Source organism: Podarcis pityusensis (genome assembly GCF_964106645.2).
Source record: "Podarcis pityusensis genome assembly, chromosome: 17".
Lineage (NCBI taxonomy): Eukaryota > Metazoa > Chordata > Lepidosauria > Squamata > Lacertidae > Podarcis > Podarcis pityusensis.
In genome coordinates this window covers 39,625,875-39,684,329 of record NC_138042.1, presented here as the reverse complement: position 1 = coordinate 39,684,329, position 58,455 = coordinate 39,625,875, and the positions used below count along the sequence as shown (strand labels likewise).

At 45.1% G+C, this 58,455-nt stretch overlaps 1 protein-coding gene across 2 annotated transcripts; it reads right to left on the bottom strand.

Moving 5' to 3' along the window:
- Positions 1-16,728: 16,728 nt before the first annotated feature.
- On the bottom strand, positions 16,729-44,897 carry WARS2 (tryptophanyl tRNA synthetase 2, mitochondrial). 2 transcript variants are annotated; one of them, XM_080987223.1, is made up of 6 exons: positions 44,836-44,897; positions 31,290-31,547; positions 21,074-21,154; positions 20,792-20,877; positions 20,329-20,447; positions 16,729-19,470 (listed from the first exon to the last, which is right to left on the bottom strand). In XM_080987223.1, the coding sequence occupies exons 1-6, from the start codon at positions 44,878-44,880 to the stop codon at positions 19,022-19,024; spliced, it is 1,038 nt and encodes a 345-aa protein (XP_080843349.1). In that variant the 5' UTR covers positions 44,881-44,897; the 3' UTR covers positions 16,729-19,021. The 2 variants fall into 2 exon arrangements, with proteins under 2 accessions (XP_080843349.1, XP_080843350.1); XM_080987224.1 differs by lacking the exon at positions 44,836-44,897 and adding an exon at positions 38,291-38,347.
- Between the last annotated feature and the right edge of the window lie 13,558 nt (positions 44,898-58,455).

Sequence of the window (58,455 nt, the reverse complement as noted above, 5' to 3'; positions counted from 1 at the left end):
GCGCGGGCAGGTGCGCCTGCTTTCCGAGGAGGCAGGAGCGGGTGTCCGGCGTGGTCGAAACCGAAGGCCGGTGGAAGCAGCTGGCGAAAGGCAAGCGGCCCCTCTTTGTCACCATCTGAGAGCTGGGCAAGACGCGGGTGAGGATGGATTTGGAAGGAGGCAGAGCAAGGCGAGAGGCCAGGGTGGAGTGCAGAAGGGCTGCTTCGTTCGGAGGGCCTAGCGCGCAGGCTAAAGCTCCGTGATCCACAAGTGGCGCGCAAGGGCCACGCAGAGTGCGAACGGAGGATTCGCCAGCGCGCTTTCGAAACTTTTCCGTTATTGTTGTTGTTTAGTCGTGTCCGACTCTTCGTGACCCCCTGGACCAGAGCACGCCAGGCACTTCTGTCTTCCACTGCCTCCCGCAGTTTGGTCAGACTCATGTTTGTAGCTTCGAAGACGCTATCCAACCATCTCGTCCTCTGCCGTCCCCGTCTCCTTGTGCCCTCCATCTTTCCCAACGTCAGGGTCTTTTCCAGGGAGTCTTCTCTTCTCATGAGGTGGCCAAAGTATTGGAGCCTCAGCTTCACGATCTGTCCTTATAGACCAGATCAAATGCAACGACGGCTCCCTCTGCTTCAGGCTGCCTTAGTGAGAAATCTCGACGGCGTTCCCCTCAGGCCTTCAATCCTTCCCCGCAGTAAAGTTTTAGAGGTTTTCGAGCGGAAAGCCGCGCAGTGGAAAGTCTTCCCGGCGTCTTTTATGGAAAGGGGTGTTGGGGAGAGGAGAGACCAGGTCAGCGTCGCGCAGAGCGAGAAAGGGCAGCGGGGCGCTGAACTCTGGTTTAGGGGATCTGCAAGAACGAATTAAGCTGCGTACAAGAGAAAGTGGCAGAAGCACCCTTGCCCCTCGGGGCCTTTGAGTAACCGACGTTCGTTTCTATGGGGCTGGCTCAGGAGAACTTCCCAGAGGCTGGCGCCTGCAACGCCTTTGCTAAGAGTTCGGCTGAAATAGTGGCTGGATATCTGGGCATCCAGGACCCTGAGGCTGAATTTTTCCGGGAAAATAATTTCTCTCTCAGACAAGGCGCTGCATTCTTAAGAATAAAGGGAGAAGGCAGAGGTCGAACTGGTTTCTTTTCCGTTGTTTTAAAACAGATGATGGAGATGTCCTTGCTTTTTGGAGGGCGAAAAAATCTCATGTAAGGGGCGGGGACAGCAATGCATAATTTCCTCTTTGGTTTCAATGGTTGCGACGGTCTTCTTCGCCCTTCTGGTGGTGATCACGTTGATTTCACAAACGCAGATGCTGGATCTTTCAATTCTCCCACGTCCTTCTTTCCCTAGGGTGTTCAGATAAAGGCTACGATCCCAGGAAGCCCTGCTAAAACCAGTGGGATTTTCTTCTGGGTAAACCATTAAATCCAGACATTCACTGCCTTTCCTTGCTTTTGCACTGAAGTACTGCCCATTATGACCGAGTGTTTCTGAGAATGTTGCAGCTGACGAATGCTGCTCCATGGCGGGAAGCACAGCGCAGCATTTGCACAAAATCTCTTGGCAGAGAGATCCTTCTTCCGTGCATTCTCTCCCCTGCACCCCACATTGCCCCGTCTCCCTCTCCACCTTCAAGGGCTTGGGCTCTGCACATCTCGGTTTTATTAAAATAACCATTAACTTCTGACACCGTCTGGATAGCAGCAGCACCCTTACGCCTGTAGCAAAGATTTGCACACTGCGTTTTTCAGCGGACGACCCGCAACCGTATTGCCGTTTTCTTTTGTTTATTCTTCCATTTTTTTCAACACACTTTTTATTTTTAGTTAGACTGGCTTCCAAAGCACCTGCTGTCAAAGCTTGAGGCTGAATGCTATCATGCTTTCTTGGGTAATCTGTCTTTGAAGGATCATGGTTAAGTAGCCATGAGAAAAAGGTTTTTTTGTTTTTGTTCTTCGGCCAAGTTTATGGGCCACCAAAAATTCCCCTTTACTGTTGTGGGATTCAAGAGTCACAAAAGTCAAACGAGTATCACCTGCAATTTGGCCCCCAGAAGTTCCAAAGCTCCTGCTATGCTATTCAGTCAATTAATGTGGTATCCAGTTTCTTGAAATACTCAATATACAGACATTCCCACATTCATTTCATTATGTGACATCATCAGAGCAAAAGAGGCCTATCAGCTGGATTCTATGCATGCTTATAGGAATTGCACTCCCATGCACAAAATGGGGCTTATTTTTGAGTTGACATGCATAAGACTGCTGCCCTTCATTTGTTGCTGTCAAAAGATTATTTCAAATTCTGAAAGTACTATTTCATTTCTGTTTTTAATTCGAGTTTGAGATTTCATTCCGTATTTCAGATTAAGCAAATGCTGTAGCTGATTTGGGCACTTTTGTCCTGAAGTAAGAAACCTCACCATTCCATGTAAACAGCAGCATTGTATGTCAACAGACCAGAGTGACAGAGCAGGCCATTTTCTAAAATATATTTACCGGTAACATTTTTGCTTTGACAGGGCCAGGCGACTAACAGTTGTTACTGTTAAGTCCATTGAAAACTATTTCTAAATGCATTTTTTTAAAGCCACCTATCAGGATGAATGATATTCCCAAGGCAGTTATATCTGACTTCCATCCAATGACCTACAAGCTGCATAGGCAGAAACCTATGCAAAACACGCATGATGGTGTCACATTGCAAGCCTTTGCACATGTTGCACAAGCTTCCAGGCTCTGAAAATGGTCCACGTTGTAGAGCTTCTGCAGATTCAGACCATTCCCATCCTGAGTAACCATTCATTGGAATCATGAAAATTAATCCTATTCTGAAAAACCTGCCAGCATAAAAGTAGTAATTATTGAGCATAGCAACTGAAAACAACTGATGTGGGTCAAACAGTGTAGGGCCCAGTTTGTTATCATGAAGATATTATCCTTGTGAGAAGCTGTAGAAATTTGTGAGGAAGCACACTCTTTCCCTCCACCTCAAGTGATTTTAAAGATCAGATTCAGATGCTCACTTTAGTAATTAAACTCCTTTAATAAAAGATTGGGGCTGTAACACTAAGCATTTTTACTAGCAGGCAAATCCCACTGAGTATAGTGGGATTTACTTCTGAGTTAAAACACTTAGGTTTGCACTGTTGGAATTCCTGCACCACTCGTCTTCTCCACTTTATTTTTTAGCTCTTCTGACCTCCCTGAAGTTATACATTTCCACTCTCACCACTCTATACCTACTATAGACCAGAAAATGGAAAAGACCTATATTTCTCTAGTAAAGTGTATGATTAGCTAAATCAGGTGGTATCCTGTCCAGATCTCAGTTGGACTGCCATGCAGCTGAGCTATAGGAGAACAAGCAATTATAATTGACAGCTTCAGAGTAGTTGTATAAAAAAAAGTTATTGATGTTGAAATCAAAACGCCTAAATGACACGTTTTCCTCCACGGTCCACCCTCCCTGCAGCTCTCCCACTTAAAATTTCCTAGCGTTGTGCAGAAGATAGGATGGCAGAGGAGAGTTGACCCCTTTGAGCCTATGGAGAGCTGTGATGAGATTCTAGCCATTCCCTTAAATGGCTGTTTTCCTGTAATGCCAATAAAGTATATATTTCACCTGGAATGCATCATCACCTGCAAAAGTTGGGCATCTTCAGAACTGCAAACTTCAACACATTTTCTAAAGAGTGGGGGGAACCCTGTTGAACTTCAGACTTACCTCTGAGTAAGTTCACCAAAAATTGTGCTGCAACACATTTTCACACAAGACCCTTGAAGAGCGCTTCTCTCACTCAAGTTTCGCCAGTTATGAAAATGTGAGATGGAAAGCCAAGGAAGAGAAACTCAAAATTCAGTCTTCTGACCAGTGTTTGCTTTTTACCTTTGCAATATCAATTGGGTTTTAGGCGGGGAAACCAATTTAAATCTCAGACGTGCAAATGCTGTCTGTGATACCATTTGGGTGAATGTGAATCTAGAAAAGGGGATATATATATATTTTAAGAAAGGAAAGATGTGCATACATATCGGTGCAAGTTTTCGGTTCTGATAAATAAAAAAAAAGGAAGGAAAAGCGGATTTCGAGTGTCACCATAACAAACTTCACAGAGATGCAGGGCAGAAAAGGAGAAAAAGCCTCTTCCTTTTCTCCCTTCCACTAAGCGCTTTAAATGGCAAAACATCCCCACGGACGGCGCTTTCAAATTGCCATCCTGGATATGAATCCGTCTCCTCTCCGGCGACTCCGGACTCGCCGTTTCCACGTCCCGTCCACAAAAAACGGAGCATTTCCAGCCCCGCTTCCCGCCCTCGCAGGCCGAGCTCCGCAGCGCGCCGAGCAAACTTTTCCGGCCTCCCGAGCCGGACACTCCCGGGGCTCAATTGCAGCCAACGCCGCCGCCGCCCAGGAAGGCCCCGAAGGCCGCCTTTCCCCGGCAGCGAGCGCCCCGAGATTGGCGCTGCGGCCCTTTGCCAAGCCAAGGCCGCCCCGGCCCCTCTCTGAGGCGGCCTCCCATCAGGCAGCAGCCCGGTCCCCGGGAGGCCGAGGCGGCGAGGAGGCCTGGGGTTCCCGAGAGGCGGCTTGTTGTGTCTGCTCCTCGGAGAGGCCCGGAAACCTCCAGGCGGTGGAGGAGGCCTGAGGCGGCAAGGAAGAGGCCTCGGCGGAGGGCGCGCTCGAAATGGGGGAGGCCTGAGGAGAATGCGGGGAGCGGGCAAAATGGCGGCGTGGGCGAGGAAGAAGGGCCCGCGCGGCCTCTGCTCCCGGCCTCCCGGCGCGGCTTTCCCGCCTTGCGAGGCCGGCGGCTCTTGGCGGACTCTCGGCCGAGGCCACCGGGGATGGTGGGGACTGAGGGGGCCGCCGGAGTCAGGCGCCCTATTCGGCTGCACCGCCGAGGTCTCCGGCCTCTAGACTCCCTCACGGAGCCATTTTCTTCTGCCCGGCTGGTTGGCTCACGGATCCGGCGGCCCAGGATTGGCATCATTCCCCCCCCCCCCAAAAAAAAATTATATTAGTTTTCACAATATTATAAACAAACAAACAAACCCACAAGACAAACAAGCATAAACCATAGCCTTTTTGAAAATTACACTTATTAACTTCTTTTCCCAGAAGTCTTTCACCTTGGGACAGGTCCACCACATATGATAAAAGGTTCCTTCCTTTTCTTTACATTTCCAACATATATTGTCACAATCATGATATATCTTTGCTAATTTTACAGGAGTCAAATACCATCTATACATCATTTTCATTATATTTTCCTTTAACAAAGTACATGCGGTGAACTTGGCCCCGTTCTTCCACAATCTTTCCCAGTCCTCAGACATAATATGTCCTACATTTCTTGGATTGGCATCATTTTTTACAAAGGGCCGTGGGCGCATCTTCCATTATGGAGCTGCTGCTTCCGACTGAAATGGGAAAGGGGTGACATGGACATCTGATGGGGAGAAGAATATCTTGCCAAGTGACCCAGACATCTGGGAGCGTGGAGGTGCCTGCACAGCCTTTGTTTCTGGCTGGCAGGAGCAAGAAGGGAAGCACAACCTGGATATCCACCTGGTGGTGTTTGGCATTGGCTTCCCCGCCACCCAAAAAACACACGCAGACCAGCAAATTTCAGCATTTATGAAGATTTATTTAAATCTCTACATTCAGCAAGGGAACGCAACTGGAGGGGTGAGCTAGGAGACACTACTGTAGATGGATTCCCGACAAAAATACCATTATTTACATCATAATGTGCCACGTTCTTAGACAAACACCCTTGGCATCTTCCATTAAAATCGCACTTGGCGATGTCTAGGCAAAGGTGCAAGTGTAGAAATAGCGGCTATAATATAGAAATGCAATGGGAAACGTCTGAATGCTGCTAAGTGCCCACGGGCAGCTTCAAGGCTCTGGCACTCCCTTTGCCTGGTTCCTTGTTTTGGGGCTGGAGTCCCAAAGGCGCCTTGGAGACGCCTCCTTCCAGCAACTCCTGCAGCCAAGCTGGTGCCAAAGGTAGTTGCTCTGCTTTCCTTTGGACCCCCATCCGAGAGGCTGAATTGTCTTCTGGGCAGCCCAGGATACACACCACCCAGGCTTGCTCCAGGTCACTTCGGTGCAAGCAAAGGCGGGAGGCAGCAGTTGCATCTTGATCTCTGCAGCCACAACAGGCGCTGTGATTCTCCAGCAGTTCTTCTTCAAATCTTGGAGGCGCATTCCGTTGTCTCCGGAGAAGGAAGGATGCCAAGAACGGTTTGGGCTGGGTAGCCCTCAAAATAAGTCACCCTCAAAAGAGAGGGTTGCACCTTAAAAGCCTGTCGCAACAACAGAGGGCCTTCTTCTCTAAAGCATGGCCACGCCGCACCACAGAGCCAGCCCTTCCATTAGGAAGGGGCCTTAGGCAGCTGGTTTGGGATGTCATAAAATGATCGCGGAACTGTTATTTTGTTATCGTTGCGCTTTTATTTTATTTTTATATAGCAGCCAGAGAGGTGAGAAGGCGGTTGTGAGGTGTGTGCGTGCGTTTTACTGCAGGTGTTGTGTTCCTAGAGGATAGGATCGAGTGTGAGTGTGTGTGCGCGCGCCCTACTTGTTCTGCCTCAGGCAGCAAAAAGCATTGGACCAGCCCTACAGGCTCAATTAATAGACTTAAGCTCCGACCCTTTGATCTCCCCTACCCAGTAAGTTAATAAATGCCACCTACTCCGATTGGCTGCGGGAGCAGCTAGCTTGCCAGGACTCCCAGGGGCAGAAGTCCCTTCGCCCCCCGGCCAATAAAATATTTGAGGGGGCCAGCGCCCCCCAAGTTGATGGGCATTGCCATTCAAGTGGTGTGTGTGTGTGCCTCCTCTTGTGATCGAGGTCGGGGTGGGGCCTACCTGCCCCCCTCCCCATATTTTATTCAAGTTGGCCCCCTTGCCAGGGAGATCAGCCTCGCCATCTCCCTGTGAGCTCTCCGCGCGCTGCGCTGGAGGAGCAAGAGGCGCAGAGCTCCGCCGCCTCCTAGCTGCTGGAGAGATTGCTTCCCCCTTTGCGTCCTAGGGCGCGCAAAAGGGCGCTGCCTTGCCCTCCGCGTCTGCGCCTGTTCCGCCACTGCAGAAGAAGGATGCCTGTGTGCGCGGGGCAGAAATGGAGCCGGGCGCCCAGCAAGGAGACCGCCCCGACGAGAGAAAGCGGTAGCTGGTGGCCGCGTCCGCGCAGCCCTGTTTGGCCGCGGGCGCGCAACAACTTCCAGGGAATGTCTCGCTTCTGGGCTGCTTCCCCCGAAACACTCCTTCGCCTGCCGAGGCATCGCAGTGAAACAGTTTCTCCAGGGGCTTCGGCTGCCGCTCGCCTTTGATGCGCTCCTCTAAGGACGCTTGTGCCACACTTGCGTCTTTTCTTTCGGTGCTTCCCTTTCACCCTGTTCTAGCCATCTCTCCATCCACGCACTATCTTTGAAGCACATTCTTCCCCTCAAAGAATTCTGGGTTCTGTAGTTTGTTCAGGGTTGCTGCGAAATGTAACGGGGGGACGACAATGCCCAGAATTCTTTGAGGGGAAGAAAGCGCTTCGGGATGTGCTTTAGAGGTGTATTATGAGCACAGCCGTGGTCCCCTCAAAGCGCAATGCTACGCGCAATTACTCTGAAATCAGTCCCAATGGACTAGGGTACAATTCTAGGGTAGAATTGCGCAGCTAATTTTGCCCCTTTCTTGCCTAAGTAAATGCACAGACTGGGGAGACCATCCGGGAGGAGGTTCTCCTGCGCAGGCTCCCCGAAGTGCCCGGAAGTCGCTGCTTCTTTTGCTCCGTTCCCACCCATTTTCATAGGGCTTCCCTACGGAGCCTGTGTCTACCTGTAACTGCTGGTTCTTTCCGAGCCCAAAGCGCGTGCGGCAGAAAGACGCGTGTCTTCGTCCTGTCTTCGGCACACTGCTTCAAGGCAGCGGGATGAAAATATACCTCAGCGCCTAGATTCCTTAATCTGTGCCGAGCAACCAAAATTGGATTAAAAAATAAATAAACCGATGCTTACGTTACTCGCGATCTAAAGTTGATTTCAATGAAACAATGGGATTTAAAAGCGCTTGAAACCTAATCCCTGGAGTTTGGCCGTTGCCTACAGTCTAGCAATTTATCACACGTCCTTTAAACGGCCAGTGAAAGAATCAGGCGAGGTTCGGGCTAGTTTTGAGCCTCATCCAGTTCACTCGAAATTTTTAGATTTGGATCCGTGTGTAGTACGAACTAAGCACGCTCGCTTTAATCCTCTTGCTTCCAGGCCAATTAAATTTAGGAAGTCTTCAGTGCGCCACGAAGTTCAACGAGACGCAAACTGCAGGTTTGTTTGTTGCCGCCTTACTCTAAGATGCGGGGTGTCCCTGAGACTAGGATTGCGTGTTTAGTCTCGAGCGTGAACAGGATCGTTGCGGGGTAACTGAGTTTATGACAGCCCGTGTTGCCAGTAAACCTAAAGTCCCCATCCTTTAAATCCAATCCGCGCCCTGCAGAGCGCATTGCAGGCGAAAGAACGGGAGACTCATTCCCTCCAACAACACAAATCCACGCTTTTAGTGGCGAGAAACAGCGACTAGTCGTACAGATTGTGGTGTTAGGAAAGGCTGTCTAAAACAAAACAAGGTTTTTCTTCCCCACTTTTCTGGTTTAGTGGAATCTTGCATCGCCCTCTACATTTCCCTGGCGAACGTAGCTGGTAACACCCTCGAGGTGCCCCCCCCCGCCATTTTCGTTAAGAAAAAGCAGCCGGAGGGGCACAAATTTAAGAGCTAGTGATTCCAGGATGAGATCATTTCGGACCTACAAGAAGGAGTGCAAAGCCCATCTTAGTGTCGAAGTGTAAAAAAAAAAAAAAAGTTCAGTCAATATGCAATAGTGCAAGAAGAGAGAATAAAAATGAGAAATAGAAGCAGCGGCTAGAATTGGGTTGTGGAGAGCCCTGTTAGAATTGCCGAGGAGGCTGACTGCGGAGAAACCTGGGTGGTGGAAGAGAGAAAATAACAGTATGTGGCCCTAAACCCCTGGGAGAAAGGGCGGAATAAGAAGTTTGTGTGATAAATTGAAGGAACCTTCCTCCTGCAAACCGAGGCCTGGGCTGCAGCTTTCACCGAAGCCCAGAGCTCAGGCAATTGCTTCGCCTTGCTTTGTCTGCCGCTTTTAACCCGCCAGCGCCGCAGATCCCACCGGGAGGCGCCCGGGGCGCGCAGGACAACTTCGCTGCAGCCCCGAAGGCGCGCTGCGGTTGAAGTGATCAAACCAAGCTCTGCCGCACGGCGAGCAAGGTATAAAGGTTCGGTTCCTCCGCCTTTGATGGTGAAAATCCTTGTGGGGGTGGGTGGGAATGAGTTGCGATGGGAGTAGATAATTTTAGACTCTGGACTTAATGGAGCCCCCGCCCTTGAGATGGTAAATATTGCTTCAGATTCAAAATTGGAGGGTCGGCTTGGCTGCGGTGGTGGTGTGCACGTCTGCTTCCCATTCTGACGTGCAGGGTTCTGCTTGGGCATCTGCCCTGAGGGTACCTCAGGGATGCGATATGAAAGCCCTTCCTGGCTGGGAATGTCTATTCATCAGGGCCGCCCAAGACATTTTGGCACCTGAAGGGAACCACAAAACGGCACCCCCTCCCCCTCTCCACTAGGGGAGAAGAGGTGAGTGAAGATCTACATTGAGATCTGTGGATTCTGCCGCCTGAGCCAGTCTCCCCACTTGGCCTCATGGGTGAGCCGGCCCTTTCATTGGCTCTCGCTTGAGATGAGTTCGCTTGCCCCATCCTGTGCATGGCTTAGGGACTCCATGGGGTTTTCTCCCGCACAGACAGAGGTTGGTACTGTGACGTCGGTATCTGCAGAGCTGAGTTTTCCATTTGTTAAGGCGAAAGTTTGTATACTCATATAGCAGTCTAAGCACGCAGAGCTCATGGAAGTGATCCAAGGTTTAGTTACTAGGACACTGGGTTAAAGATGGGCATTGAAATATAACCATGAAATACGATAATTCGATTCAGACGTGCAGATCCTCATGGCAGCTGAGCGTTTTTCTTTATTAGTTCGCATGTACAATTTATTTTTTAGCCGGCATTCGTGGCTGGCATTTTAAACTGAACTTGTTATTTAACTTATCACACTTGTGGTTAAGGATTTATAATATCCAATGTGCTCCAATGAATTTTGTTTGGTGTCCTCAAATAACTTTCCTAAACGTTGTAAGAAATAAATAAGTTTTAATAACTCAGAACTCTCCCCAATAGCTATTCAAATTAAAACAAACCCAATAAATCAATGAAAGACTCCATCCGGAAATGGCGCCACTTCCGCCGGAACAAGTTGCTCTTGAGCGCCTTCTAGCGGACTCGGCTGCGCTTGGGAATACTGTACAGTACCCCACTCTCACCAGTTAAATCACAAATCAACCTTTGGCAAGCTCTATTGGCAGGAGGCTAGAGCAGGGGGAAATTCCTGCTTTCTTTTATGAACGTATTTTTAAAAATCTCGATTACGATATACGCAGAATGATTGATTGATTGATTGATTGATTTTAACTCCAGCAAAAATGATAAGTCAGGATTTTTTTTGACAGTTCGGGCAAGAGTGGATGCGGAGAAGCTGGCCGTCGTAGCGTTTTTCTTCCTTTCCAGGCAGGCAGAAGAATCTGCTCCAGCCTCCAGCAGAAGCCAGAGGTCAGAGCAGGCAGAAAAGGCAGCGGGGAGCAGGAAACTTCGTTCGGGGTTCTTCCTTAGGAGAAGATTTGCTCAATCCAAAACTCCTCGCTTAGATTCTTTTCTCCCCACCGTTCTGCCCATCACTGGCATCTGAGTCTCAAGGCTTTGGGTCTGCTGCTCGGGGTGGGCTGGGTGACAGCAGGCTAGAAGGTTAAGCGAACCCTCATGAACTAGGTAAAATTCCTGCTGCACCCCGACCTGTGCAGTCCACCCCAGCCTCCACAGAGCCGCACCCTCAGCTCCATGGGCGTGACCAGGATTTATGTTGGGGGGGCAGAATCTCAGTTAAGTATTTTTATTGATTTACTTGATTTTGGGGGGCAGCTGCTGCGCGCCCTGGCTACGCCCATGCTGGGCTCCCCTCCCCTCCCAGCTCTCTGCCCCCCCTTCCTCAATGACCTCATCCCCCTGCATGGTTGCTATTATGCTCTCAGTTACGCAACCACGTTTCCCCCCCCCCCAAATGAAACGAAACGAATGAATGAATTGCTGCTTTCCGAGATCAAAGCAACGATCTCTCTCCGTGCATCTGGAGACCCAAGCCGGGTGGGGAAAGAACTGGAGCTGCAACAGTTGGGGGGGGGGACTTCAAAGTGATGCCCCCCCGCCTCTCTCTCCCACTCCCCAACCCATCAAGCATCCTTTGCAGACAATGGATTTGGTGGCTGCTCTCCAAAGAAATAACCTGCCTTAGAGAGAGGCGGGGGGGGGGACCTCTGTGCGCGCGCTCGTTCCCTTTCTGCTTTGCATCCGAGCAAGCTAAAAACAGCGGGGAGAAAAAGTCTCGGGGAGCTGAGAGCAGCTGGGGGGGGGGGGGAGGGAACGCAGACACGCAGCTCCCCCCCCCCACCCCATTTCACTTGTGGCAAGCAAGCTCGGCGGGTTCTTGCGCTTGCCTTCGTCTTCCCTGCGCGCCCTTTCGCTCCTAATTCGCTTTCCCTCGATCTTGCTCCGCATTCAAGGATTTGAGGCAGAAGCCGAGGCGCTTCCGTGGTGAAGTCCAGAGAGCCAAGGACGTCGAGAAAGCGGGGAGCGACGAGCTACGTGGCGCGCCCTCGAGAGGCATCGTCTAGCGCGTCTACTATTTTATTCCCGTTCCCAAGTTCTGCGCCCTGACGGGTGGGGACATCAATCAATCACTCAATCGATTGTTGACAGTATAATAAAAACTAAGAAATGGGCTCGACGTGCCGAGTGGGCGTAGTGTTGTTGTTTAGTCATTTAGTCATGTCCGACTCTTCGTGACCCCCTGGACCAGAGCACGCCAGGCCCTCCTGTCTTCCACTGCCTCCTACAGTTTGGTCAAACTCATGTTCATAGCTTTGTGAACACTATCCCACCATCTCGTCCTCTGTCGTCCCCTTCTCCTTGCGCCCTCCATCTTTCCCAACATCAGGGTCTTTTCCAGGGAGTCTTCTCTTCTCATGAGGTGGCCAAAGTCTTGGAGCCTCAGCTTCAGGATCTGTCCTTCCAGTGAGCACTCAGGGCTGATTTCCTTCAGAATGGATCGGTTTGATCTTCTTGCAGTCCATGGGACTCTCAAGAGTCTCCTCCAGCACCAGAATTCAAAAGCATCAATTCTTCAGCCATCAGCCTTCTTTGTGGTCCAGCTCTTAGGGCCCCCAATCCTCAGTCCTGCGGGATGAAAGTGTCATTTCGAAGCCCATTAAGAGCGGCAGCTGTTGCTCCGAATTGTTGAGAGGCAACCTCTGGTTTGGAAGATGAGGCTGCAGACCAGGGTCCAACTTGAATAAAATATTGGTGGGAGGGGACAGGTAAGCCCTGCCATGCATAATCACATGGCCTGGTACATTCCCCCCCATTGAATGGCAATGTCCATTAACTTGGGGGGCCCTCAAATATTTTCTTTGAGGAGGCCACAAGGGTCATCTAGTCCAACTCCATGCAAGGCAGGGATCTTTCTCCCAGTGTGGCGCTCGAACCCACGGCCCTGAGATTAAGGGGTCTCCTGCTTTACCAGTTGAGCTACCTGCATAACAGAAGAAGAAGAAGAAGAAAGACTCAGTAACTAGAAATGCAATTGGAGAAGAGACTTCTGTTCTGGGCACTCACCTCAAATTAAATACCATGTGCTGAAATCTGTGGGGAATAATTCCAGGGTCCAATTTCCCTCCCGTCTTCCAAGTCCCCAGATGTGTCCAGACATGCTTGTTGGGATCCTTATAAAGACCTTGGGAGATGTCCCAAACCTGACACCAGCAAACCTTAGGTCTGGATCATTTAAAAAATGCCATGTTGCATTGAACTGTATCCCTTTCAAATGGTTTTTCTTTGCAAGAATTGGCTGCTCACTTACTCGCTGTTAAGTTGATACCGTCCTGAAACGAACAGCGTTTGCATCAAGTACTTTTTTGTTTATTTGCTTTTGCTTTAAAGGGAGGGGCAACAGAACCAAAGGAACAATATTTCTCCCCTTTTGCTGCCCCCTCCTCTCTCTGCTTTGTGAAAGTTCCTAATCTAGAGAAGCTATTGTTATGTTTAATTAATTATAGCAAAAACCCCAAGTAACAAGTGGGAATGTGACGACGACAACAACATCATGAGGGAAGGTGGGGGAACCCAAGACACAAACCACCTTTCCTCTAGATCAGGGGCGTCCAACTCCCAATAGACTGCGATCTACTCCCAGTATAAAAAAGTGGCAGTGGTCTACTCATTGTCATAATAAGACTGACAGTGATCTACCCAAAGCTGTGGAGCTTTTTTTTAGGAAGCCAGAGTTGTGGAGCTTGAGCTTTTTTTTAGTGAGCCAAAGTTGGTTTTTTGTTTTGTTTTTGCTTTTTTGTAAGGAGGTCGCTGTGGGGCCAGAGATCAACCAGGATCTACCAGGAACACCCTGATCTACCTGTTGGGCATGCCTGCCCTAGGTGTCCCTGTTTGACTTCTCTGGTTCTAAAAATGTCTTCTGTATTAATATCTAAATATCAGCATTGGTCTTACTCAAAATGTGGGGATGCAGCAAACCTAGAGGCACAGATCAGGGTGCCTTTAGGGGCTGATTACTTGACTTGGGTGCTTAGGGGCTGCTTCAGACAATACACTGTCCAAGTGTACACCCCAAAATGGAACGTGTCAAGCAGTGCTTTGAAAATATGCCTCTTTTACGGTGCACCAGGTTTGGTTTATTTTCTTTATATAATATTTTGTATTGCAGCTGCCCGTCGAGTGTATGCTCAGTGGCAATCCCTTGCTTGTTGCTGTGTAATGTGTGAAACGGTGCCCAAACCTGACCATTCCAGAGCTGTCAGTGATTTCTCCATTTTCCCATGTGTTGTGGTGACTTTTCAGAAAGCTCCGCGTTTTAGACTATACTACCCCCTGGTGGCCACCTCAAGCAGCACTTCACCCCTAGCTGCGCTGCATCCAAGACCTCTTTCTTACACCCAAATTCATATTGTAAGGTTGAGGAAGCTGTACCTTTGTACGCTGGAAACTTTGCAGAGGCAAGGAAGAAGAGGAGTTTCCCTTCTCATCTCTTCATCAACAGCCATCATTACAGGGATGCTGTGCCAGAGCACTGTCCTAGTTATGGTAATACTTTTTGGTACCTATAGAATTTCAGTATGCGAAAGTGGAGGAATTCCACCACAATGCTAGGCAGTAAATCAGGGGTGGTGAAGCTGCAGTCCTCTAGAGGCCAGAGCCAGAGCCATGAGGTGGTCAAGCCTGGTGTTTTGCCCCCAGTGAAGCCTCCAAAGGCATGCCATTGAGGCTCTCAGTCTCTCTCTGTGTACTCAAATGCACAAGGGCATGTGTGTGTGTGTCAAAATGGGTCTTTGACTTGGGGGAAATAAAGCCTAGTTTCACACCAGCTAGAGGCTACTGGATTCCATCTCCCATAAGCCCTAACCAGCATGGTTGATGGTCAGGAAAGATGGGAGCTCACAGAGGGCCAGAGTTTATCCTTGTTGTTGTTGGCATCTTGCGTGTGTAGATAAGACAATGGAGTGCACTTCTGAGGGTGGTCAAACCGCTGTGTTAGCATCACCAAAGTGACCTCCCTGGGGTGCAGGCCTGGGCGGTGTGTTTGGAGGTCCTGGGCTGCCCAGACGGCAAGGCCTCTCTTTCAGCCTGGCTGATGTGGTCCAAAGGAAAGCAGAACAATGCGCTTTGCACCAGCTTAGCTGCAGGAGTTGCGGGAAGGAAGTGTACAAGGCGCCATCAAACCGTCTTAGGTGCTCTACTCTGGATTTGTGTAGAGTTTACTCCTTAGCCTTTTCTTCTCCTGAAGGTATCCCACAATTCAGCAGAGGTTTAGGTTCAGAGTACTCCTTCTCCTAGATGGGCTACCTTCCCAGGTGGATGATCCCTAGCTGCTCCTCTCTTCCCTCTACAGTACATGCAGAAACTGCCACCTTGACTGTTGGACCCACTATTGGGTCTCGTCTACTCAATTTGCCAGAGCCTGTCTTCGCATGCAGGGTGTCAGGCTGCTGCCAGCGACTCCCGGCTGGTTGCCCAAGAACGTAAAAGACAAGGAAGAGTTTCTTACCATCCACTTTTTTTCCAGTATTTACAGAGAGAGGCTATAGAACCCAGCCTCTTGGATAATGGCGTTGTCCCGAGCGAATCTCCACCCCCCGTCTGTCCCACTTTCCTCATTTGTCATCCTCATTGCCTCCTCTCTACAGGTGCTGCTATGTGCCCTCTGTCTTTGATCTCTTTGCTCTCCTACTTTCAAGGGTCGCCGGGTTCAGGGTGGAGTTTCTGGAATGCTTTCTAAAGACACTGTGTCCCTCAGTTGTCGCCCTTCTCATGCTTCCTCCCTCTCTCCCATTATTTCCCAACTTTTCCCCTCATCTGCCCCTGAGCTGTGACCTCCCTCAAACCCCTGTTGTAAATCTTAACTGTCCTGCTCTTCCTCCTCCCTGGAAGGGTCAAGCTGGGGAGGTGGTCTTCACCATTCCTCCTCTGCCCAGTCCGACACGGGGGAAGTCTCTCATTCACCAAGGGTTTGAGCTAAGGTTACCAGATTTTTTTCAATGAATCTGGGGAGACTTTTCAACTTCAATGGGGACTGGTTTGCAAATCCGGGGACTGTCCCTGGGAAACGGGGACGTCTGGTAACCTTAGTTTGAGTCCCACCTGGTTTAGCCGGCCAGCCAAAGTCATTTGACAGCTTCTAGGAGCCACAGGTGAGAGCTGAGTGCAAGGTGGAGACCAAATGTGGACAAACTACCCCAGAAGGAGCACAGCATATCCCCCACCAGAGGTACCACCCCTCCCCTAACTCCCCCTTACACCCCAGAGAGCTTACCTACCCACACAAAAAATGAACACAAAACTGGCTGGAGGTTGTAGGACTTCCATCCCCACACAATGAATACCAAGAGAAGCAGCCTTCTTGCTATAGGGAGTGTGTTGTGATTTCATGGAAACACAGAACCTTACAGTGGATGCAGAATTCCAGAAAACCTCAGCTATCATTAAAAAAAAAAAAAAAGAGGAGTGGGGAGATACCTTTCTAGCTCAAACATATGCCTGACAGTTAGGCAGGTGCTGAGCCTGCTGGTATCTCAGAAGCCAGAAAGACAGGATGGTGGGGTAAGACAGAAATGAATACAATCCCCAGACATCTGTGATGGAGCTGAAGCGTTCTTACCCCTGCCATGACTAGCAGAAGTAAAGTTGTGCAAAGTTAGATAACTGGGTCCTCTAAGAGACAATTTTTAATTGTCATATGATTTAAAGAGAGTTGCAGAATTTTTCTTTTTTCTTGGTGCGGAAGGCTTCTCTGAGCGTAGATTCCCCTGCTCTTTTGGCACTGCAAAGTACTCTGTGCCAATGTGGTGGGATGGCACTGTGGTGGGCAAGCGGAGGCTACGGGGACAGCCTATGAGCCACCACTTCACTCTTCTCTCTGCAGAGTGTGTTCGGCAGCTGTCAGGTTTTGCAGGAAAGCCAGGAGAGGCAAACTGAGCAATTCAGACAAGTGGAAGTCCCCCTACCCCAGAGTTTGCGCTGTGGATTACTACAAGCTGCTATTTTTGTAAAAATCAACAATAAATGTTTCTTTCAGTCTTGCGTACAATTCATTATTTATTTCAATAGTTTTACTCTACCCTCTTCCAAAGTTTTAAAGAGAATACAGCATTTGCTCTTTCTGATTCTGAATAAATTCATTCTACGTCAGTGCGTTATTCTCCCACCAAGCTAGCTTGGCTTGTCCATCTTTCTTATTGCTTCAAATAGAGCCAGGCAGATGCTTCCACAACCTCCATAGTGATTTTATGTGTACAGAAGAGCCTTTGGTTGCAATCTGGCATCTGGCACAAGCAGAGTAGAGCAGCCTCTCAAAAGCCACCACTTTTATCCTCCTCTTGCCCAGTGGGGAAGCATCACATTGTGCGTTGCTCACAAGGCATTAGGCCTATTCCTTCTGCAACCTGGGTACAATAACCATCGTCCTTCAACACTGGCCTTGTTGTCTGGAACTCATGAGATTGATTCACCCAAATATTTAGAGGGCACCAGGTTGACAAAAGGGGCCTTAAGGCACCCAGCAGCCCAATTTTCCTACAGGCTCCTAGCATGTAGCGGCTCATAAGGTAAAGGTAAAGGTACCCCTGACCATTAGGTCCAGTCGCGGACAACTCTGGGGTTGCGCGCTCATCTCGCTCTATAGGCCGAGGGCTGCAAGACAGCTTCCGGGTTATGTGGCCAGCATGACTAAGCCACTTCTGGTGAACCAGAGCAGCGCATGGAAATGCCATTTACCTTCCCACCGGAGCGGTACCTATTTATCTACTTGCACTTTGACATGCTTTCGAACTGCTAGGTTGGCAGGAGCTGGGACAGAGTAACAGGAGCTCACCGCATAGTGGGGATTCGAACCGCCGACCTTCTGATCGGCAAAGCCCTAGGCTCTGTGGTTTAGACCACAGCGGTAGCGGCTCATAGGAGAAGCAAAACCACATCTCAAGGCTGCACAAAAAACAGGCTGCTGGAGACTCTGGAGCAAGGCTTGAAGGTGCCTCCATTTAGAGGGGTGAGATGCATCCTGCTCAGGCTAGCACCTGAGTGAGGAGGTGCCTCTGGTGGAGAAAGAGTGGCTGCTGCTTTGGGTTCTTCTGAGAGGCCACAGCTTTTCCTACCTGTTCCTCCCCCTACTGCTTCCATTTGTCCTACAGTCATGAGCAGGACTCTACATTTTACCCAGAGTAGGATGGGAGCAGACAGATAGACGAACCAGCAGAGGGAGAAGCTGTGGCAACTTCATTTCTCATTTTCTCTGGGTCTTCGAGGGTGCTCACACATCCTCCAGATTCTCACCCAGCACTGTAAATGAGAGGATCCGAGTGCAAAGGGTGGAGAACGAGACCCAAGGTTGATGGTGCCACATGTGAACTCAGTAAACACTACACTTTTCTGGGACCATGGTCTTTTGTCCACATGTTCTGTCCTGCTTGGGAACAACTTTGTTACGTGTGAAAACACAGCAACAAGCCAGTGACTCTGCTGCCAGGCTAGATCATCTCTCCCTTGCACTGGATAAACTGCTTTTCAACTAAACTCACAAACACAACCTGGAAAGATGCAGGAATTCAGTTGGTGAGCAGTTTACGGAGTGCAAAAATCCATTCTTATGTACATTTGGTACTGATACAGAAGTACAAAAAATGTGCCTGCTATTTCCGTTGAGGGCACACACGTGAAACCTCAACCTTCCCTTATCAAACATGCCAAAGCCTGGAGCCGATCCTTTCCGAGTGTATTTTGGGATGGGAGGAGTGTATTTTGTGTACATAGGGATGAATGGCATTTCCTCCACCGATGCATCTTGTAACACAGAGATGGAATGCATTTTGTGCCCACCTATCTATACTTAAGTACAAAATGCAATGTGAGAAAACATCTCAAGACTGCCAGAGGGACCAGCCAGAGCCCCTGGTAAGGGATGACACTTGTCCCACAGACACTCTGATCAACAGTGTTCAGGTTCACAGAGGAATTACTGAGGAGTCTATACAGGCTTTGGCTGGGCATGTACCAAAGGCTGAAATTTGCACAGATCCCTTCCAGAAAACAAACAGGTCACAGAAAAGCTGCATTTCTCATGCAGAAAGGATTTGGGTTTTTTTCATCAGCTCAAATCTTTTTTTGGGCAGAAACAGGGAGAAAAGCATTCTTTAGCTCAGATGTCTGCTTATTTGGCTCTTTGCAATTTCCAAGCCTGGTCCATTTAATGTCCCTGAGGTAATGATTCGGTTACTCATGGATCCAAAAACACAGAGGACCTCTAGTAATACAGAGGAGTCAAGGTAACCAAGGCTGAACTCATATTATGAAAGGCACGAGCTGCTTTTCCTTGAGGTTAATGCAATCCCACCAGTCTTTTGATTTCTGAATATACGGGGGCTGCAAGCTCTTTGGCTTTCTCTGCCCCTGTCCATAAAACCTTCTCCAGGTAAGATCTGTCTTCTTTTAGCCTCACAAATTCACTCCTAATTGGTGCAAGTTTCTCAGTGACTGCCTCTGCTACCACTGCCTTGTAGTGAGCTGTATCAAGGCCAGTACTCTGACGTACCACCTCCTCCGTGCTGAGTCCTGTTATAGCAGAGTGAATAGCGACCAGGTTGGAGACGCCAGGGCGGTGAGCAGGGTCATAGGTCACCTCAGAGGTGAAGTCTGTGACAGCCTTACGAAATTTCAGCATTATCTCCTCGGGGCTGTCTGTTATGTTCACCGTGGCGAACTTCTGAGGGTCTGATTTGGACATCTTGGATGTGGGATCTCTGAGTGACTTGATCTTCTTTGATTCCGCTAAAATCAAGAGAAAATGCAATTACAGAAGAGAGCTCCGCAACAGAGTGACTACGAGGCTAAGCGACATATCGGGAAGTCCCGGGTTCTAATCTCAACTCTGCTATGGTTCACTAGGTGGCCTCAGACAAGCTGCTCTCTCTAAGCCTCAGCCTTTCACCTCCTGTCTGCATTATAGGGATAATACTATTGACCTATACAAACAGCTCAGGTTCATGGATTCGAGCCCCACAGAACTGAGCCTTCCCTAGAACAAAGTATTAAGCTAACCAGCCTCCTCCTTCCCTACAGAAAACTGTTTTATTAGGCATCCCTGTTTTTACATATGAAAGCCCATTTTCATGTCTGGAAGATGCTATGGGCACAGTGAAATGCATAATACAGTCGTACCTTGGTTGATGGACGCCTTGTGAGTCGGGACGTTTTGGCTCCCAAATGCCGCAAACCCAGAAATCAGTGCTCCCGTTTGTGAGCATTCTTTGGAACCTAAATGTCCAACACGGTTTCCAATTGGCGGCAGGAGCTTCCTGAAGCCAATCGGAAGCCACACCTTGGTTTCCAAACATTTTGGAAGTCGAACGGACTTCCAGAATGGATTCCATTCGACTTCCGAGGTACGACTGTATTCTAGAGGACTGCTGAAAAGGATAGGAAAAGATGTCGGGGCAACACCTAGTACTGGAATAGCAAAGATGAAACACATGCCATACTTTTTCAAAAGCTGCATTTGACAGCCTCTGTTTTCCTTTGTACTCCTTTACTTTGGCACCTGGCTATCTCCACTCTTCTCTTTCTTCTGCGAAAACTCCCCAAGCCGATTCACTTTACTCAACAGGCAGTCATTTGTACTGTACTCACTTAGAATGGCTGTGGGCACTGGAAAGAATTCTCCGTATTTTTTGTTGAAGCGTCGAGCCGTATCCTGGGTCAGCTCCAAGTGCAGGACTTGATCTTCTCCCACAGGAACATGGGTTGACCTTCCAACAGAAACAGAAAAATAGAAATGTTGTGTGGGGGAGAGAGATGGTTCACATCTGCTCACTCAAACTGAGTCAGAAAAAAACACAACACCCTAGTTGAAGTAAACCGCTAGATTTAGCAGGTTATTCATGGATTGTCAATGACAGATTAGCTACAATCATAATGTCCACCAGATAACCTGTCAGTGAGAAAGGGCCACTGATTCACTACAGAATGAAAGGACAATCTCATCACAACTAGGTTGCTCAAAAGCCACCCACTCCTGAACTATTCAGTCCCCTTGGTTATATCACAGTGGCCTTCATTTACAAGTTATGGAGCTGTGCATTCTGATGCTTACTTGTAGAGGAGAATATCTGCGGCTTGAAGAACAGGATAGGTGAACAGACCAACTGTTCCTTCATTCATTTGGCTGGCATTCTTCACCTATTTATGTGAAGAAAAAGAAGACACATAAAGGCTTAATACCTTTATTTTTTATTTGAGGACAGCTACAATGAGCACAAAAGATGGCAGAAGCCAGGCAATGACAAGGGCAGGCCTAAAGGCTTCACCTATGTAACAGCTGAACAGGGATAGCCCACCTGCCAACTAAGCTAAGAGAGGCTCACAGAAACCTCACCTTCCACTGTGGAAAGTGCTGCAGGCGTGGCATGCTTGTGAGACATCCCAGAATCCAGGCGAGCTCTGCATGCTCAGGCACCTGAAACAAATCAGAAAGGCAATTAATTAGGTGCAAAGGGTTTTCACAAAAGCACAGCCCCAGTAGCAGTCCCCACTTTCAAACAAAGACAGCATGTTTATGAACATATAGAGCTGTCTTTTTATGATAATGTCATGGACTGGTTGGGTGAGGAATGATGGGAGGAACCAGCAGGTGAACCAGGAAGGGAAGAAGGCTTAGACCTTGGGGAGTGGTGGTGGGGAACGATGAGTGGTCACAGAGAAAAGACTGGGAATAGGAGGTGTCAGAAGTTGAACAGGTAATAGGGCTTAGTGAGCGGGGAGAGTCTGTGGCAGAGAGTGGTCCAGAATCAGAGGCAGAAGCTGAAGCAGTAGAATGGAATGAGGGAGGCCAAGAGGCAGAGATGAGACAGGCTGGCAAAGAGTCATGGGTGTCTCCCCCTCCAGCTGCAACAAGCTGCCCTCCCCACATCTCCCAGAACCAGAAGAGGCAAGAAATGGATGGAGGAGAGGTTGGCTTTATGCAGGCACAGTCTCTGATTGCTTGGAAAACGCTGTGGTGAGGAGGCAGTGAAAGAGTTAACTCTATCCTTGAACTGTGTGATCTGTCACTCCTGTGACAGATAACCAGTTTGCTTGGGTTGGACCATCAACTACACTTACAGCAAACCAGGAAGTGGAAGAGGGAATGAGCATGCGCAGATCTACAGCTTGTTCAACACTCACACCCTGCTCAATGTGTGACATCTGAATCAAGCCCTTCATCCATTTAGCCCAATGCTGTTTACTCAGACCAGGAGCAGTTCTCCAACATCTTAAGCAGGTGTCTTTCCCAAGGATACTACCTGTTTTGATCTGGAGGTGCCAGGGGTTGACTGGGAGACTTACCCTTCCCATAAGTAGCATAAAGGTAAGGTAAAGGGACCCCTGACCATTAGGTCCAGTTGTGACCGACTCTGGGGTTGCGGCGCTCATCTCGCTTTATCGGCCGAGGGAGCCGGCGTACAGCTTCCGGGTCATGTGGCCAGCATGACTACGCCACTTCTGGCGAACCAGAGCAGGGCACGGAAATGCCGTTTACCTTCCCGCCAGAGCGGTAGCTATTTATCTACTTGCACTTTGACGTGCTTTCGAACTGCTAGGTTGGCAGGAGCAGGGACCGAGCAATGGGAGCTCACCCCGTCGCGGGAATTCGAACCGCCGACCTTCAGATCGGCAAGTCCTAGGCTCTGTGGTTTAACCCACAGCACCACCCACATCCCTATAAGTAGCATATAAGCTATTAAAAATAAGGTCGTTTGAAGCACCACACTAAAGTTATTATACAACTACTTCTGTACAGATCTGTGCTAAGAAGATGGGGGATAAGAGCTGGTGAGAATGACACATCCACTTTATTTTGAGAGCCAGTGTGGTGTAGTGGTTAAGAGCGGTAGTCTCGTAATCTGGTGAACCGGGTTCACGTCTCCGCTCCTCCACATGCAGCTGCTGGGTGACCTTGGGCCAGTCACACTTCTCTGAAGTCTCTCAGCCCCACTCACCTCACAGAGTGTTTGTTGTGGGGGAGGAAGGGAAAGGAAAATGTTAGCCGCTTTGAGACTCCTTAGGGTAGTGATAAAGCGGGATATCAAATCCAAACTCTTCTTCTTCTTTCACTTCCAGGCCAAATGAAGCATGGGGTTGTTGCAGCAGCACACTGAGGGTGTGAATGAATCAGGTTTCTGACACAATAGACAGAGTGGAAAAGGAAGGAAGACAAAGAAAATGGGGCTCTCATACACTTTAGGAACGAAGTGGTGCTCTCAACATGAGCACATGGAGAAGACAAAGAGCAAGTGTCTCCCCATATGTGGTGGACTTGTAAAAGAGTATCGGGAAATGATCCATAATGAATTAATTGGGGGGAAATGTTTAAAAGTACTTTCCAAAAAAACCCCAGAGTCCTTTCTGTTGGGGATAATCCAGACTGAAATTCCCAGGTGTCAAAAAAGGTTATTTATGTATGCTGCTACTGCGGCTCGTGTTTGGTTAGCCCCAAAATGGAAAACAAGCGAGGTCCCAACCAAAGAAGAATGGCAACTTAAGTTGACAGAATACGCACAACTCGCAGACTGAACATCTAGAATAAGAGAACAAGAAGAACATATGTTTAAAGAAGGTTGGAAAACGTTTATTGAATATACGGGAAATAATTGTGTACAGCTGGAAACGCTACCAGCATTAAGATAAATTCAACAGTGTAAATAAGTTTTGATGGATGCAATAATGAAATACTGTATAGTTTTTGTAAAACATGCATGGATTTATGATATGTAAAATGAACCATGGAAAGAGAAGAAGAAAAGTCATTGATATCTTAAGGATGTAAAATGAATATTTTAAATTGTAAAACATAAAATTTAATTTAAAAATTACAGAGAAAGAGAGTGTAAGTAAGTGTCTCCCATACACACTCTTTTTCCTGTTGGTTGGGATCCTTTCCAGCTCTACAATTCTATGATTCTATTCAGTGGCACTCACTAGAGACAGTCAAATGTGTTGCATTTTCTCCAGGACAGCCCAGTGCTTCAAAATTTTAGAGCCAAGAAATCTACTACACAGTGAAAGCGAGAGGCGGAGGATAAACTCCTGCCTTGAAAGCCCAGTTCCTTAATTCTCAGTCATTGTCTGACTCATAATTGTACAAAGGCCTCCATCTCTTTACCCTAAGGAACAGGCAAAGCATATTTTCTCAGCTTGAAGAGGAACTGTGAAATTGCATTTTAGCCCACCAGAGTTAACCAGAATGCTGATCTGAAATGCAACAGGTCCAAATATGGTTGGAACAACTGCATCATTCTCTCTCTCTCTCTCTCTCTCTCTCTCAGAACACACACAATGCATTAGGTAATGCTAACATTAACACATTGTAGAAGGACAGCGCATCACTTGTGGATGGCTGGTCCACACGAAATATAGAACTCAAACTGGAGCAGTTTATCACTTCATCCTAGAAAACGTGAAGGGGTTGGCAGAGGCCAAGTGAATGGATGTTTCACACTTATTAAGGAACAGACAGTAGTACTGGAGACCGACTATACTTAAAAAACAGCTGAAGACTGTGCCTCTGGTGTGCACACACCCATTCAATGCCCTATTTGTCCATAGATTCTGCAGGTTTTTGTTAGCGCTTCAAATATTGGCAAAGCCAGAACAACAGTGGCGCAGTGGGGCTTTTCTTGACCACCTTCAATTCTCTCTAAAAGAACTGTTGGTTTCCAGCATGTGATGCTAAAGAAGGAAAGAAAAGCTAAGAGATTCTGTGCTTGACTTGGGGGAGGAGGAAGCGAACTTCAAATGATTCTATTATAGCAAAAGTACCTTTACACTTTTCTCCAGGGTAGATTTGATTTAAATCAAATTGATTTAAATCACTAGTCAGTAAGACTTGATTAATATTTTTTTTACAGAGAGACTCATTCTTGCTGGTATAATCTTAATATATACAATCAGATGAAGGTTTTGTTTTTGGAATAATAAATTTTCAGAGTAGTTTTTACAGTTATATCAAAAATTACTGATTTGGTTATACTATTAGAAATACATAGACAGATAATTATGAAATTATTGTGAGGTTCTTTTCAGAGTGAGTTCTTTTCTTTTACACTAATGTCTCACAACAAATGAAACTGATCTGCAAAAAACACAACACTCTCTCTCTCTCTCTCTCTCTATATATATATATAATGAGTGGCTAACCTTTTTTGGGCCAAGGAGTGCATTGCCCTCTGGGACTACATGCCACTGGTTTCTGTTGAAAGAGTGGGTGTGGCCACCCATCCCATACTGCCTATCAACATCACTGAGAACCATTGAGGTCCAACTAAAAGTGCTCAGGAAGCAGGAACGAGTACTATAATCATCTGAATTGTTTCCCGAGGGTTGGAGATGGCTGAGCACTCGGGGAACGCCAGAGAAGAACTGAGAGCTCCTTACTGTTTTTCTGAGTCCTTCTAACTGCTTTTTCAGGAAGCAGAACCACCAATGCCCCTTTAGCAAGCTGTTGGGGGTTGGCAGACCTTTCAAAAAGGCTTGGCGAGCCAGATTATGCCCACAGTGGCTGGCAGGTTGCAGTCCCTGGCACAGACCATCAAAGGAAGAGCAACAAAAGACACAATTTATAGGGTCATGCAACAATCACCACTCTGGCATGACAGCATCAGTTTACATTAAAGCCCCTCTAATTTTAATCCATCAGCCAAATAAACACAGCCGTGTTAAGGGATAATAATAGACCTACTTTCCCCACTGATAAGACACTTGATTTAATAAGGATTTTAATGACTTCCATTCTTGGTGGTTTCTTATATTAAATGAGAACTCTCCAGGCAGAAGACATAACAATTCCTAATCAGACCTACTGATTAAACCCCACCCCAAGCAATTTATTTATTTAGGGCATTCCTATCCAGGCTTTCTTCTATCGCAGAATTTAAGGCAACATACATGGAGCTCCAAGGTGGTCCCTCATCCAGATACTGACCAGACCCACACCTGCTTAGCTTCATCTGTGAATGCAAATGGTTCCCTTGAAATGTGGTGGACTGTAACTCACACCATCTCTGGCCATTAGCCCTGCATACTGGCGCTGGTGGGAGCTGTAGTACACAATGTTTAGAGGGCGCCACACTCTCTGCCTTTGCACCAAAGGTTGCATAGGATTTCACAAGTTAAAAGAGTGAGGAAGAGCTGCTGAGCTGGAAGTTGAGGCACAAAGCTATGGCTGTTCAAACGCCAAAAGAAAAAGAAGAAGAAGAAGAAGAAGAAGAGGAGGAGGAGGAGTTTGGATTTGATATCCCGCTTTATTACTAGCCTGAGGAGTCTCAAAGTGGCTAACAATCTCCTTTCCCTTCCTCCCCCACAACAAACACTTTGTGAGGTGAGTGAGGCTGAGAGACTTCAGAGAAGTGTAACCGGCCCAAGGTCACCCAGCAGCTGTATGTGGAGGAGCGGAGACGCGAACCCGGTTCCCCAGATTACGAGTCCACCGCTCTTAACCACTACTCCACACTGGCTCTCTAAAATTAACACTCAAAATGTCCAGAACTGACTGATAGCACCTTCTGAAAATGACCATCTTAGAGAAGGCAAATACTGTGCAAGTTTATAATGCAAACACAACACGCACGCTATCACCACCAAAGAAAACTAAGTGAACGAGAGAAAATCTCTACCTCTGTCAAGAACAATTTTCTGTATACAATCTCAAAATGTTCTATGTTTTTCTTCGCTCCAGAAGAAAAAGTTTTTTAAAATTGAAATTGTTCACTGAAAGATAAAGTATTGCTGAGTTATTTTTAATGGGACCAGAAATCAACATGGTTGACAAAGACTTACTTTTAGGGAACCCTACAAACCAGACATTCCTTCCCACCTCCCTTTTCCCTTGCTAGCATAGCCAGAGTTTGCAGTTAATCATGACATGGTGAATTATATGCCCCCCAAACCAGAATCAGAAACCCGTTTGAAAGCATGGTTTCCGATTCTGGTTTGGAGGGCAAGAATTAATCATGTCATTTGCAGATTTGAACACCAGAACAAAATGCAGCTAGTATAAGGCCCAGAAACAGAGGGGCTGGTTATAAAAGAGAGAAGAGGGGGGTCGTTTGCATTGTGCTATTGGCATGTGATGGTGATGGAAGCAGCAAAGGCATATCTTTCAGGGGAAACCTTTTTACTTCTACATGACAGGACAAGTACTTAATGCACATTAACCCATGACTCTTGTAGATTAGTGGTCTAATGGGCTTTCCTGAAACTAGGACTCTATTTCCAACTTGGCAACTGTTCACTGCACGTTGCAATCAGCACTAATGATTTCCACTTTCCTCTGCCTAGAGGATCTTCCTCTCTTTAGCCCATCCTTTACCATACCGTAGAAGATATCTACAGCCAAGAATTCGCTAATCCTCAACCAGCAACAGCCAGATGTTTTCATAGTGGTCAGAAGCATGGCAAAACCAAAGCCCCTAAGAATTAAATGCTAAAGTATTGTCCAGGTTGCATATGGAATGAAAAGTGGTTGATTTTCTTTTGTCCAAATAACATACTTTGCCAGTTTCCACAACGACAAATCCTAGACAATGACTGCAATTCTATGCACAGAGACTAAATCCCATTATACTCAGCAGGACTTACTTCTGAGTAGACTTGCCCAGGACTACACTGCAAAAGGTGCTGCTAGCGGAATACCAACTAAATGAAACCTTTGCTAGAAACTTAGGAAAAGGCAGTGGCAGTGACGTAATATGCAGCAGCTCAGAACCTTTCGTGTCTCCTGATGGAAAAGCCTGTTTTCCGTATAGATATTATCTTTCTCAGAAAATGTTTCCTGCAGCATAGCTAAAAATACTTGGAAGAAAATCAGCATTACAAATCCCTCTATTTATTGTTTCCCATAGGAAGCAAGCTATGTCCATTAGCTGATTTCCCCAAAGATGTGATCATCCAATATGTTGCATCCCTAGAGCTCTTACTGGGCAAAGTTTCAATATTTTTTGCTGGGATTCAGGTGTTCCCTTCTACTCAAGGCAGTCGCAGTTGCTCTCCTCCTCTGCAGCCCTCCATCCAGCTATTCCAGAAGTCCTCAATTTTAATCTGTCAACATATTGGGGAGGAGTCTCTTGAAAGAACTCTCTGTCTCCCTTTCCATTTACATCCAACACTATTACATGAAACTGCCATTGTTTTATTTCTCGATGAAACAGAAGTTTACTCATTTGTGAAAAAAATATTTATACAGTACACTCCTATTCATTAAAAAAATATCAGAGCAGTTCATAACAATTACACATAGCACCATACACTAAAAACCATATTAAGAAGTTAAAATCAGAAATCAGCTAACTATTGTGGAAAGAGAATTGCCTGCAAAAGCCTGACAGAAGAGAAAAGGTGATGGTGATTTGCCATGGCATATAACCAAAGGCATATACAGTTGTACCTTGGTTTTTGAACAGCTTAGTTCTCAAACGTTTTGGCTCCCATTCGACTTTCAAGGTACGACTGTATAACCAAAACTTCTCCCCTGACAGGGTGTCTCGTATTTTAATCAATATCTTCATGTCAGTCTTAGATTCAGAGGTTTGAGAGCAGTGCTTCCTGTCCTCTGCTGCTTCTTTCTGTTCGGGTGCTGTATTTTATTGTTTATTGTAATCCACCCTTGTGGCTTTTTTCCTGGCCTCATTTCTAAATAAGCAAATCAATGCACTGTGCCTTGAATGATTTTAACATGTGTGTCTCACCCTTCCTCCAAGATGCTCAGGGCAGTATACATTTTACCTCCCAACAACTCTGGCCTGAGGTCAGTCACCAAGCTTCATGTGAGTTCTCAATCTAGACTGAAGCTCAACATTCGGCCCACAGCTCTGTGCGTCAGGGATGGGCAAGACTTATCCAGCCTGAGAGACACATTCCCTTGTGCCTACTTCTCGGGGGGTGGGGTGGTCTGTGCTAGCGATGGGCGGGACAAATGCAAAAGTGGGCAGGGCCACTCCCACCATGTTATTGTTGGGATACTGCCAGGGAGACAAAGGCCATCATGACCCCACGTCGATTCCGGACGATCCATCGATCTCCCGTAGATACAGTATCAGTCAATTAGCGACACGAGCTTCAGAAATAGCTTGCCACATTCCAGGGCTCGTGCACGCTCTATCAGCAGAGTTTGTACAGCGAAAGATGCACGCAGGAGAGCATATTTACAAATTTATTCAGCGTTGGTCAGAACAAAGAGAAAACATGACTGCCTGCTTCGATGTCTCAGGCACAGAGAGGAAAACGAAAGCAATGTACAAAACATAAACTTCCTGTGAACAGGAAATACACAGACTCTGTGACTCACAAAGCCTGCTCCCTTTTAAGGTGGAACGGAAATATCCTAACAGTTATCTCACACATTCTCACATGCATTCTCCCACCTAACACACACAATGGAGACCATTCATTCCCTTACTCACAAACATTCTTACATTCCCACACAACACACATACATGCAGATTCTCACTCCCCACGCCTGCAAGAACAATTGCTGTGTGAGGGAGATTTCTGCGGAGAATGCAGCTTGCGAGGGTTAACGCTACCACAGTAGTGAAAAGCACAGTGATGCTCACCTGACCTCCCAACAGCTGAGTCGCTGCTGCTTATTGGGAAGGAGTGTGGGAGGGGCAATTTGGCAGGGAGGTCAGCATGGTGCAAACACACCAGCAGTAGCAGCAGGTTGTTTCTGCTGCAGCTGTTGCACCACTCCCAGCTCCCCGCTGCCTTGCCCCTTTCCTTACTAGTAAGCAGCAGTGACTCAGCTGCTGGAAGGCCACCACACTGTTTATCTGCTATAGTCCTCCCTCCCCAGATAATCTCCACAAAGATCGTCCTTGCCCCATGCAGCAATTACATTTGAAAACAGCCTTCTATTAGAACTAATTGCTATTGGGGGGGGGGGGGAGAGCTGCAGTCCCGATCGGGAGGCCCCCAGGGCCAGCAATTCCCTGCCTCTGAAAAACAATGTAGATGGGAGATGACAGTAATAGTTAAATAGAAGGTCTTATTGCAGCTGCTGAGTGATCTCATTTATCAAGCCAATTGACTGATGGTTGATGCTCGCCAACAGGAGCAAACAAGACGACTAACATTTTCCTGATGCCTGGAATCTCTCTCTAGATTTTGGAAGGTGACACCCTTTACCTAGAAAGTGTGCCAATTTTGCAATTTTAATTTGGACTCAGAAAGAGGAAAACTTTGCTGCTGAGTGCCAGTGCAGTGGCTCCCAAAGGACTCTCCTTATACATTTGTAAACAGGTAAATATTATGAATACATTGTTAAGTTCTAAAATAAAATAAAAGTTTTGAAACATTATGGCAATACAGTACAGTTTGGCTGATCTGTTTATTCTCTAGTGTATAACATCTTTTGGCTGAATTAGGCTAGATGTTCTCCATTTAGTAGAGTCCTTTGTGTCCCATATAAGTTAACTTTCCTTCCCTCTCTTATAAGCAATACATTTAATATGAAATCAAATGTTGTAGGGTTTTTGTTCTGATGTATTTTAGTTGTATCCTTTATTGGTTTTATTCAGGGGTGTTGGGTCAGTTCTTTAAACCATGATTATTATTTATTGCATTTATTACATTTATACCCTATTCTTCCTCCCAAAGGAGCCCAGGGCAGTAAACATTAAAAGGTTAAAAGAGTTAAAGTTTTAAAAACGCATATTTAAAACATTTAAAAACAGTTCAAACCCATTCAAAACATTTAGAACACCTAAAACCCTTTAAAAGCAATCACATACCATTCAGTTATTAATTTTGCAGCTCTTAGAAATTGTTATGGTTGTTGTAAATCCACACTAAGAACTAAGAGTGTCCAAGGAATTAAATAAACAAAACTAGCAAATGGACAGTTATGCAAATTTGCCAATGTGCTTTCTTGTGTTTAATAACCTCTCTTCATTCATACCCTCTTCCCTCGCTCTCTCACTTTCTCATTCACATACTACTCATGCAGACAGACTCACATGCTGTTCAGACATCTGATCAACACTCAATGGTACTGCTGACTTTGTTCCACTCTTTCCATTAACATCTGTCCCTAAGCTCTGGATGCCGACTTTTCAACGAAACAAAACAAAACAGTCAGAGCGCCCTTACACATCCTGTTAATTCATCAGCAACTGAGCCAATGGAGTTCTCTCACAGAAGGTCTCATTTCAAAATAGAGCTGGCAGGCTCCTCTCGCCAGTTAAGGCAGGGAGGTTTTCAAAATTCTAACCTGCATCTAGCCCAGATCAGATCAGATCAGATCAGAAGAATCTCTATTTGCATCAGCCACTAGCCATAGCAATAAAATAAAATAAAATATACTGAGGACAGAGGTAAAAGGTTAACTAAACAAAATACATTTTGGAGGTTTACATCAATAATCAAATAATATACCCCAGGTTTTGTACAATCTGTTGGGCACAAGATGGGTGGGTGGTGGTGGAGGAAATTCTGCAAAACTATTAAGTTCTGTGATTTAACCTCACATCTCATTTATCTATTGACCGCAGTAGCTATCCTCAAAAATTATCCAAACCTGGCTTTGACTTCTAAAGCACATACCAGAGGGAGATACTGACCTGGGATTGTTGGAAAATGAAACACTTCTGCGGACTGATGCCACAGGCAAGGAGAACAGCAGTGACGTCTAAGATGCTCGTGCGTAAAACTGTTGGTTCCCTTGGTATGGTGAGGGAGTGGAGGTCCACAATGCTGTATAATACAGAGTTGCATTCTTCCTGTAGCTTCACCCAGCTTGTGATAGCGCCAAGGTAGTTTCCCAGATGAGGGATCCCGGTTGGTTGAATCCCAGAGAAAATCCTTTTGAGACCTTTATTCTGGAGCCAAGCCATAATGGAATTAATCATTAGCGTAGCAAACAATCACAGGGAACCAAACAATATGAAAGTTCCCAGGTACAGAACTGCAACTTTCTGTGCAAACACATAGGACAAATACAGGCAATATGGATATTTGAGCATACGGTAAACTCTACAATTACTCTCAGTCACAGCACTTTGGGAGCTCATGAGCTTCTGTCCATTTCAAAAGGACTCTGACCACGCGGCTTTTAAATTGGATTGTGCCCTAGCAGCTCAGTCTTCCACAGTTTGACAGAGTTGTGATATATTATTCTAATGCAGTCATTTTTAATTAATAATAATAATAATAGGTAAAGGTAAAGGGGTCGTGACTGACTCTGGGGTTGCGGCGTTCATCTCGCTTTATTGGCCAAGGGAGCCGGCGTACAGCCTCCGGGTCATATGGCCAACCAGAGAAGCACACGGAAACCCGTTTACCTTCCCACCGGAGTGGTACCTATTTATCTACTTGCACTTTGATGTGCTTTCGAACTGCTAGGTTGGCAGGAGCAGGGACTGAGCAACGGGAGATCACCCCGCCATGGGGATTCGAACTGCCAACCTTCTGATTGGCAAGTCCTAGGCTCTGTGGTTTAACCCACAGCGCCACCCACATCCCTAATAATAATAATAATAATAATAATAGACAAACAGTTGAAAATTGCTGGGGACTTTGGCAATCTACCTTTTAGTGATGTGCAAGTGGTTAATAAAAATGTCAATGGTTTGTGCAAGCAAAAAATAAAAATAAGTGATTTACAAGTGATACAGATTTATAGTGTGGATGGGCCACCTCTTAATCCTGCACACTTCTTCCCCCAAATAGTCTTTTACTGGAACCCACAACCCTCATCACCAACTGAAACAAAGCCTTATTAAGTGCATCTGTACTTGCTTATTTCTGTATCTTGTTTACCTGCGTAACCCCACCCTCTAAATTTAGACTGTAAGTTCCTTGATCAGCATCCTAATTTTTTTTTAAACTTTTATTATATTGTAAAACATCATGACAGCACTGTAACAACTTGCACATTATGGTTTTTTAAAAAAACATTTTTTAAAAAAAACAACAACCTCCCAGTCAGCTTTACATGGTGAAGATTTGTGTTTTTGTTAAACCAACTGCTGGACTGGTGGGAACAGAAACAAAAATTGCAAGGCTTAACTATAAAGAATATAAACCACTGCTGTTTCTCAGTGGAAGACTGGAAGTTTGCTACAATACCAGTTATGTACTGCTATTCAAAGACTGCAAATCTAAGCCTGGTTACTTGTGTGTAATCCTTGCTGAACACAGTGGAAATTTCTTCTGAGTAAGAATTCACCGTATCAGGTTATACACTTCAAAAACAGCTGAAGAGATTGTTCGGCTAAAACCTTCACAGAAAATAGTTGACGCTCAAGAAAGAATGTTGTCATGTCCTCAAAGAACTGTAATGGCAATATCATTATTTCCAGCTCTGGTTATTCAATTTCTTTTTGCTAGTCCTTCCTTTCTCTGTATGCCAGAATGTTTTTCGGATATTCACCATCTCCCTTATTCCCACGGGAGACAAATATTCTTGTTGACTCAAGAAGGAAACTCTAAAGTATAGCTGTCCAAACAGTTACATTATTCAGTAAGGTGGGTTTTTTATTTATATATATAAAAAGCAAAACCAAACCCCGAGATATAACTTGGTATTCGTCTTTTTTAAGAATCCGCTTAAATCATCAATCATAAGTGAGCTCTGACAGATTGATCTCTAAAAAGGAAAGCAACTTTCTGGGTGGCCCATTTAACTTTACTTTCCGCTTTCAATTGTTAACCAAAGCTCATGTTCAAATGCAAGACTTCTTCTTCCAAGACCGTTTCTCCAAAAACAAAAGGGCTGATACACAAAACTGCACCCCAGTGTCATATTCACCTCCTTCGTAATGGACAGTAAAAAAAAAATTCCCCACATTTGTCTAACATCATCACCCTGCTGTGTTGCATTCCCCATATGTGGCAGCCAATGTTGTGGAATAGGAGTGGAAAAAAGCACAAATTATATCAGGACAGAGGGCATACCGTATTTTTTCGTCTATAAGACGCTCCCTATTTTGAGGGACTCAGATTTAAGAAAATCCACCCTTGGCACTATCTATGTATAAGACGCCTCCTAATTTTGGACATTATTTTTTTGGGGGGAAACCTAGTCTTATACATGGAAAAAGACGTTATTTTACTTGATGCTACAAAAAGAGGGTACCCTTGCTTCTGCTCATAATCCTACCCTTAAGAGGTGCCTCAGGACCCACCATCAAATTCGTATTTACTTTGTAAATGCAAGTTCTTATGCCATGCCACCAGCAGCTTTTGAAACCCTCCCAGTTTCAGAAGTAATCTGCCATGTGGAGTAGTGGGCAGTTGCTGGAGCGGCTGTGGTTCAGCAGTAAACACACACACTTTGCATTTAGAAGATGCTGGTTCAGTCCCAGATATCTCCAGTTAAAAGGGTCGCAGAATCAAAGAGAGAAGAGGCAGGGAGAGACCCTCTGACAGAGACCCTGGATAGTCAGCAACAGTCAGAAGAGACATCGCTGAACTTGATGAATCAATAGCCTGACTCAGTAAAAGGCAGGTTTGTGTGGCCCTCTTTCCTACCAGAAAAATGCTGGGTGGTTTTTTGCTTTGTTATCTTGAAGAAAACAGCAAGGTTTCCTTAACATGCAGAACACTTGCAATTTGCTAATTAAAGGTGTAGTATGATGTGTGTGTGTGGGGGGGACAATGAAGGAGTAAACGCACTAAGTGCACAATCAAACACTACACCTCGAATACCGTGACCCATTATGGATACTTCAGCAATAACAAAAATATATTGCTTAGAGAGAGTTCATAGAGAAACAACTGAAATGATTAAGTGCCTGGAAACAACTAATTTTTTGTTGTTGTTGAGGGGGAAGAGAGATTAAAAGAATTACATATGCACAGTTTAGTTAAAATTACAACATTTGCTTTCTTCCATCCTAAGCTTGCCAGAGTCTGGTCTATTCCACTTCAAACACTCCAACAACAATACCCTGTAATCAACTGGAAATAATTTTTATTTAAAATATTTTCCATGTGCTGATGTTTACAGCTGGGAAGAGGTGAAGTTACTATTAGGGATTCTAACTGAGAATTTTATTTTCGCTATAACGTCCTCCAGATAACCATCGCTATCTCGGCCCCGACTCTCTGCATGGGAGAAACAATTCACTCATTCAGTCATTAAGAGCTGTAGCAGAGAAAGCTCATAAGCCCAAGTGGGAACACGCATGATATTTACAATACATCTGTATCCAAGGTGCCTCATCTTCCCACAAACCCGCTATATCCTTTATAAAAATACTGAGCTCAAATTGGATACGGATGAAGGAAATTACATATGCTCCAACACAGTACAACTGTACTGTTATCTGACTGTAGATAAAACTTTATAAGGATAAAAGAAAGCATAAGCTAAGAAATTACTTTGTTATATCCACAAAATGTTAACAAAATATTATGTCAGCAGATAATGAAAGCCTCTTAGAAAAATAAATGGCAGTGATAAAGCAGTGGGGTTTTTTTTATAGAGTAACCATTCATCAAACGGGAGCCAAGAGCTTGAATGACACACTGTCTGATTAACAGTGCAATCCTACACGTGTCTACTCAGATTTCTCTGCGTACTTTCAGGTGAGTGGGCATAAACTCCAGCCTCAGAGGTTCAATAAACAGGTTGTATATTTCAAAAAGAGCAATACCACATTAACTCCCAATGGTCAGAGTAGCTAGTGACAAAATTGATGGGGAACTGGATTCAAAACTTAACTTTAAATTACAAATACGGGTGGCACATTTTAAATATTAACGTGTTTGACACATGCTATAGCACGGGGGAGATAAAATGAATCATGCAGGAAAGAAATATAAACAGATTAACAAATCGCCCCATTACAATTGTGTAATGAGGGGAATATAAGTGGTAGATTATTGATAGTTTTGGCAAAATGATGCAATAATGAAGTTTTTCCTTGTGCTGATGGTTTTTAAAATGCTTATAACGCTTCAGTTATTATTGCACAATATTTTTCTGGATTTGATACCTCATTAATAATAAAATACGAGTTGCACAAAGCGTTTCATTTCAACTTAAAATAATATTCATTAAAAATAAGAATTCTGAAATCATGGTGCTAAAAGCCACACTGCCCTGCTACAGGCTTCGCTCACTGTTTATTCACCCTGCAAGAGTCAGAAGGCAACATAGCAGGGAGTTCAGTCTGGTGTCATGAAATCATAGGGCTGGAATGTGCTTGACTGAAATGTTGAGGTCAGGACATCAGAGCCACATGCTCAAAAGATCTGGAGTTAGTAAAGGATTAAAAAGAGAGAGAAAGAGTATGTTTCTCAAGAGTTCCCAATGGGCAGAAATATAAGCCATAGGAGATGCCAACTCAGACTACAGCCACTCAGGAATTACCATTTCTGTCCAGAGAAAAAATCCCTTAGCATCACAGAATTCTGCATAGTACGGTTTTGTGACCAGTCTTGAAAGACCTCAACCTTTGCTGGAAACAAGGGCATAAGATCCTATATAAGAGCAACAAATTCATTATCTGAGTCCAGATCGTGATATAGGCAAAACGGCACCAGCCACCCACAAGATCAACAGGCTTGGGAAAACCTCAAAGCTTTGCAGAAGTACATATATGCAGAATAAAAGAACCCTAAAAGAGAGGGGAGAGATGCAAAACAGCCTACTGTGGAGGGTTGAGAATACCTGGTAGGAATGGAAGGCTGACTGGAGGATGTGGAAAGGAAAATGGAAAACGAATGGAAGAGAAATGTAATGGAGTATCATTAACAGTGGTCTGGCTGGCTGGCTGGCTGGCTGGCTGGAACCCTGACCACTCTGCACAACAATACAGTGGTACCTCAGGTTACAGGCGCTTCAGGTTACAGACTCCGCTAACCCAGAAAGAGTATCTCGGGTCAAGAACTTTGCTTCAGGATGAGAACAGAAATTGTGCCACAGTGGCACCGCAGCAGCGGGAGGCCCCATTAGCTAAAGCGGTACTTCACGTTAAGAACAGTTTCAGGTTAAGAACGGACCTCCAGAACGAATTAAGTTCTTAACCAGAGGTACCACTGTATTTTGTTGCAGCTTCCACTTGTATATGTTATGAGCTCCACAACATAATTCTGTAGAGTGAGGAAAAGTGGTTTCTAGAAGACACCAGTAAGCCTCACTTCCATTGTACGACAGTCCTCAGGTGTGGTGCGTCAGTTGTTTTTACTGGATGGTTTCCCAGTCCTTGTACTGGGCTTCCAACTCTGCTTTTTTAACTGGCTCAGCTTCTGAGCTATTAACAATCTAACACAGAAATTTGGCACCTGAAGTTTCCCCTCTATTTTTTCCACACGAAGAAAGCTTTGCCTGCTTACATTTTTGAATCACAGTAGATACAAGCACAGAAACAGGAGGGTGGAACAGGTGTCAACTACTACACTATTGCCTCTGCACATTTCTTATTTATTCATCTTTATAAGCAATATTAAAAAATGGTGTGGAATTTAGTTGGGAATAATCAAAAGATCTAACATACAGATTTTGAGAACCTTAGTATTACTAGGCAGCCATAGCAATATGGCCATTAACGTGCAGATTAAACAAATTGTTCCAATCTTTTCCCCCCTTTTCTTTTTGAAATCATGTTATGAAATACAGTTATGGCGCACTTGCTGTTAAGTGTCAAGTTAAGTCAGTGTTAGGGACGCGGGTGGCGCTGTGGGTAAAACTTGCTGATCGTATGGTCGGCGGTTCGAATCCCCGCGGCGGGGTGAACTCCCGTCGTTCGGTCCCAGCTCCTGTCAACCTAGCAGTTTGAAAGCACCTCCAGGTGCAAGTAGATAAATAGGGACCGCTTTATAGCGGAAAGGTAAACGGCGTTTCCGTGTGCGGCGCTGGTGCTGGCTCGCCAGATGCCGCTTCGTTACGCTGGCCACATGACCCGGAAGTGTCTTCGGACAGCACCGGCTCACGGCCTCTTGAGCGAGATGAGCGCGCAACCCTAGAGTCGGTCACGACTGGCCCGTACGGGCAGGGGTACCTTTACCTTTACCTTAAGTCAGTGTTAGCTGGCTCTGAAGCCTTTTCTTTGGATTTGTTTGCACTTTGGAGTAGAAGATTCCAGTTTGCAGATCTACCCATCTGTTTAAAGAGAGCAGGTAAGGAAACGATAAGGCCGCAAAGCTAATTTTAAATACAGGTGTGTTTGTGTGTGCACGCTCATATGTATGCAAGCGACCAGGAGAGAGAGAGAGAAAGAACGCAGGAAGAGAGGAGCGGATCGCTGCTGACATGTGCGACAAGAAAGATTGATGGTTTCCCTCTCTAGTTTTCCCCACTGTGAAGGCACACAGGGGGTGGGGAAGGGGACGAAGAAGCCGCTGCGCCAGCGACAAAGCAAGCTGCTCCGCTTATACCACTTGAGCCCTGATTAATGAGGCGGCAGCAACTCAGGAAATGGAGAAGGATCATGCTTAGACTCCCCCTTATTGTTACTTAGCTATAATTTGAGCCACAGAGTTCCACATGTTTTTAGTTGGTTTGCTAGTTATGAATTTCCAAATCAGTCAGACAAAGAGAAACTGCCAGGAGACCGAAGGAAAGAGCGCGTTTGGGGGGGGGGGGGCAGAGAGAAACCTGTGTGCAAACTCTTACCTTGAACTGAAGAACGTGAAGTCTGGATGTGCTAGCAAACATAGGGGTTGTAAGCCAGTGCTACTCAGAGCAGACCCGCTGAAATTAACGAATGCAAGTTAGTTGTGTCCATGCATTTCAATGGGCCTTCTCTGAGTAGAACTAGGTTTGGATGCAGCCTGCAGCTCAAGTAAATCACGCACACAAGCTCAGCATATATTATACCTGAGAATAAGGCTGCAATCTTAACTCCACTTACCCATCGAATTCAATAGGACTGACATAGAAGGTTAGGATTGCACGGTAAGTCAATGGGACTTACTTTTGAGTAGATTTCTTTAGGACTGCATTGTTAAATCTATTTAAACTTGTCAGTTAACTGCATCAAATACCCATTAGCACTATTAAGTCAGGGAAATAATAATAGAAATAATATTTGTAATATTTATAAAACATTTGTATTCTTGCTTATTTTAAACCCTATTTTATACACAATCTCAACAGAAGCTCAGGGCAATTCACATATTACAGTGCAGTAGTTTAAACCCATGTAAAAAACACTTTATACAGATTGTGAAGACCGAGAGCAAAGAACAAGGAAAAGTGATACTAGATCAGCAACCTCCAATATTTCCCTGGCACCATTTCAAAATTCTACCATATGCTTAGGTAATATTCTCCCCCTCCTCTGCACATTCCTCCTTTTTTTCTCCTCTTTTCTCTTCTGCCCTTCTCTTCTAAACAAGCAAACAAATTAAAATAGTGGTGATACCACTGATAAGACCCAGCTTAAGAAGTGTGACCCATTTTGTGGGTTCCAACACACTAAAGGGGAATTCACAAAAATACATAAATCTCCTAATAGAGCCTAGAGAATCCTGTCCCTGTATAAATATATAATGCCTGCATCTGCATGTGGGAGGGTGCTCCAATTTCTTAACTCCCTTCATGTAAGATTTCCAGAAGCCATCAGCTGCCTGCAGTGGATAAAATGATTTTAAAAGGCACTTCAAAGTAAGTGGCGCTGAACTAAATGGGATTTTCTTCAGAGTGAACATGCGAAGGATTACACAGTAAATGGACATTTGGTTAAATTCAGAAACGCTGTACTTACGTCTATCTGTTTCTTACACATGCCTACAAACCACTCAAAATAATTTGGAAATTACAGCAAAATCTTCTACATGCACAACTTTAACAATGGTTTAAACTTCATCTATATCTGAAACTAGAAATACTGTTTGGAAGTGTAAACCAACTAAGTTTTAAGGAGGAAATATACTCCCTGGCAAGTTATTCTGAGAAATGTCTCAGAAGCTTTATTCACTTTTTCTGTACCCATTATTAAACATTTTCAAACTGCAGAATCAGTGACTTAAAGGTAGTGCAGAATGCAGCAACCACTTTTCAACAGGGTGATTCTCTGGAACAGGACACACTGTGTTCCTATTGCCATTCATGAACAATTCTGATTGTTTTAAACTATACTTTCTAGAACACTTTGGGACTTACCATTATAGCAAATAGGTCAACTGCCTCTGTACCACCAAGGTTTGATTAGCTAGGGCTTTCATTTTCAGTGACTTTGAAACTCCCTTCCCCAACATGTTTGACGAAGCCCAAATTTGAGCATTTTCCAGCAGCCATTCAAGCACAGAAACATCTGCTTGCCAGAGAAATCTAGGAAGTTATGCAAACAACGGGACACCAAACTTTATCAATATTTTATATATATTTTATTTTAGATCCTAGCAGCTGCTTCACAATGGAAGACAGAGGACTTCAACACCCTTTTGGCTTTACACATGGGTGTGAGAAACACCAGAAATTTCATTTTCATTGATAAACATTTTACTTTCAAGCCGCTTGGTATGCTAAGAAAAAGAGATTTAGAGTGGGGAATACCAAACACTTTGGTACTGCGTCACTATAAACCCAGATGTTTCCTTGATATTTGTAGATGAGAAAACTAGCAATAAGTGTTTAGGACTAGGAGTGAAAGATTAAGCACACTTACATGGAATTAAGCCCTATAAAAATAAATGACTCATTTCTATGCACATTTATGTGGGATTAGGATGCAAGACTACTAAAGGCTTATGTTTGAATCTGCCAATCTTGAACCTGAACACTACTCCTTTCCTCCACTGCTGAAACCTTGTCATATAAGTTCTGTGAGGAACATTTTTAACATAGTAAAGGTAAAGGGACCCCTGACCATTAGGTCCAGTCGTGACCAACTCTGGGGTTGCGGAGCTCATCTCGCTTTATTGGCCAAGGGAGCTGGCGTACAGCTTCCGGGTCATGTGGCCAGCAGGACTAAGCCGCTTCTGGCAAACCAGAGCAGCGCACCGGAGTGGTACCTATTTATCTACTTGCACTTTGATGTGCTTTCGAACTGCTAGGTTGGCAGGAGCAGGGACCGAGCAACGGGAGCTCACCCCTTCATCGCGGGGATTCGAACTGCCAACCTTCTGATCGGCAAGCCGTAGGCTCTGTGGTTTAACCCACAGCGCCACCCACACCCCATTTTTAACATAATGGCAACCTAATAGTTACTGCTAAGATACCACCAGGGGATGAAGCAGAGCAACTGCCTTCCCTATTTGACACATTCAACATTTCACGGATCTTTGAAGCCACTTTTGCTTTAAGTGAGCTGTCTTCTGAAACTACCACATGATTTTTGGCTGGCCCCATTTTGTTTCCACAATGACAAGCATAACATGACTGAAGCTCAAATTTAAAAGAGACAGGTGGATTGGGGTCCTGCAATTAAAGGTGTGTCCAATGTGTTACAAGCCCCTTAATAGGAGTGCTCTTGTTCAGAAATTGACCGCTGCAAAAAAGGAACCTTGTAATTTAAGACTCATAGGGGTAGGAGGTTTCAGGAGTTTAGAGTGGGAGGATACTGCTATTTATTTTTCTACACCCCACCAAACAAACTCTTCCCCAATGTGCTACGAAGTACCAGATGACTCATGTTCGTGACTGGCTGGTATTCGTAAAACTTAGTACTTTATAGCACATGTAGCGGGTGTTTCTGGCAAATAAGAATACTGCTGAATACATACTGCTAAAACTACCACAAACAGCATGCAGGGAGAGGTTTTTTAAATCCTTGGTGCACAGATCCCTTTACTTGTAATTCTCACTTCAGAATCACTATACAGTGGTACCTCGGGTTACATACGCTTCAGGTTACATACGCTTCAGGTTACAGACTCCGCTAACCCAGAAATAGTGCTTCAGGTTAAGAACTTTGCTTCAGGATGAGAACAGAAATTGTGCTCCGGCGGTGCAGCAGCAGCAGGAGGCCTCATTAGCTAAAGTGGTGCTTCATGTTAAGAACAGTTTCAGGTTAAGTACGGACCTCCAGAACAAATTAAGTACTTAACCCGCGGTACCACTGTACTTACCAAAAGTTATTCTTCCTAATTCTTTCTCTCCCCCACCCAACAGGCCACAGGTCAGCTGCCCTCAATGTTCTGTAGGTCCTGGAAACTCATAAGCCCTTGTTAGGCCATTGCTAGGGTTTCTTTCTCTTTTCCAACTAATTCTGGGTACCTGGGGAATCCCCTGACTGTGTCGAAACCACTACCTTATCTTTTAGAGGATGCTTCACTCCCAAATCGACAGGCACCCAACTACTTGCTTCGTATCACAAGGAACAAATGAAGAATCACAGCAAAATATTACAGCGTATTCTAACCACAAAGAGGAGTGTTCCTGTTCAGGACACAGTCAACGTAGAGCAGAAACCTTGTTTGGTGCTCATACCTGCAATCCCAAAGATTATAGTTAGGGATAATTAAGCCCCTTGTTTTTGCCAATATTGGACAAAATAGTCATTTTTTTCTATATAAGTTTCAGTATGGTGTAAGAGGCCCCTCAGGGTATCTGCAAAGCTTTGGAACCAATGCCACCAACACCTTGCCCCTGAAATGCCCAATTTTGAAGCTTCCTGTCTGCTACCACCAGCAACAAAACAATAGGTAAAGCTTGGTAGCTGGAGTGCAGCTGGATTTCTGATCTCCACTCCAAAGACACTTCTCTGATAGAAAAGAGGCACTAATGAGCCATCCTAATACTCTCCAGTCATCCCTGGCATTGAGACTAATTAAAAACAGCACCATGTTGTTGTTGTTGTTAATTAATTAAATTTGTATACCAATTTTTTATTCAAAGGTCTCAAGGCAGTTCAGAGGATAAAAATACAAGATAAAAACACAAAATTGGCTGATGTTGTTTGTGCAGTTTTTAAAAAGCCAGGTGGCAACTTTGCAGCCTGTGTTTTGTGAGCCGATGAGAGATAGAGGACTTGGAGGGAAAAGGGAATGCTAGCAGTATGTACTCAGGCAGCCACTAGCTGTTGAATGGACAAGAAGAAGAGAAAGGATGCTTAGGCATTTAGACTTACAGGCACCAAAGTTAGTTTTGCAAATCCCTTACGATGGGCTCTTTCTTGCAATGCTCTTAATGTTCTTTCACAGAATCATAGAATTGTAGAACTGGAAAGGACCACGACGGTCATTTAGTCCAAACCCCTGTAATTTGCTTAGTAAGTACAACCCCCGCACAACTGCACCCTTATATACAGGAGACACTTTGAACAGTCAGAAGGAACTGTTGTTACTGTTTACTTCCTACTCCCACTACCACCACCATCGCCAATCTACCAAAAACTGTCAGGAATAAATTGCTAGCATCTGTCTGTTTCAAGAGACATTGGAGTGCACCTCTGGGGATGAACTCAAACCCCTGTGTTAGCATCACAAGCCTTGGCAATGTTGTATGGAGGTACTCGGCTGCTCAGATGATAAAAGTGGCTGGGGAGCCACCCAGAGTGGCTGGGGAAACCCAGCCAGATGGGCGGGGTATAAATAAATTATTATTATTATTATTATTATTATTATAATTATTATTATTATTATTGAGACCCTGCTTACAAAATGAGGTTATCCACCTTTAAGCAGTTTTCTGTTAACATAGATGTCTATGAAACTCCGCTCCAACTACACATGGCCGAGGGTGGGGAGGAAGGGGGGCCCTAACAGGAGACCAGAAGCCCCTCACACAAATTAATAATAAAACCCTGTCAGCAGAGCATGAGGCTCTTAATGTCGGGGTCATGGGTTTGAGCCTCACCTTGGGCTAAAATATTCCTCCTGCATTGCAGGGGACCAGATGACCTTCAGGATCCATTCCAATGCTACAATTCTGTGATTCTACACAGTAGATTATGGAGGCGGGGGAGAGAGAGAGAGAACATTTTATTTTTCTCTGTACCATGTATACCACTTTACGACTTGCAAGCATGGAACCTGGGGGACCAGGGTTTGAATCCCCACTCAGCTATGAAGTTCACTGGATGGCTTTGGGCCAGTCACCATCTCTTAGCTACCTAGCCTACCTCACAGGGTTTTTGTGAGTATTAAAAGGAATAGGAGAGCCATGTACGCCACCTTGAGCTCCCTGGAAGGAAAATGTGGTATAAAAATATTATACACACAGAGATAGAGGTACACACACTCTTTTTCATTTTCCACGTGACACAACCTTGATGGCAGAAAGTGAGGAAGAATTAAAGAACCTTTTAAGGAGGGTGAAAGAGGAGAGTGCAAAATATGGTCTGAAGCTCAACATCAAAAAAATGAAGATCATGGCCACTGGGTCCATCACCTCCTGGCAAACAGAAAGGGAAGAAATGGAGGGATTTTACCTTCTTGGGCTCCATGATCACTGCAGATGGTGACAGCAGTCACGAAATTAAAAGATGCCTGCTCCTTGGGAGAAAGGCGATGGCAAACCTAGACAGCATCTTAAAAAGCAGAGACATCACCTTGCCAACAAAGGTCCGTATAGTTAAAGCTAAGGTTTTCCCAGTCGTGATGTATGGAAGTGAGAGCTGGGCCATAAAGAAGGCTGATTGCCGAAGAATGGATGCTTTTGAATTCTGGTGCTGGAGGAGACTCTGGAGAGTCCCATGGACTGCAAGAAGATCAAAACTCTGTATTCTGAAGGAAATCAGCCCTGAGTGCTCACTGGAAGGACAGATCCTGAAGCTGAGGCTCCAAGACTTTGGCCACCTCATGAGAAGAGAAGACTCCCAGGAAAAGACCCTGATGTTGGGAAAGATGGAGGGCACAAGGAGAAGGGGACGGCAGAGGACGAGATGGTGGGACAGTGTTCTCGAAGCTACCAGCATGAGTTTGACCGAACTGCAGGAGGCAGTGGAAGACAGGAGGGCCTGGTGTGCTCTGGTCCATGGGGTCACGAAGAGGCGGACATGACTAAACAACAACTATCCCACCCTGACTCTAAGGCGGCGACTCGCCCACTTTCGCCACGCAAGCACCGCGGCCGCGTGGCGGGATTCGAAACCAGAATTCCGCCCCCACCCTGGACCGCACTTTCGCCACAGCGGCTCCCGGTGCCAGAAAACGCAGCCATGGGGGCAGGACACGCGACAGCTGCCCCTCGGATCCCGCCTTTCGCTCCCTCCAAGAAGGGACCGCGACCCGGAGCGCCGTTTCTCCCTCCCTGCACTTCCTGAGCCCCGTTACCTGCAGGAGGTGAAGCGCCCGGACGGAGGAACTGGGCGTCGCCATGTTGGAAATGTGGGGACGGTCACGTGACGCCGCGCGTGCGCACTAGGTCATTCATGCCTCCGCCTCTGCCGCGCTTCCCCTCCCGCCGGGGCTGAGATTCTGCAACGCAGCGGGAAGATTTCCGCCCTGAGATCAAAGAATCTCGTGCATCTGCCGACTAAGCTATTTCATCAGTTTTGAAGGCTGACTGCCTTGGCCTCCATTTGAAATAACAACAACAACAACAACAACAACAACAACAACAACAACAACAACAACAATAATAATATGGATTGTTTAACGCCTATGTTGCACACATCTCCCTATTGTCTCTGGCCATCAGTTCTCCAAGTTTCTGTAGTGCTTTAAAAACCTGCTTTGCCCAGAGCTGGAATTAAAGTTGGCTTGATCATACCCACCTTCAGTTCTCTTGCCTATCTATAGTATATATACACGCACATATATGTGTGTGTGTGTGTGTGTGTGTGTGTGTTTCTACACAGAGAGTGAGAGATACACACTTTTTCATTGTATATATCGAGTTTGGATGCTCCCCCATTCCGAAAAACAAAACCCCCTGCCCATAGAAAGCTAGCATGTAAAAGAAGAAGAACCCCGACAGAAAGTAAAGTTTCTGTTACTTAGATCATTTTACAAAAAGTTTTTTATATAGAGAAAAACACAAGATGGATTTAGATGGTATCGAAAAGTTATCAATGAAGATGGCAGATGATTGTGATCAAGGAGGGTTGCCCTGGTATCTTCCTGCCTAACTTTCAAAAAAGGGTCTGATCAGGAGATCTCAACCGATGGGAGAAAAAACGGGGAAAGAGTTCAGTCCAAACTGATCATTCAGAATATTGCCTAATGAAATCTAAGTTTCCCCCTCCCCTCTGCAGAAACTGAGAATGTGGAGTATAAAAAGTGACAGATCATGCAATCTGATTTGTGGACCGGGTCACCTTGTGCAATCTGGTGTAAAGGTAAAGGGACCCCTGACCATGAGGTCCAGTCGTGACTGACTCTGGGGTTGCGGCGCTCATCTCGCTTTATTGGCCGAGGGAGCCAGCGTACAGCTTCCGGGTCATGTGGTCAGCATGACTAAGCCACTTCTGGCGAAACAGAGCAGTGCATGGAAACACCATTTACCTTCCCGCTGGAGCGGTACCTATTTATGTACTTGCACTTTGACATGCTTTCGAACTGCTAGGTTGGCAGGAGCAGGGACTGAGCAACGGGAGCTCACCCCGTCACGGGGATTCGAACTGCCGACCTTCTGATCAGCAAGTCCTAGGCTCTGTGGTTTAACCCACAGCGCCACCCGTGTCCCTGAACTCTGGTGTACCAAACAGCAATAAAACACTACTGGACTCAGACACAGTTTAGCGCAAAACTGGATGAGTGTAGACTCTGAAACAGCGGTGCCTCCTTCTTAATGTGTAAGGAAATTCCGCATGTGAATAACAAGGAATGCTCATTGAATGGAACGTTTTCCTTCACGGAAGAAAAAATATGTTTGTGTGATTGGCTTTGGATTGCTCCTACAGCAGCATTATCTGAAACCAACAACTCACAACCCCTCCTGGTTCATAGCAGACTGTAACACTTACCCGGAGGTAAAAGCCTAAATAAAAATACGACTGACTGCTTAATTGCCTTCCCCCTTTTCTATGCTCTTCCCCACACAGTCAGGAATATGTTTTTAAGGTTAGTTTGAATTACAAAGGCTTAATTTCCATTTTGAAATAAACTTATCTTGAAACAAAGGCTCTTTTGATTGCACACATATGGAGGCTTAGCAGTGCAACATCTTCAAACCACATCGGGGCAGCAGACGCCAGGCTCAAATTACAAGCAACCTGAGGGGGTGTGCCCCCCACCCTCCCCACATTTTTAGGTTCTCCTTCTATTTCTATTTATTTCTATTTAAAAGCTTTAGGAAAAACTGAAGCCCCCTTCCTTATCTTAAGCATTTATCAGGGATGCCAGCCCTACTATTAGCTCCCTCCTTACTCCTGACACACTCACCCTAAGTTTGAACACTGACCCTCTAGCAGAACATCCCCATCACTCCCCACATCCCTCCTAGAAGATGTACCTATAATGTTAACGTTCAGCCTAAGGAAGAGTCGATAGCTCAGTTGGTTAGAGCATGGTGCTGATAACACCAAGGTCGCAGGTTCAATCCCTGCATATTCCTGCATTGCAGGGGGTTGGACTAGATGATCCTCAGGGTCCCTCCCAACTCTACAGTTCTATGATTCTATAACATGAACATTGGGATATTGAATTGTAAAGTTTGGTTGGGCTTAGTTCCAAACATTGCAAATTTTGGATAAAATGGATTGCTTCAAGAAGTGGCAGAGAGATATTTCTAGATTTGTCTGGCAGGGCAAGAAGCCTCGAATAAAATTTAAGATATTAACCGATGCTAAAGAAAGAGGTGGATTTGCCCTGCCAGACTTTAAACTTTATTATGAATCAGCCGCGTTTTGCTGGCTGAAAGAATGGCTGCTTCTTGAAAATACTGACGTGCTGGACCTAGAAGGTTTTAACAATGTATTTGGGTGGCATGCATATTTGTGGTATGATAAGGTTAAAGCACATAAAGCGTTTAAAATCCATATTGTCAGAAAAGCACTGTTTAATGTCTGGATAAGATATAAGGACTTGTTTGAAAATAAAACCCCAAGGTGGCTGTCACCAATGGAAGCGAAGGCTCAGAAAAAGCTCAATATGGAGGCCAATTGGCCGAAATATTGGGAAATTTTGGAACAAGAGGGAGACAGACTAAAATTGCAGAGTTTTGAAAAACTAAAAAATAGAGTGCGAGACTGGCTCCATTATTATCAAATAACGGAGGCGTACAATTTGGATAAAAAAATTGGCTTCCAGGTGGAAAAATCAAAATTGGAAACAGAACTGTTAGATTCCAAAATTAAGAACTTGTCAAGAATGTATAACTTGCTGTTGCAATGGAATACTCAGGATGAAACGGTGAAATCAACTATGATTAAATGGGCACAAGATGTAGGACATAATATTATGATGGCTGACTGGGAACAGTTATGGACCACAGGTATGAAGTTTACGGCATGTAATGCCCTAAGAGAGAATATAATGAAAATGATCTACAGGTGGTACATGACACCAGTCAAGCTTGCAAAAATATATCACTTGCCCGATAATAAATGTTGGAAATGTAAAGAGACTGAAGGTACATTTTTTCACCTTTGGTGGACGTGCCCAAGGATTAAGACATTCTGGGAGATGATTTATAATGAAATGAAAAAGGTATTTAAATATACCTTCCTGAAGAAACCAGAGGCCTTTCTCCTGGGCATGGTCGGCCAACTGGTGCCAAAAAAGGATAGAACTTTCTTTATGTATGCCACAACAGCAGCAAGAATACTCATCGCGAAGTATTGGAAGACACAAGATCTACCCACCCGGGAAGAATGGCAGATGAAGGTGATGGACTACATGGAACTGGCGGAAATTACTGGCAGAATCCGAGACCAGGGAGAAGAGCTGGTGGAAGAAGATTGGAAGAAATTTAAAGTTTACTTACAGAAACATTGTAAAATTAAGGAATATTAGAAGGATGTTGGAATGAAGTAATGTGGTTTTAGCAGAGATGCTGTAAAGGATTAAGAAAAAAACAGATTGTTAAATGGTGAAAGGAGGGAAAGTAAAGTTACATTATATTAAGATAAAATAGAGGACATAAACTGGAAAAGATGGAAAGGACTTGCTGAAATAGCTAATTGAACTAGAATACAAAAAAGGGAGGTGTGAGGAGGTCAAGGAAACAAGCAAATGAAAGATAAGTTATGGGAAGTTTCATTGTGTTTTCTTTCTTTTTTCCCTTTCTTTCTTTCTTTTTTTTCTTTTTTTATTGTGGGGTGATGTTCTGTTTTTGCTTAGTATGCTGTTTTCTATTTTTTCTTTTTGTAACCTTTCAAATCTTAATAAATATTATTTTTTTTAAAAAAAGTTTGGTTGGGCTTAACAGCTATAGGAGGAGGTACTGACTTCTCCATCCAGGGGTACCTTTTTATAGCACAGGCATTCTCTATAGAACAGGCCTTGTCAGCCTACATAAGTCTTCAGATAGCTTCAGTTCTCTGCTGAGTTATCTTTCCACAAGGGTCAACATTGATGCCGAAATCCAGCATTGCCTGAGCTCTGCAAGTGCAGCTTTCTCCCGATTGAAGTGCAGAGTATTTGAGGACCAGGACATTCGCAGGGAAACCAAAATGCTTGTTTACAAAGCTATTGTACTACCAACTTTACTGTATGCTTGTGAAACATGGACCACTTACAAACACCATCTCCAACTTCTTGAAAGATTCCGTCAATGGTGTCTCCAAGAAATCTTACGCATCACTTGGGAAGACAGGCAAACTAATATCAGTGTACCAGATGAAGCAAAGATCACCAGTGTTGAAGCAATGATTCTTCAACATCAACTTCGTTGGACTGGTCATGTTGTGCTGATGCCTGATGATCGTCTTCCAAAGCAACTATTCTATTCCCAACTTAAAAATGGAAAGTGTAATGCTGGTGGTCAACAAAAGAGGTTTAAAGACTGTCTCAAGGCAAATCTAAAAAAAAGTAGTATAAACACCGACAACTGGGAAACACTGGCCTGCGAGCACTCCAGTTGGAGAATAGCCTTTACCAAAGGTGTCATGGACTTTGAAGAAACTCAGACTCAGAACGTAAGGGAGAAACGTGCTAAGAGGAAGGCCCGCTTGGCAAATCCACACCATGATCAACTCCTGCCTGGGAACCAATGTCCCCACTGTGGAAGGACGTGTGGGTCCAGAATTGGCCTCCACAGTCACTTACGGACTCATTGTTAAAACCGTGTTTATGGAAGACAATCTTACTCGGCTACAAGTGATCGCCAAAGAAGAAAGAAGAAGAAGACAGCTGCAGTACTGTACAGGGCAAGAATTCAAGGCAGCTGGTCCCATTGGGACCTATCCATGGTCCTGAATTCTCAGATCTGTAATTGACCCTCCTTGACCTGATGTGTGTGACTTGACTCAACCCGAGGGCCTGCCCAGAGGAGATAAAATCAGCCTGTGTCCACTTCCCCTGTGAATCTGGAGCCCTAACGGAACAGGATACATTCTCTCTAGTCAAACACATTTTTCTGAGTTTTGAACCAGTGCAGAAAAGGAGGTTGTTAGGCAGCTGGGTGGGGTGTCAACAAAATCCCCAATCACTCCATGTACCCACTACCAAGTATAACATTGCTAGACAAAGAGCTTGGAGAGAGAATCTCAGCAGAATCTCATGTAGAATTTGGGGTGACAATACTGCTGAGACAGACTTCTGCCTTCTTAGATCTCAGCAGTGCAGGCCAGAGCAACGTCCTCATTTAGGATCAAGTCCCAGAATAAATTTGCTTTTCAATGTACCACCCTAACATCAAGCAACAGCAAACAGAGATGTAATGGCTCATTGACAGAACAACCTGGATTAGCTTGGTTGGAAGAAGGGCAGGAAGAAGAGGCACTTTGCATTTTCTGGCCTCTTCTCCTTAACTGCTTAGTCCAGTCCCTACTGCCACATCTCCCTGTTCCCAGAGTCAGGCCCCAAGACACATGATTAAAAAAGAACTAGACCAGGGGTCAGCAAACTTTTTCAGCAGGGGGCTGGTCCACTGTCCCTCAGACCTTGTGGGGGGCCGGACTATATTTTTTTGGGGGAAATGAACAAATTCCTATGCTCCACAAATCACCCAGAGATGTATTTTAAATAAAAGGACACATTCTACTCATATAAAAACATGCTGATTCCTGGACCATCCGTGGGCCGGATTTAGAAAGTGATTGGGCTGGATCCGGCCCCCAGGCCTTAGTTTGCCTACCCATGAACTAGACCCATCAACCGTGGCAAAGTCAGATTATTAACACAGCTGATAACTGCACAGGAGAACTTCCCAGCAAACTGTGTCCCAGCTTAATTAGCATTTGTAGGTGGAGACTGCCATTTGCATTTTCTGGCAACAACACGCTTTGGGCTGGCCCTGAAAATTGTACACATTTAGGATTCCCCCCCCCCCCATAGAAAGTTAATGGTAGAACCAGGAGGTTCACTGAAATCCAAAATATTTCAGGCACGATAATTCTATTTCATGTACAGAGCAATGAATATCTGAAATACACCACAACTGTGTGTCAGAAGGACTGGATTTTCCAACCAGGAGCTTATAGGTGCACGTGGTCAACTCACTGGTTCTGTATACTGAATGGCTCTTATTTTTAGAAATTAAATGAGCCTCTGTTCCACATATGCATCTCAAAGACCCAATGCTTTTAAAAGATGGACTATTGGATGTGTTGATAACATACTGTGCTGTTATATTAAAAAGGTAAAGGGACCCCTGACCATTAGGTCCAGTCGTGGCCGACTCTGGGGTTGCGGTGCTCATCTCACTTTATTGGCTGAGGGAGCCGGCGTACAGCTTCCAGGTCATGTGGCCAGCATGACTAAGCCGCTTCTGGCGAACCAGAGCAGCGCACGGAAACGCCGTTTACCTTCCCGCCGGAGCAGTACCTACTTATCTACTTGCACTTTGACATGCTTTCGAATTGCTAGGTTGGCAGGAGCAGGGACCGCACCCCGTCGCGGGGATTCAAACTACCGACCTTCTGATCGGCAAGCCCTAGGCTCTGTGGTTTAACCCACAGCGCCACCCGCATCCCGTTGATAACGTACTGTGCTGTTATATTAACTGTATTTAAAAACCGGCCACAAATACACTTAAAAACAGCGCACATATATAAAGGTCTAAGGGAATAACTTTACACAGAGACTGAGAATTGTGTACCCTAGTGAAATTGGAGAGGTCCTCCTTGTTTCTGCCAGGAGAAACTGTACCTAGAATATCAAATGAGCCTTGTTATGATTCCTATTATAAATCATGACATATTCTCACAGCATTCATATAGTGTTGGGTGTATGTGCTGAGAGACCCCTCCCCCCTCAAAATGACAATAAATGTTTCTAAATGCTATTCCCCCCACCTTTTTAAAAAATAAAATATATTTAATACAGGATGCTGTGTCTTGATATATGCAGGTGAATAGACTCACAGAAGGGTTAGGCATTCTTTCTGATCAGATAGGATCTAATGTAATAATACATTAATTTAAAACAGTTGGCTGTATAATTCAATTATAGATGGGCCACCTAAATACCGATACAGGATATGTGATGTTTTTATACAATAATATGCAGTGTTCTTCATGTTGACAAAAAAGTGCTTCACCAATGTAAAATATTTCAATTCTAGCTGGTTTTAATTGGTTAACTAGTGGTTTATTTTCACAATACAAAAATTGGATATTACTGGAATCTTGCACAAACTCTTCTTTCCTCTTTAACGTAGTAGTCACTGGCTTTTGAATATAAACAGTCTGTAGGTATTATTTTGTTGAGTTTGGCTGTCAAGAGGGGCTGGTAATCAGAAAGAGCTCTAACTGCCATTGGCTCAGTTACTCCAACCAAAGGGTCACTTCTACTGATGTCTGAGCTGGTACGATCCCCAGAAACTCTCGTCTGCCATTGGCTGAACTTTTTCTGACCCAACAGACCGGGCATGCAGAGAGTCCTAAGAAAAGATGAGTGGAAGACCTAGGTGCTTGGGAAATGGAGGCTGGAAGAGGAAGGGAGTGGTTCAAAGGAATGAGGGGAAGAGAAGATCAGAAGGAGCAGCTATGCAGCCAAATTACATTTGAGGTAGGACATCCATTCAAACCTCTCCATTCTGAAGGAAATCAGCCCTGAGTGCTCACTGGAAGGACAGATTCTGAAGCTGAGGCTCCAAGACTTTGGCCACCTCATGAGAAGAGAAGACTCCCTGGAAAAGACCCTGATGTTGGGAAAGATGGAGGGCACAAGGAGAAGAGGACGACAGAGGATGAGATGGTTGGACAGTGTTCTCGAAGCTACCAGCATGAATTTGACCAAACTGCAGGAGGCAGTGGAAGACAGGAATGCCTGGCGTGCTCTGGTCCATGGGGTCACGAAGAGTCGGACATGACTAAATGACTAAACAACAACAACAATCCATTCACACCTACTTTCTGCCTGCTCTTTAAAGCTCTGTGTCCGAGTGCCTCCACCCCACACTGTTTTCCTTAATGCTGAATTGAAATAAACGGCAATTTGGGTTTTCAATGTCAGCTGTTTTGTGGTTTTAAAAACCTCTCTTATTTTGGAACGGTGCATACTTGTGCATACAGCTAGGGAGTCGCTAAAGTATGTAGAAGCCACTCCCTTGCTTTTGGGTGGCTTCCAAACCGATCGGCACTTGATCACTCAGGTTTGCTAGTAGAGGCGTGACGGATGATTGACGCAGCTGATCATTACTTTCATACAAACAATGATTCAGAGAGAGCTGAATGGACACATCTTGCAGCCCTCAAGATTCCAGAGAAACCGAACGCATAGGTTCATTTAAAAATATTTACAGAGATTTACACAGCGAAATGTCACAACAGTTTGCTGTTGCTAGCAAGTAAACTGAGAAAGCTAAGCAATCAATATCAGGACATCAAAACTATTTGGTTTGCTGTTGTGATTTTCTCTTTACATTCTCCATCTGTAATTTTCTTCTTTTTTGGGGGGGGGCATGGTAGTGAAGTAAGAAAGGACATCTTTCCTACACGCTGTTGTTTTATCATCCATTATGCTTTCTCTGTTCTTTCTATTCATTTCAAATCTGTGTTTCCTGTCATATGTAGATTGAAAACAGAGCTTTGCTGGGCGAAAGTTCTCTATTGCAAACATCTGTGCCTCAACAAGGATTGTGTTTCCATGTCTTGGAACATCAAGGGGTTCTTTCCTTCCCCAGATGCACACCTTCAGTCTGGGGTATCTGAGAATTCAGAAGAAGCAGTGGTAACCAACTTGAGGAGCATGTATAAGCACATTTTTGTTCCTCATCAGCGACAGTGACAACATTGTCATATATAACAACATTGAGCTTTCCCTCCCTTTAATGTCATGTAATATAAACCAAGGGATGTAATTGCTTAGAAGTAGAGTGTTAAGCAATACTGTTTTTCTAGAAAAAGAGGTGCTGGAACTCACCATAAATGCCTCCCTTGTTCTCTTATAATGGCAGTGGCATCCACCTGAGAGGGGCTAGAACTGAGTCCAGTGATTTACGGCTGAAAAAAAGCCCTGGTGTTAAGGACCCCATGCTTTTTTTCAGAAACAGAGATTAGTTTACCACCCAGATCATAAAAATGCCTTCATTATCGTACATCTGGCTGAAGAATTGATGCTTTTGAATTATGGTGCTGGAGGAGACTCTTGAGAGTCCCATGGACTGCAAGAAGATCCAACCTCTCCATTCTGAAGGAAACCTGTCCTGAGTGCTCACTGGAAGGACAGATCGTGAAGCTGAGGCTCCAAGACTAAATGACTAAACAACAACAAGAGTGTTAAGCAATGCTGTTTTTCTAGAAAAAGAGGTGCTGGAACTCACCATAAATGCCTCCCTTGTTCTCTTATAATGGCAGTGTCATCCACCTGAGAGGTGCTATAACTGAGTCCGGTGATTTACGGCTGAAAAAAAGCCCTGGTGTTAAGGACCCCATACTTTTTTTCAGAAACATAGATTAGTTTACCTCCCAGATCATAAAAATGCCTTCATTATCATACATCTAATAGCAACGACTATAGGCTACTCTCACATTGTAATTATATCCTCAGGAATGCCAGTGCCAGAAAGGTCTTAAGAGATAAAGGATAGAAATGTGGATTCTGAACTGTTATGGATGGCAGGTGGGAAAGCATCCTTCACTAGGGTAAATGGCTTCCTAGTAGTTTAGGACAGACAGCTGCTGTTCATCACGGAGAGCTAAAAGCAGGAGATGACATCTGGGAATTTCTCTCCGGCTTTTACTTATTATTATTTATATCTATTTACTTCATAAAATGTATATACCACTTGACTAAAAAAAATCCACACACCTTCTAAGCGGTTTGCAAAAAGAATAAGATGATAAAATTATCAGTGAAATGGTTAAAAACAGCTATTTAAAACATACAAAAAACAAGTAAAACAACGATAAACTAAAAACAGATTAAAATATGTGTTGACATTCTACTTATCTGGAGAGGCTTGTCTGAACAAAAATGTTTTAAGCAGGTGCCAAAAAGAGGACTGTACAGTGAAGATGCCTGCCTTATGTCAATAGGCAGGGAATTCCAAAATATGGGTGCTGCCACTAAATAAATAAATTTATATTCCACGCTTCCCGGCCAGAGCCGGGCTCAGGTTGGCTAACATCAAAATATGTTGTTGTTGTTGTTTAGTCGTTTAGTAGTGTCCGACTCTTTGTGACCCCCTGGACCAGAGCACGCCAGGCACTCCTGTCTTCCACTGCCTCCCGCAGTTTGGTCTAACTCATGCTGGTAGCTTCGAGAACACTGTCCCACCATCTCGTCCTCTGCTGTCCCCTTCTCCTTGTGCCCTCCATCTTTCGCAACATCAGGGTCTTTTCCAGGGAGTCTTCTCTTCTCCTGAGGTGGCCCAAATACTGGGGCCTCAACTTTAGGATCTGTCCTTCTAGTGAGCATTCAGGGCTGATTTCCTTCAGAATGGATAGGTTTGATCTTCTTGCAATCCATGGGACTCTCAAGAGTCTCCTCCAGCACCATAATTCAAAAGCATCAATTCTTCGGCGATCAGCCTTCTTTATGGTCCAGCTTTCACGTCAGAATATATAATACATTAAATATATATAACATCAAAATATATAATACATTAAAACATAAAGTTCAGCAAATGACTGAAATACAGTTTAAAATCGGCATAGTTCTATGTAGGCGACTCTTATCGAGGCATACAGGAGGTGTGTCAAATATCTGGCTCAAAAGTGTGCCAATCATAGGAGCCAACTCCTAGGGGCTGAGGTCTCTTTGCCCCCGAATAAAAGGGGCAGGCCCCTCCAAAGTTAAGGGGCATTGCCATTCGCATGGTGTGCGCATGCCGTGTCTTGTGATAGATTATGTGGGGCGGTGCCTCCCTGGCCCCCCAATATTTTATTCAAATGGCACCCCTGGTGCTGATTTAAAAAGTGGAACCCTGGTGAACACAGAGAAGGAGTAATCATAGTTAAGACTTTTTGCTTCAGTTCCAAAGAACCAGTCGCTTAAATGTCTCTTATCAATATTCAAGGAGACCGGAAGCTCTTGTAGGTGATACTGCATCAGGTAACGTTCAGATACCACCTTCCCAGCTGTGAGTTTTGATCCTATAGTATAGTTCCATATGTTATAAGAATTTTAAGGTCTCAAATATAGAATATTCATAAATGCACCCATATCTAAATATATGAACCATGTGTCTGAAATAGTATGGGAGAGCAATCCTGAAGCCATTTTGACTCTCCCAAGGACCTAAAATATTCCTCTGCAGTAAGAGAGGCAAATGGGGAAAGCCTTCCCATGGTCTCTTTGCTCACAAATCCTGTCTTAAGGGCGTATTTGTGCATGAGTAGGGTGAGCTTTTGACCTGGACTCAGGAACTAAAGTATTAACCATCACAAAAGAATGGCCAGACTGCCCAGGTAAGGCAATCAGTGACCATTATCAGGTATCCTGGCAGACAGGATTTCTGCCGTAGACCACCTCCTTCTGTGATTTATATATTATGTTTTGGGGGGTGGTCTTGGGCTACAGGGTGGGCAATTTAAAAAGTCTATATAAGGGCTTGTGCACCACTGCTCTGGGTTCCTCCTCCTGCATGTGGTGAGTGAGGACCCTGTTGCAACAGTTTAATAAAGATCACGCTTACTAGCCGCTTTGTTTCTCAATATTCTCTGGTTGGCCTCTGTTATTTTCTCCTACCGATAGGGAACCCACGTAAGGACTCTATGCAGGCTCTGGAATACCCCATAAGCAGTGGCGTAGCATGGGTTGTCAGCACCCGGGGCAAGGCAAGTAATTTGCGCCCCCTAACCCGTGCATTTGCGCCCCCTAACCCTAACCCCCAGATGTTGCGCCCGGTGCGGCCGGCCCCCCCTGCACCCCCCACGCTACGCCACTGCCCATAAGGGAAAGGGAGCAGTTTTTCTTATAATACATATTTGCCAGGATTGTGATGAGGGTTGTCTTGAGAATGATGGTTCCACTGTATTGTGTCATAACGGAATGCCAAATCATATAAAAAGTGTCTAGAAGTTCTCGTCAAAATTTCAAATTATCCATGATTTCTCCATTACAGCTGTATTCCAGAGTGAGCATCTGGTGTAAGATTTTGGGCTGTCTTCCATTGGGGTGCAATTACTATCCGTGCTGCCCAAGATCCTATAGAAGACTAATTCTTTTGACAATCTATTTACATTGGTATCATTAACAATATTTGGTAACACTAATTTTGGACAACAGACAAGGACATCCCCTGGAGAAATCCCCCCTCCACCCCCCCCAAAGTAGCATAAAAGTTTGAATTTGTAGAAAATAGTTTTTGGGACGATTAGCGCAGCAGTTGAAAAAGAACACAGAGAGACTCCTTTTTCCAAAAACTAGATGAATAACAGACATATTCTGAAACAACGTGCGTGGTCTCTGGGGCAACATTAGTGGTCTAGAAGGGAATGACCCCGTAATAGATGGGTAAGTGCAGTTTTTGCAGGAGGACTTTCGCTCTCGGCTCCCCTCCCCTCTTGTTTGTGGGTTGTCTTAACTGAGGTTTTGAACAACATAAAGCTCATAAGATATGTAGCACACTCCAGCTCCTTCCACATCTGTAGGACATTTCGCACCCTGCATCTGGTTGTGTTTGTGCAAATATAGTTCCATACTCACTAATAATTCCTGAGGCTAAAGGCCTCTCTCCTGTAACCTTGTTAATATTCTCACAAGACCTGGTGTGAACGTCTCACAGCACTGGGGCAGAATTCAATCTGGTGAGACTTCCCCAGCCCCCAGCCGCCCCCCCCCCCCCCGATCCTCGTGTCTCTTAGTTTCTCTCTTTCTCGTACTAGGGTGGCCTCAAGTTTCCTGGCCACCCACATGAGGAGACAGTCTCCCTCCCTCTCCTTTCTCAGTTTCAAGGAATTTCTTTTGTCAAAGGCAAACTGTGATTGACATATTTTCCTCCTCTTAAAGTGCAACCATCTTAATACTCAATTTAACCATATCCTTATGGAGTTCATACAGTGATTACCTAGCGCAAAGAAGGCTCCCTGCTCAGACAACACCACCCCTTATAACAGAGTTGTTGTTGTTTAAACCTGCCTACATGCTCAGCACTTTCTAGATTTTCAAAGGCAGGGACCGAGATGGTTTAGCACTCAGAAAATGGCTTCAAGATTGACATCCTTGGAGGCGAAGATTTCTAATTCTCGTATTTCCTTATGAGACCCTGTACAACATAGTGACTGAGAGTGTGAGCTGGAAAGTGTAGTTTTCAAATCCCACCTTCACTATGAACTTGCTAGGTGGCTTTTGTCAAGCCCTCCTCCCATTTGCAATATAGCAATACTATTGATCTGCTTTGCACAGTTCTTGCGAAGATTCCAGAGCATAATAGAAAGTACTCTGAACAACTGAATAACA

Bases quoted from the DNA above. Each gene is read 5' to 3' on its own strand.
- WARS2 (XM_080987223.1), bottom strand. From the start codon at position 44,880: ATGGCGACGCCCAGTTCCTCCGTCCGGGCGCTTCACCTCCTGCAG. The intron at 31,548-44,835 runs GTAACGGGGCTC...GCTTGGCTCCAG, and splicing joins GGGCGCTTCACCTCCTGCAG to AATAAAGGTCTCAAAAGGAT. The intron at 20,448-20,791 runs GTAAGCATCAGA...TTCTGTTGGAAG, and splicing joins GCAGATATTCTCCTCTACAA to GTCAACCCATGTTCCTGTGG.